We start from the raw sequence: 72,089 nt of genomic DNA, 5'->3' as shown, positions 1-72,089 counted from the left end.
AGGGGTAGAGAAAAAGAACAAGGCAAAACATCAGCATTAATAAAAATGGACTTCCTGACATACTGGACAAGCAGTAGTTCTTGAGCTCCAAGCTACATGGCCTCATAGGTGTCTGGCCCTAACTGTTGGCTCTCAGCAGTCACACGCAAAGCAGGTGGCAGTCACCTTCATTAATAGGGTTTTTGGAAGTTTAAAGGGGTTAAAGAGATCTATAGACAAATTAAGGAGATACAAGTACTTAGAATAGCAGTTGATAGAATTACTTAGAATAGTAATTGTATGGGAAAGACTGTTTTCACCAATGGAACAACAAGTGACACTGAAACCAGAAGTGTTGAGGTTTGCAGTCAGATGGAAAACCAGAAAAAAAATAAAATCCAGATATATTGACTCAGATGCCCCCTGTGTTAATTCCACCTAAATTAATGATGTGAAGTAATCAAGGGAATAAATTTTTTGGTGTCAGCTGAGACATTTTGTCCCATCTCCCTCATGCCAGAAGGAGGGTGTGCTGTGCCTCCTGATGCCTTCAGCAGAGCTCTGGATCTCTACCCCTGTCACCATGATGAGCTGCACAGCAGGATGATGCTATTTGGTACCAGTTCCTGCCGGTAAAATGCTCAGGAAGGCATTCCAGAGCTGGTCCCCACAGAGTCACCGTGAAGGCCTGGAAGTCCCTGCCAGACTTCAAGAGGTGTTCAAGATTGTGCCTCAGATTCTCTGTGGACTTGTGACCACCTGTGCAACATTCCCAAGACATCTCAGCAGAGAAGCAGTTGTAATTTTTACACTAAGAAAGCACATTTTAAACTTCAATTCATTTCACTTTTGAAGCTGGATAGGAGGAGTTAGAGCAGTAAATAATTATTAACTTTCTGTTTTGCTACAGATTTCTTTTAGCTGAGTCTGCCTCTGCCTCAACTATCCCATCCATTAAATGGTGGTACCAGTAATTCAATCCTTCACATAAGCATCTTATAAGTAAATCTGTAGAAACTGTTAAACACTCAAACCACAATAAGTACCAGAGAGACATGGCAAGCTCATATATTGCTTAAAAGAAACCAGACAAAAGCCATGGTTTTCAGGGTTTTTTTTCTAATTATGACTGTGAATACATTCATCTTCCATAAAAGTGACACTTTATATCCTTGCATTAAATTTATCAGACTTTTTTCATATAGTGTGTATTTCTGAGAAAAATGCATGCCTACAACAACAAATGAGAGTCAACTAAGAGACAATCAATCACCCATATTTTATTCTTCTGGAAGTGGAAAATCCAAGCACATAAAGTGACCCTAAAGCAGTGACCAGCATGCCCTGAGCAGATCAACAGTGGTTTCATTGACCTCCAGATTCATACAGGGTCATATTTTCACACAGATGAACTGGTCTTGAACTACTTTGCCACTGCATTGTGCACAGAGACCCCAGCTGAAATGTGTCTCTGCTTTCTGTTAGGGTAATGTGGATCACTTCCCAAAACAAAAAAATCAAACCCACATTCCATTTTAGAATTTTAGTTTTCCTGTCTTGCCATTTTTATGGATCCTTTTCTTCTAGTCTTGATTTTCATAAATACCTTTGCATGAATTTAGAGTTGATATCCATATTAAAAAAAAATAGAACAAAACCAGCCCTCAGAATTTGTTAATAAAGCTTTTTCGTCATTTCTGAAGATTTTTCCAAGGCACTTTCTTATGCTTGTGAGACTCGGCCTCTTCAGTAAGTGCATAAACTCTGGGCAGCTCATTCGAAAGCTGTAGGCTTTCCTTCTAATAGACATACACTTGTGTGTCCCTTATATTACAGTAGTATTTCACAAATGTTAATGTGATTAACCTTGCAGTTTTCCTGCTTGGCGGGAGGGAACACTGAGGCACTGGCTATAAACAAGAGGTTCAGCTCTTTGCGGAAGGACACCACAAAGCTTACATGCCATTAGAGCTTTCTAAATATACTTGTATAATGTTCAACCACTGGGTAAGCCTTGTTTGTCTCCCAGCATCAGATGGCATCCAAGCCTCTAGCTGGCTCTTGGCACAGGGATGAATTTTGTCAAAACCAGAGCGTGCCATGGCCACGCAGAACATCTATGAAACAGGCAGAAGCTGAATCCAAACCAGCTAACTCCCACTTTAACGCTTTAATCAGAAACTCAGCCTCATCATTATCCTGTAACATCTCTCTACACCCTTTTGGGAATGCTCCATGGGCAAGATGGAGAAGCAACCAGCAAAGGCAGGAACAGACAGAAATGGATGGCTGTGCAAGCTAGGTCATGTCTGGAGAGGTGTGTTCTAGTCCCAACCCTAAAAGTTTTCCATGTTTTTTATAAAATAATCATGACAGCTTTGGGGGTGACTTCTGTGGCAGAACAGCAAAAAACAAAAGCAAAATTTCCCTCTTTCACAGGCCCACATTTTGTTTCTAATTTCAATGCCACCGTTCATATTAATGACAAATGCACAATGGTTTTGCTGCCTTCTTTTTTGCAATGGAAGTGATTTCTCTGTCAAAATCAATCACCATATCAGTTTTAATCAGATAAAGTTTTTGGTTTCTACTATCTAAATTGCCCTTCCCACAGTGCCTAAGACAAGCATCAGTACTCCATCACAAAATAAATGTGTTGATATTTGATAGCTCATTTGAACACGATGGTATTTACATCTTAGTTGGTTAGATTTTCATTTAACACAAGTTATAGGTTCAAATTGAAAATAATAATAATAATACTTCTCTGTTCCTCTTGCCATTCATGCCTACTTTTGTTTCAGCCTAAAATAACACATTGCTGGAGGGTATTTTCTTAACACTGCCAAGCCTGAATGCAAGACCTGTGGAAAATGTTTGTGTTGGGCTTGCCATGGTCTAGGCTAATAACAACATGATGATGTATAGGTGAATTCCTGCTCCTCAAGTCCTCTGTGACATACGGATTAGGCCTGCCCTTATCTTCTGAGACATCTGGATGAGTGGCTGGGTTTTAATTTTACAATTAAATCACTGGGGACTAGAGTTATGTTAGCTGCTCTCGTGAGACCCCACTTGGAGTAGTACTGTGTCCAGTTCTGGTGTCCTCAACATAAGAAGGACATGGAGCTGTTGGAGCAAGTCCAGAGAAGGGCCATGAGGATGATAAAGGGGCTCGAGCACCTCCCGTATGAAGACAGGCTGAGAGAGTTGGGGCTGTTCAGCCTGGAGAAGAGAAGGCTGCGTGGAGACCTCATAGCAGCCTTCCAGTATCTGAAGGGGGCCTATAAGGATGTTGGAAAGGGACTCTTCATCAGGGACTGTAGCAATAGGACAAGGGGTAATGGGTTTAAACTAAAACAGGGGAAGTTCAGGTTAGATATAAGGAAAAAGTTCTTTACTGTGAGGGTGGTGAGGCACTGGAATGGGTTGCTCAAAGAAGTGGTAAATGCTCCATCCCTGGCGGTGTTCAAGGCCAGGTTGGACAGAGCCTTGGGCAGCATTGTCTAGGGTGAGGCGTCCCTGCCCATGGCAGGGGGGTTGGAACTAGATGATCTTAAGGTCCTTTCCAACCCTAACTATTCTATGATTCTATGAGCTTATGAACAAAGTGGAATATCCCTGGTAAGGGCAAGAGTGGATTACCTTAGATAACTCTACTTAAACCAGGAAACATTTGAGAATGTTGAAGAAAGGAAAGAGGTTCCAGCAATAAAAACAAATGCAAGCTTAAATTTGTGTTCTGTGTACTAAACATTTTAAAGCTCCTGGAGGTTGAAATATGACCACATGTAAATGGACTGATAAAGCTAAGGCAACTCTTGAAAGACCAGATCAGGCTTCCCAGGACAACTACCAGCACTAAATCCTAATGGCATGCATAAATCATTTGGAGACAGATTTATTCATAAGATGCCACTTTAAAGTCAAAATACTCTGCTTTAATCACCAGAAATAGTAGGTACATGCTAACATTTGCAGAATATGCTCTAGGGCAACATGAAATTGGTATCCTAAAATTCCTAAATACATGCTTTTCCTAAATAGAAGATTTTTATCTATTTATGCCCATAAAACTGTCAGAAAAAAAGACCTGTGAGAGCATAAAAGGGTCAGTCCTGCCTACTACAGCACAGCCATGGACAACATTAAAAACATCAAAGTTCATATGATGTTCATGGTTGGGCTCTGAGTGTTACAGAGCTGAATAATCAGCTTGCCAGCCCCAAATCCTGTGATCCAAGACTACTGTAGCTTCCCAGCTTCACTGTAGCCCTGAGACTCTATTCCCTTTTTGCAGCCTTTGTAGAAATTTCCTTCATGCTCTCAGCCCCTAGTCAAGCTATAATCCCCAGGGTCTGAGCCTGCCTTGCTTACTTGTGGTCATATTAATGTATATTTGGGTCTGACCTGCAGTACAGTAGGTTTCACTGAAAACTATGGAAAAACTATTAACTTTGGTGGGGTCAAGATTTCACTCAATTTTTAATTTTTCATCACAGTCATTAAATAAAAACTTTTTTTCCTACTTATATACTCAATTCACAGTTTCTCTGCCTAGATAGGAAAATATTTTTAAAATTAAGCATCTGTGCTGTTGCCATATAGATAAGTTGTTCTATTTAGGCTAATCCAGTCATGAAAAGAGCTAAATGAGGTGTTGAGCTTTCTTTTTGATCCTCTGTTTAACAAGAGTTTTAATCGGTAATAGATCTAACATACATGTGACGCTCTGCAAGTAACACAAGGAAAGTATATCAGTTTATTTTCTGAGCACTTCGCCTGCTTACTTGGCTTAACGAGAAATCAAAACACAAATCCTGTCTTTATTGTTCATGTGTTAGATACTAAGGGGAAAGCTCTGTGCAACTGAACTTTCTCTAAATTTGTGTCACTGCAGACTACAATATTTCAAGGGGAAAATGCCAACCTTGCCCTCAGCAGTGCACCTAGGAAACCGGCCCTGGAAAAAATGAACATGGGGCACAAGACATCATTATATGCCTTTCTTATGTGTTAGTCACAGCTGTTTCTTAACAAAGTAAAATGTCTAATATCCCACCAAATAGCTTCAGGCCAGCCTTGTGAGCACAGATGTCCTGCTTGGCTGGAAAGCTGGTGGGGTCCTTTAGTATATGAAATTATATATCACTCTGAACCATTTGAAAGACACTAGAGAGATGGCTGAGATTTATTTTTCTTTTCATTTTGCATGGAGAGTCTACAGCTCTGGGCAAGGCAGACAAGAGCCACTGAGGGTTGTAGTCAACCTTGCTGAAGTTGTTGCCACCCCCAGGTGCCTGCCGCACTCCTCCAGCAGCAGTTATGCCTCTGTACTGCAGGGTGGAAGGGGATGCTCTCAGCATCTCAGCTTTGCAGACCAACACATTAACTTAAACCACTGGTAAAATGCTGGAGTTGACTTTCTAGCTGTGCTGTAAGGGCAAAGAGCTGGGGGGCAGCTGCATCTCTGAATTGTGCATTTATCACTGGAAGCTGTGATGGCAAATGGAAACTGAGTCAGAGCCCTAATATCAGATCAGAGGTTTTAGTGTATGGATAGGAGCCAGGTCAAGTGCCTAAAGAGTCTGGGCTTAACCTCACACCTTCTAGAGGACAGTAGGTTGGTGAGAAGGAGTTTCCTCATCTTTGACAAGCTAACAGGCATGCGTGGGGATGGAGACAAAGCTCCAGGTTGCCAGAGGAAAGCAGGAAAGCTTCCAAGACCAAGCAGATTTGTGTCTCACATCTCCAACAACCATGGGTAGGCTGAGCAAATTTGCTTTCAGTGTTCAAATGAAGGCACTGCCATTGAGCACAGCAGTGGTACTCCACCCACCAAACATATTCAGCCTCAGTTTTCCTCTGCAAACATGTGTGGGCCAACCTCAAGTACACATCTCTCCTGTTCAGTGGAAGCCTGGCATGTTTGGTCTTGCCAACGCATGTACACCTAGAAGGGCCAATCTTGCAATCATTTACTCAGGCACATGGGTTGCACATAAGTAATGAGCTGCTAGCATCCTAGCACATTAGATAATATGCTGACAATGTCATAACATAATTTAATCCTTCTTAAAAGATAAGACCTAGCCTGTCCTAACCTGCTCAGGTCATTATCTTGTTACCACAGGATCTCCTGTCACTAACCAGTTCAGAGCATGTAAAGCTATAATTTGCACTAAAATGAATTACATATTGTTTATAGTTTACCACTAAATTACAATGAACAAAAACAAGCATCTAGGATGCCTCTTTCAAAGTCTTCCAGATGAGTTTAAATGTACACAGAAACAAGTGTCTTGATGAAATAGCATTAGAGGTAGGCTGGAGCTGGGTTGGCTAATTTTCATAGAATCATAGAATCATAGAATAGTAAGGGTTGGAAAGGACCTTAAGATCATCTAGTTCAAACCCCCCTGCCATGGGCAGGGACACCTTGCACTAAACCATGTGGTCCGAGGCTCTATCCAACCTGGCCTTGAACACGGCCAGGGATGGAGCATCCACAACCTCCCTGGGCAACCCATTCCAGTGCTTCACCACCCTCACTGTCAAGAACTTCTTCCTTATATCTAATCTAAACTTCCCCTGTTTAAGTTTGAAGCCATTACCCCTTGTCCTACCACTACAGTCCCTAAGGAAGAGTCCCTCCCCAGCATCCTTGTAGGCCCCCTTCAGATACTGGAAGGCTGCTATGAGGTCTCCACACAGCCTTCTCTTCTCCAGGCTGAACAGCCCCAACTCTCTCAGCCTGTCTTCATACAGGAGGTGCTCCAGCCCCCTTATCAACCTCATGGCCCTCCTCTGGACTCGCTCCCACAGCTCCATGTCCTTTTTATTTTGAGGACACCAGAACTGAATGCAGTACTCCAAGTGAGGTCTCACAAGAGCAGAGTAGAGGGGCAGGATCACCTCCTTCGACCTGCTGGTCACGCTTCTTTTGATGCAACCCAGGATACAGTTGGCTTTCTGGGCTGCAAGCACACACTGCTGGCTCATGTTAAGCTTCTTGTCAACCAACACCCCCAAGTCCTTCTCTGCAGGGCTGCTCTGAATCTCTTCTCTGCCCAACCTGTAGCAGTGCCTGGGATTGCCCCAACCCAGGTGTAGGACCTTACACTTGGCTTGGTTAAACTTAATCAAGGTTGGCATTGGCCCACCTCTCAAGCCTGTCCAGGTCCCTCTAGGATGGCATCCCTTCCCTCCAGCATATCAACCGAACCACACAGCTTGGTGTCGTCGGCAAACTTGCTGAGGGCACACTCCATCCCACTGTCCATGTCGCCGACAAAGATGTTGAACAGGACCGGTCCCAACACCGATCCCTGAGGGACACCACTCGTTACAGGTTTCCAACTGGACATCGAGCCATTTACCACAACACTTTGCGTGCGGCCATCGAGCCAGTTCTTTATCCACCGAGTGGTCCATCTATCAAATTGATGTCTCTCCAATTTAGAGACAAGGATGTCATGCGGGACAGTGTCGAACACTTTGCACAAGTCCAGGTAGATGACGTCAACTGCTCTGCCCCTGTCCATCAGTTCCGTGCCCCTGTCCATCAGTTCCATTGCCCCTGTCCATCAGTTCCGTTTCACACTAACTTACTTGAAAGCAAGAAGAAAACCAGTGAAGATCTTTATACGGGCCATCAAATAGCCTGACTGCAAGTGGTTCCAATTTGCTTTAGTAATTAAATCAAAAGGAGTTTAAGGGTTTTTCACCCAGGTCATTTACTACTTTGTAATTTTACTGGTTGCTTTGCAAAGAAAACAAGCTGGAATGAGTCACTAGTGAGTATAAAAAGTGGATGAACACTGCTAAACAAACCAAACGGTGAGCTCAAGTGGATATAGAAAACACAAGTCAGAATTCTAAATATGGATCTGAGAATAGTGTAAAAGGATTAGACGTCTTAGTGAAATGAAGAGCAAACCCACATGCCAGCATGCCTTTCCAGTTCAAGCAGCCGCTGATCAAAGTAACATCTATCAGTTTGTAAATATGCTAATCTTCATGTTTACACAAAAGTGTCAGCACTTGCTTTACATCACAAAGAGCCTCATAGACTTGAAGATTAATTACTTCCAACACTGAGATAGTGTGTAAATACTGGTTTCACCAGAACCCTACCTTTTGCTGTATTTGCACAGCTCAGCAGAGGTGTATGTTAAGACAGATAATTCAGGGACACTTACAAAGTGTCAAATATCTCCAGCTTTATACAGATAGATTTTTGACAGATATTTTTTGGTGATTATGTGGAGCCGGGATTAGGCAGGTTTAGACTCCATGTTGTAAGTGCTGGATGGAAAAATATTTTTGCCTTTTTGTACAAATTTTAGCTCTGAACAGCACTATCTCCCCTAAACCTGGTTTGTGCCTTCAGCTTTTACACTTACATGTGATTACAAAACATTAAAAGCTAATTTTTCCACTCACTGAGTTAATACCACTTTCCTGCATTATAATGGCTTAGAACCACCTCAGACTACTAGGCTCTTGCCAGCTTCCATATCTGCTTGCTGAATGCTCTGTCTCAACTCCCGTTTAGAGAAGGATGAAAACTATGCCAGGGACACACAAGCACATCATTTTCTAATAGTGAATTTCAGAAACCTTCAACTGTGCTATAAACCAGGGAGAATAGTTACAATGTGCATTGAGACAGAGATCAGTACTGTTACATTGTTGCAACAGGTAATGATAATAAGAAGATGAAGCCAAGGTAAGACTGGATTTCTAGGGTTCAGGTGCTTAAGTCATGGCTTGCAATATCTCTTTAAAAGATATTTTACATTTTAATTTCCATTACTGTATAGAATCGTAGAATGGTTTGGGTTGGAAGGGACCTTAAAGCTCATCTAGTTCCAACCCCCCTGACACAGGCAGGGACAACTTCTACTAGGCCAGGTTGCTCAAAGCCCCATCCAACTCAGCCTTAAACACTACCCCTTGCAAAAAATGTGGTGGCAGTTCTAATACTAAAGGGCCACCAGCAATAATTAAAACAAAAAAAAGGGATCACTTTCAAGTGGGAATTCTCAGTTCTCTTCGCCTCTCCCTCTCTGTTAGTGCTCAGCACTATGATTGCCACAAGAACATCACCACTTACTAATAAACACTATCACATTTGTTTCCTATTCTAAGCTAAGAAAAAAAAGAAAAAAAGTGGGATGTGGGATTGTCCTGGGTTCAGCTATAGCAGTCATTTTTCTCCTTCTTAGTAGCTGGTGCAGTGCTGTGGTTTTTAACTTTCAGCCTGGGAACAACGCTGATAACATTGATGTTTTTAGTTGTTGCTAAGTAATGTTTATTCCAACCAAGGACTTTCTCAGTCTCATGCTCTGCCAGGGAGGAGGGGAAGCCGGGAGGAAGCAGAGACAGGACACCTGACCCAAACTAGCCAAAGGGGTATTCCATACCACAGCACGTCATGCCCAGTATATAAACCGGGGGGAGTTACCCGGAAGGCCCAGATCACTGCTCGGGTTGGGCTGGGTATCGGTCGGCAGGTGGTGAGCAATTGTATCCTCTCCCCTTGTTATTTCACTAATCATTAGTTGCGGGGCTGCTCTTATCTCAACCCGTGGGAGTTACATTCTTCCAATTCTCCTCCCCATCCCTCCGGGAGCGGGGGGAGGAAGAAGGGGGGGAGTGAGCGAGTGGCTGTGTGGTTCTGAGTTACTAGCTGGGCTCAAACCACGACATGGATATTGGCAAATGCTAGCATTACAAGATTGCCAGAGTAAACATGAATGAATAGATGAGGATAATTCAGGGATTTAAAGAAAAGAGAATCAAAGGCAATATTTAGAAAATGAGAAAGAAATGGCTTCCATGTGAAACACTAAACTGGAGTAAGAAACACTTCCATATTAAATACTCAACGATGTTTCACAGGAGTACTTGCTGCCCAAGTCAGCCAGTATTGCATTCTTCTCTTTACTGGGCATGCAACAAGATACCATTGGCACCGGGAGGTGCTCTCAAAGCAGATGGGCTGACAGCAGCCAGGCAAGACTGACAAGATGACACATAGGCTGCTCTGTCCCCAGTCCCTGTCCCCATGAAAGCAGTTCTGAGCCAGCAGACCCCAGACCAGGTGGCAGTAGGGCAGCGAGTGCTGCAGGCAGCGCCATGCCAGGCTGATGCACATGGTAGCAGCAATAGGTGGAGCGGAGACCAAGGCTGGTGTGGTTAAATAAATATGCTCCATCTCACATTTGCATAGGGTAACACAATCATCAGATTAATTACTAATTACAGTGGATTGCTCATAAGTAGGTTCACAGCAGTAATAGTAATAAAAAGACTAAAAGAAGCATTATTAGCATAGTTAATTGGTTAATAGACCATTGGCGAGATTATTGATGGAGATACAAAATGCTGTTAAACAAGAAAGATATGCTTGACATTGCTTAAGAGAAGCTTCATTATTGATTCATATCTTTTTGGATTTTTCTAATCATCTCATCTGTGTTCCAAATGTGAAAAAAAAAAAACCCCAGTAATTATCTCTGTTTGATCTTTGACTAACAATTGTTTATGAGTCCAATGGAAAAATGGTGTTTCTAAAATGTAAGTAAACCCAGTAATCTTTATCAGCATGTCATGGTTTAAGCCCAGCCAGTAACTCAGAACCACGCAGCTGCTCACTCACTCCCCCCTCCCCGCTCCCAGCGAGATGGGGAGGAGAATCAAAAGAATGTAAGCCCCACGGGTTGAGATAAGAACAGTCCAATAACTAAAGTGTAATACAAAACTACTACTACTACCACTAATAATAAGGGAAATAATAAGGGAAGAGAATATAAAACTAAAAAGGGAAGGGGGAAAAAAACAACAATAAACACAAGTGATGCACAGTACAATTGCTCGCCACCCACCAACCGATACCCAGCCTGCCCCGAGCAGCGATCTGGCCCTTCTGGGTGACTCCCCCTAGTTTATACACTGGGCATGATGTGCTGTGGTATGGAATACCTCTTTGGCTAGTTTGGGTCAGGTATCCTGTCTCTACTTCCTCCTGGCTTCTTGTGCCCCTCCTCCCTGGCAGAGCATGAGACTGAAAAGTCCTTGATCAGTGTAAGCATTACTTAGCAACAACTAAAAACATCTGTGTGTTATCAGCATTGCTCTCAGACTAAAGCTGAAACACAGCACTGCACCAGCTACTAAGAAGGAGAAAAATAGCTGTTACAGATGAGCCCAGGACACAGGATAAAACCTTCAGCCACACTGGACTGGGTTATGGGAATCTGTCGTGTGATGAAAGCAGACAATAGTAATTTATTGGTTTAGTCATAATCCTTTCAGTAGTCCAGATTGGTGTTGCAAATTTGTTCAAAATCTGCTACCATTCACTGAGCAACAGTACAACACCTGAAGCAATAACATAGAATGTAAAGGAGCTCTCAGATATTCATGTGTAGCATGAGTTAGACAAGGTCACAGAAAAGGAGCTGAGAACTATGTTGCACAAAACAGAAGGAGATTCCTGTTCTCCCACAGGTATATGCAATTTAATCTCCAAATAGAGATTCAGTTTAGCTTTTCAAAGGCTTCAAAAGCATGAAAAAAAATTGTTCACTAAGCAGTTATTTCCTATCCTTTTCAGAGTGGCCACATGCTCCTGTGGAGGATCTACTGAAAGGAGACACCATCATGCTCCCATTTGAAAGTATTTTTCTTAATACATGCTGTTTTCTCTGTAGTTTTTCTTTATTTTGTGCACTTGGCAATAAACAGCTCACTGTTCAGTCAGCCAGTTGGCCCATTGTTTAACATGGCAACTTCAAGAATAAATATTAATATTTTTAATCTTCTAGTTTGGCAAAGAAACTGAGGAGCAGCTGCTGTATATACAGCTACCTTTGATTCATGTTCTGAAATAGGCTGGACTTGACTGCCCACCTTTAAAAATCTCCTAGAAGGCAAACCCCTGTTGGAGTCTAACTTTGGCTGCAGATACAATTACAGACTCTTGTTGAAAGGGAGACAGAATTGTAACCAAGTGATAAAAATCAGTTTTCAGAGCAACACTCAGCAAACAAACAATCCTTCCAAGTGCTCCAAGGAAACATGGCACAGTACAAACAGTTGTGTTAGCACGTTTCCCCCAACATGATATTCTGGTTATGTTCTGATCACTTAATGCTAGTTATCACATTTTATGAACCTCGCCCATGAAAACTAACATGCAAACTGAAATTTAGGACTCCTGACCTTTAACACAAAATGGCCATAGGTGTTCCCACAGCTGTTAAATAAACCTATGTTTATGGAGTCATAAACATAGCACAAGTGAAGTTTCCAGTGATGTAATAACAACATCCATTGCTGCACAGTTTGTTATTTATACAGCAGTGTACCATCACCAGTGAATATTGGTTTACAATAACAGCACAGGTTCCTTGGATTAAATCACTCTTTCTTCATTTATGAGTCATTCAACCTTTAACCTTGCAGAGGAAGATCAAACCACTTCTGAAGGCCCCAGTCTTTAAACCCAGGAGCACAACAGTTGGTTAGATAACTAAGGAGGTTGGTATGTGCCCCCAGGGTTTCACAAACAACTGTCCTAGATCTTTTATAAGATAATCTTAACATAATCATGTAGCCACAAACTGTCGTGTAAATTCCCAATTAAAAATACCAAATAGAAGCTGTAAATCATGACACAACTGCCACCTTTTCAGGACTGAAATACAGTTTGAAAAGCACTAGAGAAGCCCTTGTTTGTGCTTGTTCCAGCACTCAACAAGCCAACAGCAAAACAGTCCATTTGATTTACAAGTGAGTGAAAAAGTGACAGGACAACAGAAACTGTTCAAAATTTAACCTAAGTAGCAATGGAGAACACAGAACTTACTTACAAAACTGCTCCATCCTCCAGTCAGGACTATGCTTGTAAAAATGTGTTGGCACGGTTCCACACCCTCTCCTTGTCCTAATTTACTATAAATTGTGGTGCACTCCTGTTGGAAGGATTGATGGCAATTTGGAGGGTGGGAGGAGATTTTGTTTTAAAAAATGGCAGCTTAATTGCAATTGTCCTGGGTTCAGCTACAGCAGTCATTTTTTCTCCTTCTTAGTAGCTGGTGCAGTGCTGTGGTTTTGACTTTCAGCCTGGGAACAACGCTAATAACACTGAGGGTTTTAGTTGTTGCTAAGTAATGTTTACTCCGACCAAGGACTTTCTCAGTCTCATGCTCTGCCAGGGAGGAGGGGAAGCCAGGAGGAAGCAGAGACAGGACACCTGACCCAAACTGGCCACAGGGGTATTCCATACCACAGCACATCATGCCCAGTATATAAACTGGGGGGAGTTACCCGGAAGGCCCAGATCGCTGCTCGGATGGGGCTGGGTATCGGTCGGCGGGTGGTGAGCAATTGTATCCTCTCCCCTTGTTATTTCCCTTATCATTATTATTATTGGTGGTAGCAGTAGTGATTTTGTATGGTACCGTAGTTACTGGACTGTTCTTATCTCAACCCGTGGGAGTTACATTCTTTTGATTCTCCTCCCCATCCCTCCGGGAGTGGGGGGAGGAAGAAGGGGGGGAGTGAGCAAGCGGCTGTGTGGTTCCGAGTTACCGGCTAGGCTTAAACCACAACAGCAATACAAAACGTTAGACAAATAAATAGTCATTAAAGCCCTTGATTCATGGCTGATTGGCTTCTTTCCACAAACTTCAGCAAAGTTTGGATCAGACCTGAACTGAAGACATTATCCCTGTGCATAGAGGGAAACACCCCATCTGCTGCAGTGCTTCAGCAGGGATCCAGCTGAGCTGTAGGTAAGGACTCACATGTTATTCAGGACATGGATTTCCAGCCTAGCTCATGGTACCATAGGTGCCTCAATCTGCCATCATCAAAAGGCAATATATATTTCCTTTGCAAATATCATTCTGTAGCCTAAATTATTTCATGATCAGGCTTTAATACTAAGCATTTTGGCTGCTTTCTCTGCACATGCACTCATTTGCAGATGCACACAAACACACCCCTTCCCTGTAACATCCTTCCCCGCTCTGGCAGCCAGAAGCATGATCAGAATGAGGTTTATAGGTTTGTGCATAAACAATCCCAACAATTAATTAAAATAAATTTTTAAAGCATTCTGCAAATGTCCTACTCAGTTGCTGTCAACAAGCAGTCAACAAATGCAGATTGAGTTTTTCTCCTCCCACTTCACACTTTCCATATTTCCCAACATTTGCCAGAACATTGTGGTGACAGATGCAGACAATAAATGCTTTACTAAACATGTCCTCGATATCAGCATAATCTCCTTTAATATATACCATTAACTTGGGCCAGTCCCATGTTATTGCTTCCCCAACATTGCTAGCACATCAAGATCTGGAAAGAGGTATTTATTGCTCCAAGAATGTGACTCTCTTGCCCAACCAGTCAGGCCTCAAAATTTTACTTACTCATCCATTTTACCTTCTGTTCCCTCTAGTACAGAAAGGACTAAAATGAGAACTTGCAGTCACCATCTTGCAATATAACATCTCTCCCAAACACTTCTCCACACCACTAAAATCTGGGCATCTGCAAATCCAAAGTTATGCAAATATATTGCAGTCATTGATTAAATCCCTTCTCTAATAAAAATTTTCAAGTGTAAAATATAGTCATTCATGCTTGTGAGGTGCACAGGGTTTGAATCCTCTGAAGGGAACCTCAGATATCTCAGGACAGAAGAGTTTCAGAATTGTACAGGGGACACCTTCCTCTGTGTTACCTGGTAAAAATTTGCAATTGGGACGCATGATAGTAACAAATTGCATTGGCAAGAATGTGAAGAAGTCAGTAGTAACAGACATAATGCTGAAGAAACAGCATGTTGAAGTGATGGGTAAGGCCAGATTCTTGGCCTGAGTAACCCAGCCTGAAGTAGAGCTCAGGGAGTCACAGCTATTTCTCCCACACCAGATTTACTGAGTCAGCCCTGGCACCACAGGCCCTAAACAAACAGCCTCAGATGGGGCAGCCTGCAGTGAGGAAATGCTTGGATGTCTATCTAGGGTCCACATCTCACAAGGGAAAACAAACCTGGCTAAAGGCTCCCTTGCTGTGACACAGCAAGAGTTTGTGGTCCCTCAAAGCCAGCTGGAATGACCTGGCTCCCAAGTCACAAAGCTGCCCTGATAACTTACTGCTGTGCAATGCTCAACAGGGCACCATCGTGCTGGCCACAAAGGCAAGTCTGGGGCTGAACTCGGAAATGCTCTTGTGTGCAGTATGGCCTGCTCCACCGCACCGCTCTGAGCCATCTTCCTCCCAGAGCATCCCACATATCACTGTACCACAACAACCCCTCCTTCATGCTCCCAGGCATTTCACATTTCACACTAGCAAAATAGCCTCTCTCTTTCACTCAATACCTCTGTGTTTCTTCCCTCACCTTTTTTTTTTTTAATTCATTTTGTCCTTATGAAGACTGCTGTCAACTTATCAGAGGACGATGCCAACAGCTTCTCCTTTCTTCTCTGCCTTCTCACCATGGACAGCAATAGCAATCCTGTGGAAACAATGGTAACACCTCACCCTATATCTGGCATTTTTGCCCAGAATGCTACCAATGTTCCAGTCATCCTTCCTTTTGGATAAATCCACACAGATTTGGACATTTTCTATATATTTCTTAAGAGTAGCTGTTTCAGGAGTCACTATGAATCCATACTTTGTCCTCCTTAGCAGTACCTGAAGGCTATGGGGGCAGCTGCACAGGGTATAGTATCTAGCTTGTTTCATTTGTAAGGCACTTTTCAGATGGTAAAGATTTAATCCTCACACCATGCCAACAGACTATTCTGCTTTAGGCCACAGGGAACATCTAGAATCATGCCAGTGAGAGTCGACGGTAGACTTCTAAAATATGAGCATTGTTGATCTGAACTACATAGATACTTACACAGGCTCTGCAAGCCTTTCCCAAAATGCACAGAGTTCAGCTCAGTGCAACCTATAAAGACTTCTGTGGCACCAATTTAATTTTTGATTGTTCATAATTCCTGATTAGGAGCCTAGAAGTTTTGCTCCTAGGACCTTAAAATTGGTACAGACTGTAGGCATATTTGTTCTACAGAAACAGAAGCTGGGACACACAGGCTGTGTCCTCGCAGAGGGAAGCAGTCAGATACGGTCCCTTTGTTGGTTTTTTTTGGAAATGCCACAACAGCCTGCACTGCTCCCCAGACAGTTCTGAGTGAAGGCAATTCATCTTGCAAGGAAAGGCCAGCAGGTTCACTGACCTAACTAACAGGCATGCTACAAGAACCCTAGAATATGTACAGACAACAGCCTTTTCAATTCTGGGTAAATGTACGTGCCCCTGCTTGGGATTTCCTACTCATTGTATTCTCCTGCCAAATTCAGTGCATTACCCTTTGCCCACCTTTGTGGGGCTTTAAGTCCATATAGCCTATATCACTGTAGCACTCCACTGTAAGTCTGATTTTTTTTCCTACCAATCTCTGCTAAAATCATGACTGAACTTACACAAATATAAAATGAAGGCATGCAGGAGCGATTTTCTCCTTTGCTTTGAACAAAGCTACCAGGTTCAGTGGCCAACCAAAACAGGCCAGGAGGAGATAGTGTTACCCACCCCGAGTTCCACTGATATCTATATTTTTTTAAAATCTTCAGCTGTTATTAAGATTTCAGTACTAGACTAGAAATATTCAGGACCTGATTTAAATTTATTATGGAGATGAACATTACTGAAAACAAGCACAACAGGAGCGTATTGCTCTTTAGCTTTTGGGGTTTTTTGATAAGCCATTGCGAAATCTATCCAACCGCTCATGAAACTCTGGCAAACTGAAACTGGATCCTTTTGCCCGAGCCCCATAACACAGAACCTTGTGCCAGATGACTATTTCTTGCATGTGTAAAATTCACTTCAATCGGTTGACAGAAGGTTTGGGGTTTTCCAAATGTTGTGAACCTGGTTGAGATTATTGAAATCCTCAACTATAGGAGTGTTGAGTTACTGTTCTTTTAAAGCATGCTTCCTCTGACAACAAAATGTAATTAAGGAGGCCATCGCTGTCATGTTACGGTCTCTTTTTAGAAGGTCTGGAAGAATGTAAAAAGGGCATAGCAAAAGTTGCTTAACCTTCTTAGAAATAAATGTCCCTAACATTTTTACATCTTCTCTTTGGTCCATATTGGTCACAATGATGAAACAATTTAAAGGAGAAAAGGTCACAGCAAAGCAGTGAACTCTATATGCTCTTCAGTGCAATAAAAGTTTCTTAATGTATTAGCATGGGAAAGGCATGCCTAGCAATATGAGAGAAGAGAAAGGATTTCAGATTCTCCATAGGCTGTTCAGAGAAGAAAGGGTTTAGGTATCTATCTGTGTGAATCAAACACCAAAAAAAAATTAAATAAACACTTGCAAATTTTCCATCTTATCTATTTTCAGCAAAAGGAAGAAAAACTTGGTCCAACCCCTCCATCCAATATTCAACACACATGAAGTATCATGGAAAAACAGCTACCTCACTTCCAACACGTGCTGTACTGAGGGGGGGTTCAAAAATTGGCATGGTTAAATTGTCTCTAATTTGTGCCAGAATCTACAGACAAAAAACATGAAGTTTGGGTCAGGAAGATTATTTCAGGCTCTATATTGAAAATTAAAATCATACCTAATTTTTTATATGTATTTGCTGTTTTGCTTATATGCAGCCAAGGTATTCAGGAAAATTCTTAAATCATCTCAAAGTTGTTCGGAAAGCACCACTTGCTAGAAAATTCACCTTTTCCTCCTTGTTCTCATGCTGCCAACACAAACACAACTCCTAATAACACAAATGTCAAACCTTTCAAATCTTTTTTTCTATTAAAGTCAAATATTCTGCAGAAAATTTAAACCAAATAGGAACTAAATTCCACACATTTCTTGTTGGGTTTTTTTTTGAAAAAAAAAAACAAAAAAAAAAAAAAAAAAAAAAAAAAAAACAAAAAAAAAACAAAAAAAACAAAAAAACCTATTTTTCTTTTAAAAGTGGCTGGAGTTAATTATCTTCCTAAGGCACTAAATTTTGCTCCCTAATTTTAGAAGCTGCACTGAGGTTGAGAATGATTCTAGTTTTATATATGATTTCCCAGAGTATGTTTTCCTCAAAATCTCCACATAAATCCTTTTAAAAGCTTACTCTGGTTTTCACCATTTTGGAGGTTCACTTTTTTATGTATTTCTGGTCAGTGTCAAATGAAATTTTTTTCCCCAATATTCTACAAAAATTTGTAAAGGATATTTGCATTAGGTCTCACAAATATTCACAACATCAACTGACTCTAAAAATTGTGCTGATTCAGTCAAGAAAGAAATACATTGTACTGTGTGACCAAACAAAACCACTCCAAACTAAGTCCTGAATATTCAAAACTTCCATGAGTAAACTGTAACCAAGAAGAATCCATTATAATAATTTGAAAAATGAAAACTTGAGAAAGTTGCATGTTTGTGAACAATTCATGAGCATGGAATGAGGCACAATTCACGGAATGAATTATTCTTTGTGAATTGGCCCAGTATTATCCTCGTAACCAATGAGACACATGATTTACATTTCTTTTACAGGCAATAGCAGCTAATTGATGTCCTGGTGTGATATAGAATAAAGCAGCGCCATATAAATAAATCACTTCCTAAATTCTTCGCAAAAACACATTATCTTAGACACCATGCAATTGTATGTGGTGAACACTACTAAGACAGTAATCATGTCATCAAGAGTTAATTTATTCTCAGCAAGTCCATATAATGCAGATATTAATCTCCCAGAGCGCATACTGTTGTTCAAGGTTAAAACATTCACAGTTTCTGAAACATAAACAAGTCTCACATACGCAGCTGTTCTCAAATAGTCAAACCGAGCTGCTGCTCGATGAGGATTTGTCACTCAGCTGTCTTTTTAGAAGAATGAGTAAAGACATTCAGAACACAAAGGCAGGGTGAGCTTGTTCACATTTCCAGAGATTTTTTTCTGCTACCTATAGGCTACAGCTACTGAGTTACAGATGCATACGAATGCTTAAAGAGTGAGCAATGCGACTCTTGGCAAGCAGCAGGGCTACACACAAGACTCAGAACACTCTTCTGAGAAGACAGTTTGAACATAAACATGACTTTAAAAAATCCAAATCACTTCCTAAATCCATCTTGCTTTGTATTACCTTAGTTTGCCACCATTCAATTAAAAACTGAAGGAATACATACACCAGAGCAAAGCTAATGATTACTCAGGCTGCGAGAAAAGCAAGCCAGCAGCAGGACACGTGCAGGGCCACCACTCAAGTAACACCAGGATGACCTTTACCACATCCAGCACACAACAAGAACAGAAGTAGCCTCTGAACAGGTGGCTACCACCAACCCCACATGCCTTTAAGCCTTCAAAACAAGGCCAGGGTAAGCCCACTTGCACTGGGTTTCATGCAGCTGTGTGCAGGGAGCCCTGGACTTGCCCCTTCATTCTCCATGCTGCTGCCTCTGTGGAAAGCTGTGAATGAGAAGATTTGATACGCTTCCCTGAGGTGTTGGGTTTTTTTGGGTTTTGGGGTTTTTTTCCTTCTTTCTTTCCTTCTTTTTCTCCAGTTGTCTGCCTTCAATATGGGCTCAGCACAACCCCTTTGTGCTATCTTCATCAACCATTTGAAAGCTCTGGGTCAGAAGCTCTGAGATTTGAAGGTAAAACTATGCTAATTGGCTGAATGGCCCTTTTAACCATAGTCAATTTCTACTAATTAGAAAAAAGAAGAATTAGCTAATGTTGGTGAAGAGCTTTGAAGATGAATAAGCTATGGGGAAAGCACTAGGCATTATTAGTGAGAAAAAATTTTGATCCTTTTTAAAATTTGTATTTAAGTAGCTCAAAGTGATTATAAATGGACCAAATGTAATGGCTAACCACCATAAGATTAATACAATGTCCTTGGGGAAATTACAGTTTATATTATACAATTAAATATTATACAATCACTTTATTTTAAGGACTCCTTGGAATTTTCTATTTAGTTCTGGTCAGTATGCTTTTTATATGTCATTTAATCCTTCCTCTTACCCAACTAATTTGTATGGATAAATTATAATTACTATATAATAATAACGGCAATGGTTAGACAAGTAAATGGGAGTCTGCAGCTGAAAAATATCATATTATAAAACAGTCTAGTATAAATGACTCCAGGACATTGTTTTCCATTCACCAGATGCTTTGTCTACTTATAACTCTTTTCAGAACAGCATTGTAAACACCTCACAGTGGATATGATGGGCCACATCCTGATCTGGTTAGATCAACACAGCCCCATTCTTTAACATGGTCTAAAGCAATAGTTACCCCTCTCTGATTTGGCATGAAAATGGCAAAGCAAAATATGAAGCTCTCCTTTCTTCTTGCTGAATTCTGGCAGTATTTGATATGAAATCTTATATTTGTATAAGTCTCTTTTCTTTGCAAAAAAGCATGATGCACACTATCCAGGACTGAAACATTGCTAGGGCCCCAAGTGAAAATACTATGTGAGGAGAGACGACAACAGACTCTACACAATTCAATGTGAATCAAGCAGAAGCCCCTTTACTGTTTTCACTATCCCTTTATATACAGAGTTTTCTATCTCTACATGCGGTCACGCGCCTTTTGATTGGTAAAAGCCCTCTTGCACGAGGCAATCACATGGCTCCGTAAGTGTCCTTATTGGTTCATCTAATTCCTAGTGTGTAGACGCGGGAGTCACGGACAATGCTGAGACGACCAATGTGATCAAGCGATTGCCAAAGTTTATTGTTGATACATCTGATTATATAGTTACATTGCTCTGTTAGCTGTGCGTCATACACCCAGATACAATGATTTCATTGGTCCTCCCTAAAAGTCCAACACGCTTACTTGCTAAATGTTGCGGTTTACTTGCTAAATATTGCATTTCTGTCACCATCCTTAAGACCTTCTGCTTTTGTGGTTCCACATCCTATTTTTCCTCTCAGTGGAAAGTCCCAACATAACCGTTACTTCTTTACACATAGTTTTACTTCCTTATACATAGTGTTAGTTCCTTATGCATAGCCTTAGCTGCTCTTGCTAAATAACCCTATAGTTGCCAAAAGGCCTAAGCTCTGCTTCAAGCAATAGTTCTGCCCATTGATCTGTGGCCTCTGCTCACCTCCGTTACCGGCTTATCCACAAATCCCCCTTTTTGTTTTTTGAGCAGAGGCACTTACGCCCCGTCCTCATATACATGTCCATTTTCCATCATGAATGCATTGATGATGTCATTCGATGTAGGCGACTGTTGTACTAACCAGATTTTGGACATTGCCTTTTTCATCAACACCTTCCCACAAGCAAAGATTTCACAAATAATGCACAAAAGAACTACAAGGGTTAATAACAGTTGCAATAAGCTATATATCAGCGGTTTTAACCACCCACTAATTCCCAAGTTCTTCAGCCAATCGTCCAGTCCGGCCTCAATCCGAATCTTGTCAACATTCTCTCATAGCTCTTGGATCCTTGCATGTATTGATTTCGAATGATCAGACAAATTAAAACAACACATTCCATCAAAATCATCACAACCATGTCCATTTGCTAACAAAAGAAAATCTATAGCCGCGCGATTTTGTAAAATAGCTTTACGATTGCTATCAACATCTTTCATTAGGTCAGTTAAGATTTCTGAGGTGAGGTTAGCTTGTTTTGCAGCCCAGCATGCCAATTTCTGCAGATTTGCGTTAGCAATTGTAGATGCACAGCCAGGACAAAATATGCTGGCCAACAGATTTTCAGCCTTCCCTATAAGTGATACTGAATCATCACATGTTGATGACAAGGTGTGTAATTCTCGTTTAGTTCGAGTTCTATTTTGTTTTTTGAAAAGTTCTACAGAGGGTGCTAGTAGACTAAGTCTTCCTAAATAACACGGTCCCCCAAGCGGAGCTCTTGGGATGCCCTGCCAGGCACGATCACCACAAATCAAAAAGACTCCTTTAGGCAAAGCTAGCGACATGTTTGTGAATAGTTCATGTCGACCAGACTCTTCGAGCCCCACAGCTCCCCCACACCATGCTCGGGTCTCGGAGGCGTCTCGTATCCCATATATGCCCGACCCAGATACATCGGTCCATACCTCAAGTGCCTGGCATTGCACACCGCTCTCAGAGCTTACACATCTCATTCTAACCGGGGTATCAATTATATTAGCGCTAAACCCAAAGCACAAGCCATCTTTAGTTCCATTTATGGATCCTGCTAGCTGCAATTCCTGTGGATCCCATGGTAACATTTTATTTAAGTGCTGAATTAATAACACAGACATCCAGGCTTGTGTCCGGTTGGCGATATTACCTTTGACACAGCCTCCACACCACACCTGCTTGTTAGCCCCATACGCTCCACTGCCTCAAGCAGCTGAGCAGTAGATGTTCCCCTTGGCAATGTACTCAGAATTTGTTTCGTCTGATCATTGGTCCCATCAAAAGCCACAATATCTAATAATTTTCCCTTCATTTCATCACTCAAATCGGGATGTTTTCTTAATGCGTCAAACAGTCTATCAATAAATTGTTGGTAAGATTCCGTTGGACCCTGCTTAACAGACAAGAAACCTGGAGCAGTTTTATCATCAGGCAGGGCATACCAAGCTTTCAACGCTTGCTCCTGGGACAAGGCTAAAACCACCGTTGGCAAATTAGCTTGCGTCTGCGGATCGTCATATTGAGCTTTTCCTAACAAAACATCGGCTGTTACTCCAAGCAACGGATCTCCTGGCTGGCGAGGCTGACTAGCAACCCTTTGGCAGGCTAGATCCCACTTATTAAAAAACCACAGCTGCAAATGCGGAACAAGCAGTGACTGGGCAAGCAACCGAATATCATACGGCGTTAAGATATAAGCTGAAAAAATGTGAGCAATTATGGCCTGAGTATAAGATGACTTCTGGCCATAGGTGCTCACAGCTTGTCGGGCTTCCTTAACTATTTTTAAGTCTAGTGCCTCCCATTCTTTTGTCCCCTGCGGACAACACTGGATAAGCGGAGGGCCCCATATCAGTAAATTCCCCATCAATTATTGCATCCCGAATGAACCCGCGCCAACGATGTGCCGGATTATTACTCCCGGCGGATCCCACGGACCCATCCCCACCAAGCCCCCCTTTCAAAAAGGATTTAGAAGAGGGTGAAGTCGATGTCCCCGCTGCTTTGCCGCCGGCTTCCAAGGCTGCCAGCCTTTGTAGGATGGATTGATGTTTGTCCCCCGAGCCTGCGACCAGCTGTTGGTGAGCTGAGCAAACCGATTGATCAGATTCAGAGTCAGAATCATGGAGTGGAGGATACAAGTCCGGCTCAGCCTCCGGAGAGTCCGGACCCGGATCCAGTTCGGACTCCGGGTCCCCTTCCTCTGGGTCCGGGGCACGAGCAGCCACTTCTGTCGTCTGCGATGCATTCTGCTTGTCCTATATGCTCCCATTCAGAAATTGCAAATGCCGCTTGCACCGTGGGGATAAAGCCACGATCACGGCACCATTTTAACAGCCTCTGTAAGGCGGTACTGTCATATTGCAACCCTCTCTTAGAGAGAATATGTTGGAGGAGCTTCACCACTGCCTGTTCCTCTTTGGATAGCGAGTGCCCCATCTCCTCCCTGGCCGCTCACCTGATCAGGGTGAGATTCCTGAAGTTTTGCAGGTACCTGACTGTCCTCCAGCACCGGGGCAGTGCTGATTTCGACCGGCTCTCCGCCCCCTCTTTCCCATCGGCTTGTCAGACTCATCTGTATGAATCGCCGATCTGAGGGTCCCTGTTCGGGCACCACTTGTAGACGCGGGAGTCACGGACAACACTGAGACGACCAATGTGATCAAGCGATTGCCAAAGTTTATTGTTGATACATCTGATTATATAGTTACATTGCTCTGTTAGCTGTGCGTCATACACCCAGATACAATGATTTCATTGGTCCTCCCTAAAAGTCCAACATGCTTACTTGCTAAATGTTGCGGTTTACTTGCTAAATATTGCATTTCTGTCACCATCCTTAAGACCTTCTGCTTTTGTGGTTCCACATCCTATTTTTCCTCTCAGTGGAAAGTCCCAACATAACCGTTACTTCTTTACACATAGTTTTACTTCCTTATACATAGTGTTAGTTCCTCATACATAGCTTTAGCTGCTCTTGCTAAGTCTCTGTGGTTTCTGCTCGCACTTCCTTATGCATAGCCTTAGCTGCTCTTGCTAAATAACCCTATAGTTGCCAAAAGGCCTAAGCTCTGCTTCAAGCAATAGTTCTGCCCATTGATCTGTGGCCTCTGCTCACCTCCGTTACCGGCTTATCCACACTGGTGTTCTTCCCATGTATCCAACTGCATATGTTTTCTTCCTCTTATCTTCTTCTTGGTATGCGGCTACATGTTTAGAAGAAGCTCTCTGATGGCTGGTTCACATCCTCTTATCTTCTTCTTGGTATGCGGCTACGTGCTTAGAAGAGGTCCTCATATGGCTGGTTCATCATATGTCCATTGTCCTCTAAATATGACCCCACAACTATGTTTGGACAAAAATATTCCCTTCATTTCCAGCTCCTGCAAAAAAGGTCTGTCTTTTGTGTTAACACTAGAACAGAGCCTGTTCCCATCCGGGCATTCTTCCAGGTATTTTAGCTCCAACAGCATGACTAGAATTCCAGCATGAGTAACATGATGTACTTCTGCGGGAAGGACTATACTTTGGCTTACCAAACCAGAAACTCCTCAGAGACACCTCTGTAGCATGAGGTACATGTTTGCATGCATTAGTGTATTTTGTAATGCCAACCTCATGAAGTTCAACATAGCAAAGTGCAAGGTCCTGTACATGGGTCGGGGCAATGCCAGGCACAGCTACAGGTTGGGTGGAGAACTGATTCAGAGCAGAACTGCAGAGAAAGAATTGGGGGTGTTGGTCAATGAGAAACTGAACATGAGCCGGCTTCAGTGTGCACTCACAGCCCAGAAAGCCAATTTTATCCTAGGCTGCATCAAAGGAAGTGTGACCACCAGGTTGAAGGAGGTGATCCTGCCCCTCTACTCTGCTCTCATGAGACCCCACTTGGAGTAGTACTGTGTCCAGTTCTGGTGTCCTCAACATTAGAAGGACACGGAGCTGTTGGAGCAAGTCCAGAGGAGGGCCATGAGGATGATAAGGGGGCTGGAGCACCTCCTGTATGAAGACAGGCTGAGAAAGTTGGGGCTGTTCATCCTGGAGAAGAGAAGGCTGCGTGGTGACCTCATAGCAGCCTTCCAATATCTCAAGGGGGCCTACAAGGATGCCGGAGAGGGACTCTTCATCAGGGACTGTAGCGATAGGACAAGGGGTAATGGGTTTAAACTTAAACAGGAGAAGTTCAGGTTAGATATAAGGAAGAAGTTCTTTACAGTGAGGGTGGCGAGGCACTGGAATGGGTTGCTCAAAGAAGTGGTAAATGCTCCATCCCTGGCGGTGTTCAAGGCCAGGTTGGACAGAGCCTTGGGCAACATGGTCTAGGGTGAGGCGTCTCTGCCCATGGCAGGGGGGTTGGAACTGGATGATCTTAAGGTCCTTTCCAACCCTAACCATTCTATGATTCCATGATTCTATGTTGCTTTTTTCCCCTCCCTTTTAAAACTGCCAGTCAGAAATAATTTAGCCCCTGGTTAGCTGGACTGATAAATGGAAGATATATTTGGCATCCTTCATACCTGGTTTCCTTCTTAGCCCCTCCTCTTGCTTGTAAAACTCAAGATGAAATTACCATCCCACTGTCATTACTATTCCATTGCCAAAACCATCTGGATAGTTTATATATGAGGTAGAGAAAAAAAAGGAGTAAAATCAACTTTGGATTTCCATGTTGATTCCTTCCCTGCTTTGTAGACAGATGACGCATAGCCCTCAGGTCTGATAACATACCATTTTGTGCAGGAGTAAACTAAACGAGGTGTCATGACATGAAGAATCAACACTTAAGCAGCTTTTGGCATCTCAAGTTCAAATAAAAGTAAGAGTAATGTAGCTTTTTTCTGAGATGGATATGCTGGATTGATCTACGGCACTGTGTGGGCTTGAGAAACAAAAACAGAGTCTCTGTCTACTGTATGTGGTAATAAAAACTAATTATATTCTTTGCAAGAAAAAGGAATTATCCACTGTACTTGGCTGCTGTGTGACCTACTGTCCGTTGGACTATTGAACTGGTCTTTAAGACGCATTATTGAAATGGGAAAAAGAATATGAATATATTCTTATATAACAAGAGGAATATGTAACAAAAGGAATTAGAGATGTGTGCAAGGCTACAGTGATATGATATCACTGGTATCACAGAAACATGGTGGGATGGCTCCTATGACTGGAGTATTGGAATGTAAGGTTACAGGCTCTTTAGAAAAGACAGGCTAGGCAGATGGGGAGGGGGAGTTCCTATTTATGTCAGTGATATAGGCTGGAGAGTATGGAACTCTGTCTGGGGACAGGTGATGAGTCAACAGAGAGTTTGTGGGTCAGGGTCAAAGGGAGAACGGCGATGGGGGACATTACGGTGGGGATCTGTTACAGACCACCTGATCAAGAGGACTCTGTGGATGAAGAGCTCTACAGACAGATAGGAGCAGCCTCATGCTCGCAGGCCCTTGTCCTCATGGGGGACTTCAACCATCCTGATATCTGTTGGAGGGACAGTATGGCCCGGCACAAGCAATCCAGGAGGTTCCTCGATTGTGTGGAAGACAACTTCCTCTTGCAAGTCATAGAGGAGCCGACAAGGTGAGGTGCCATGCTTGACCTCGTGCTCACCAACAGGGAGAGACTGGTTGGGAATGTGACACTCCAGGGCAGCCTTGGCTGTAGCAATCATGAGATGGTCGAGTTCGAGATCCTCAGGACAGTGAGAAGAGCATGCAGCAAGCTCACTGCCCTGGACCTCAAGAGAGCAGACTTTGGCCTCTTCAGGAACCTGCTCAGTAAGGTTCCATGGGATAAAGCCCTAGAGGGCAGGGGGGCCCAAGACTGCTGGTTGATATTCAAGGATCACCTGCTACATGCTCACTTGGAGTACTGTGTACAGGTCTGGTGTCCTCAACATAAGAAGGACATGGAGCTGTTGGAGCAAGTCCAGAGGAGGGCCACGAGGATGATAAGGGGGCTAGAGCACCTCCCGTATGAAGACAGGCTGAGAAAGTTGGGGCTGTTCAGCCTGGAGAAGAGAAGGCTGCATGGAGACCTCATAGCAGCCTTCCAGTATCTGAAGGGGGCCTATAAGGATGCTGGGGAGGGACAATTCGTTAGGGACTGTAGTGGTAGGACAAGAGGTAATGGGTTTAAACTTAAACAGGGGAAGTTTAGATTAGATATAAGGAAGAAGTTAATTACAGTGAGGATGGTGAGGCACTGGAATGGGTTGCCCAGGAAAACACTGATATTTGTATATATGGGGCTTTCCATCAGATCTTGCAATGCGACAACAACACATGTCAGTATCAGCACATGTCCTGCTGTTAACACCTTGAAAACTGTGTGGAGGTATAGAAAATAAACAGCACTAGCTGTGATTTCCATGATAAAATACAAATGTAAGGAAAGTCTCTTGGGATCCATAATCTCGAATTGTCACAGGAAACAGATTGTCTGTCTTTCTGATAAAATATCAGTTCCTTTTCTGGGTTTTAAACAGAAAGAAGCACTTGTGATTATTAGGCTGGCTGTATACCATGAGATCTGTTGACAGAATCACTACACACAGTGAATGCATCAACTCAACCCATCAATGTTCCTAAAATTTCTGTATCAAAAGAACAGTGCAGCCCTGTCTCAGCCATAGAAAACCTGATTCCCTGACTCCAGAACTCCTAGTTTTCCCTAGTACATGGTGGAACAAGAATAAAATTTCCTGGTATCTACACAGATCAAAAGCTTCTGCTAGGTTATCCCACATTAGGCAAGGCACTCATAATTTTAAAAAGCAGCAGATTAAGTTTGAGAAATATCAGGTTGCTGTTGCCACACTGGCCATATGGGGCTATTAAAGGGTGAGCGGGTCCTGCTGATCACTCCTTGGCTCTCCAGTCTGCGGATCAGCTTATGGATGGGAATCAGGGAGTCTCGGTTGGTGCAGTAGCGGCACCAGTGGACTGTTGTGGTTGCGATTGGCACTTGTTCTTCAGCCTTCAGCAACCCCACAACAGAAGGATCCTCTGAGAGACCAGGCAAGGTGGACAGCTGCTTCATTTCCTCCATCTCCAAGGCAGCTATACCAAAGGCTAATCGGTACCCTTCTGAGTCTTTGAAATACCCTCTCCTGAGATAGTCTATGCCAAGGATGCATGGAGCCTCTGGACCAGTCACAATAGGGTGCTTTTGACACTCGTGCCCAGTCAGGCTGATTTTAGCCTCCAGTACAGTCAGCTCTTGGGATCCTCCTGTCACTCCAGAAATACAAATGGGTTCCGCCCCTTGATGGCATCAGGGTACACTGTGCACTGGTATTTACTAGAGCCTTATACTCCTGTGGGACTGGTGTGCCAGGCCATCTGATCCACACAGCCCAGTAAACCCAATTGTCCCTCTCCTCCACCTGGCTGGAGGCAGGGCCCCTCTAATAGTGATCATAAGATTCTCCACTTATGTCTTGAAGAAAGGGATTAAAACTCCTTATCACAAGAGTTGGAGTAAAATTAGCTCTTCCACTCCATCCAGGAAGCCGCTCACTCGAAGAATGGAGCAGCAACTTTCTTGGGAGGATCATCCTTGACCCTTGTTTTCCTCTTCAATTCACGCACCCATTCCTCCAGAACTGAGGTAGGTTTTCCATCCCATTTTCTCATGTCTTCTCCGTGATCCCGCAGATAAACCATAAGGTGGCCCATGGCGTGTACCTCCTATATCTTCTCTCTTGGGCAACAGGGCACCATCCGACCCACGATAGATCATCTCTAGAATGGCTGACTCCCTCAGGGACTGGATGCCTCTCTATCGTGGTCCACGTGGCTGAGCGACACATAATATCATTCTTGTAGAGAAAACTTTCCTTCACAGCTGCCAAGATCCGCCTCCAAAGGCTGAGGGCTCCTTTCTCTTTTGCAATCGCTTTGTCAATTCCCCCTTCCCTAGCAAGTGATCCCAGCTGCTTGGCTTCCCTATCTTCTAGTTCGTGACCGTCGGCCCCATTGTCCCAGCATCAGAGCAACCAGATGACGATGTGCTCCCCTGGAAGACGGGTGAAATCTTTTCACATATTCCGCAGCTCGGTCAAGGTCTGGGGTTGAGAAGTCACCTCTTCTTCCTCTTCCTCTGATTCCGGTATTAATAACTGTTGTTCAGATGCTGTCCCCTGTAGAAAGTGCATTGGATCCTTCTTCACTGCATGGGTTGCTCTTTGCACCTCTTGTTTGCTTTTCCCTTTGCTTACAGGGGCAAACAATATTGGCACGGATTGGACATTTGATTTAGCTGCAGTGTCTATCACTGTGGTTGGAGTGGGTGCAGTGTCTATCACTGTGGTTGGAGTGGCTGCAGTGTCTTTCACTGGGGTTGGAGTGGCTGCACTATCTGTTGCTGGGGTTGGTACAGCTGCTGTGCTTGGGGGTTGAGTAGCACCAGCAGCTGTGTCATCAGTTGCTGTCAGAGTTTGAGTAGCTGCTGTACTTGTAGCTGGGGTTGGTGTAGCTGCGGTGCTTGTAGTTGGCATAGCTGCGTTGTCTGTTCCTTTGCCATCAGATCCAGAGGCATCTTTTTCCCTTTGAAGGTGCTGGATAGTGGTGAGCAGGGCTCTGTAGGCGTAGGCCAAGCCCCAGCACGTTGCAGCAAGTTGTCCCTCTCTGGTATACCCAGGATGACAGCACACCTCGTTTAAGTGTTTTACTAGTTTTTCCGGATGTTGCACTTGTTCAGGGGTGAAGTTCCAAAGCACTGGAGGGGCCCACTGGCCTAGATACTTGCCCATACTATCCCACACACCCTGCCACTCATGACTGTCCAGCCTCAGGGAAAATCTCTTGGTGATCCTCCTATATCGTCATGTAACCCTAGACCAGACTGAAACCCGATACTGCTTAACTTTCAAGATCAGACGAAATAGGGTATTCTCAAGGAAGGATGGCCATGGGTAAAACACATGCTGTATTTGTGCCGACATGCTGATCCCCAGCACAATCAGCAGGCAGGTCTCAAGGGTATGCAAAGGCCATCCAAAACCTTCAGAACTCTCAAATGCTGCTGTAAATAGCCTGGTGGGGGAGCGGAAGGTGTAAGGGAATGTCTCCTTTGTAGGCTGACCCCCTGTCCTGGGTTCAGCTATAGCAGTCATTTTTCTCCTTCTTAGTAGCTGGTGCAGTGCTGTGGTTTTTAACTTTCAGCCTGGGAACAACGCTGATAACACCGATGTTTTTAGTTGTTGCTAAGTAATGTTTATTCCGACAAAGGACTTTCTCTGTCTCATTCTCTGCCAGGGAGGAGGGGAAGCCGGGAGGAAGCAGAGACAGGACACCTGACCCAAACTGGCCAAAGGGGTATTCCATACCACAGCACGTCATGCCCAGTATATAAACCGGGGGGAGTTACCCGGAAGGCCCAGATCACTGCTCGGGTGGGGCTGGGTATCGGTCGGCGGGTGGTGAGCAATTGTATCCTCTCCCCTTGTTATTTCACTAATCATTATTATCATTGGTGGTAGCAGGAGTGTTTTTGTATTATACCTTAGTTGCGGGACTGCTCTTATATCAACCCGTGGGAGTTACATTCTTCCCATTCTCCTCCCCATCCCTCCGGGAGCGGGGGGAGGAAGAAGGGGGGGAGTGAGCGAGCGGCTGTGTGGTTCTGAGTTACCGGCTGGGCTCAAACCACGACAGTTCTTTTTGGCGCCCAACGTGGGGCTCGAAGGGTCGAGATAACAACAGATCTGACCAGAGTGTGTCTAATCATATTTGTGATAAGCATTCATTGTTACTACTCATCACAATGGTGATTATTTGGCTCTCAGACCTGTTGCGCTTGATCTCAGAGTTTCAGCATGTTGTACCTTACTTACAGCCACTATTTGCTGTTTTAGTGTTTATCGACTGGGGGGCCTGGGCTAAGGTTCTTGTTTCACTGTACTTCATGGTAATGACTTGTAATACAATAGACTCATTGATCATGAAACTGGTCTGGTTTGTGCTTCCAGCGTGGCCATCACCTCTATACTTTGGGAGGTATATAATGAAATATTTCAGCAATTGCATATCTTTTTTTTTCTCCTTGGGGGGTCAGCTTACGAAGGAGGCATTGTCTTTCACCCCCCGTTCCCCCACCAGCCTATTTGCAACAGCAGTTGAGAGTTCTGAAGGTTTTAGATGGCCTTTGAATACCCTTGAGACCTGTCTGCTGATTGTGCTGGGGATCAGCATGTTGGCACACATAATCAGTGTGTTTTACCCATGGCCATCCCGCCCTGGGAACACCCTATTTCGTGTGATCTCAAAAGTTAAGCAGTATCGGGTTCAAATCTGCTCTAGGGTTAGACGACGATATAGGAGGACCACCAAGAGATTTTCCCTGAGGCTGGACAGTCATGAGTGGCAGGGTGTGTGGGATAGTATGGGCAAGTATCTAGGCCAGTGGGCCCCTCCAGTGCTTTGGAACTTCACCCCTGAACAAGTGCAACATCCGGAAAAACTAGTAAAACACTTAAACGAGGTGTGCTGTCGTTCTGTTTATACCAGAAAGGGACAACTTGCTGCAACGTGCTGGGGCTTGGCCTACGCCTGCAGAGCCCTGCTCAACACTATCCAGCACCTTCAAAGGGAAAAAAATGTCTCTGGATCTGATGGCAAAGCAACAGACAACGCAGCTATGCCAACTACAAGCACCGCAGCTACTCAAACCCTGACCACAACAGACAACGCAGCTACTCCAAGTACAGCAGCTACATCAACCCCAGGGACAAGCACAGTAGCTACTCAAACCCTGACCATAACAGACAACGCAACTACTCCAACTTCAAATACAGCAGTCACACCAACCCCAGTGACAAGCACAACAGCTACTCAAACCCCGACAGCAACAGACAATGAGGCTACTCCAAGCACCGCAGCTACACCAACCTCAGTGACAAGCACAGTAGCTACTCAAACCCTGACAGCAACAGACAATGCAGCTGTTGGTGTTACTCAACTCCCAAGCACAACAGCTGCACCAACCCCAGCAATAGACATTGCAACCACTCCAATCCTAGTGGCAGACACTGCAGCCACTCCAAGCACAGTGACAAACACTGCAGCTAAACCAAATGGCCAGTTTGTGACAATGTCTGTTGCCCCTGTAAGCAAAAGCAAAGGAGAGGCACAAAGAGCAACCCGCTAAGCGAAGAAAGATGAAGACCCAATGCCATTACTAAACAGAAGAGCATCTGAACAAGAGTTACTACTACGTGGGTCAGAGGAAGAGGAAGAAGAAGAAGAGGTGACTTCTCGACCCCGGACCTCAACTGAGCTGCGGAATATGCGAAAAGATTTCACCCGTCTTCCAGGGGAGCACGTTGTCACCTGGTTGCTCCGATGCTGGGACAATGGGGCCGATGGTCACGAACTAGAAGGTAGGGAAGCCAAGCAGCTCGGATCACTTGCTAGGGAAGGAGGAATTGACAAAGCGATTGCAAGAGAGAAGCATGCTCTCAGTCTTTGGAGGCGGCTCCTGGCAGCTGTGAAGGAAAGGTTTCCCTACAAAGACGATATTATGAGTCGCTCAGCCAACTGGACCACGATAGAGAAAGGCATCCACTCCCTGAGGGAATCAGCCATTATAGAGATGATCTATCGTAGGCCGGATGCCAGGAACACATCCGTAGATCCAGATGAAGTCGAATGTACATGACCCATGTGGTGGAAACTTACACGGAGTGCGCCATCATCATATGCGCACGCATTGGCATCAATGACCTGGAATGATGGAATATCACCAACAGTGGATTGCCTGATTCATCAACTCCGAGAGTTCGAAGACAATCTCACCCCTTCCATCATTTCAGCTGTGGAAAAACTGTCCCAGGAGTTCAAACAATTGAGAGACGATTTATCCGATCTATCCAGCTCCCCACGCGTACCAACCCATGTCTCAGCTATTAACAGAAGGCGCCCTACTGCTCAAGAAAGAAAATATAGGAGGTACACGCCACGGGCCACCCTATGGTTTTACCTGCGGGATCACGGAGAAGACATGAGAAAGTGGGATGGAAAACCTACTTCAGCTCTGGAGCAACGGGTGCGTGAACTGAAGAGGAGAACAATGGTCAAGGATGATCCTCCCAGGAAAGCTGCTGCTCCAGTCTCTGGTGAGCAGTTTCCCAGATGGAGTGAAAGAGCTGATTTTACTCCAGCTCCTGTGATAAGGAATACTAATCCCTTTCTACAAGACCTAAGTGGAGAATTTTATGATCACTATTAGAGGGGCCCTGCCTCCAGCCAGGTGGAGGAGAGGGATAATCGGGTTTACTGGACTGTGTGGATCAGATGGCCTGGCACATCAGTCCCACAGAAGTATAAGGCTCTAGTAGACACCGGTGCACAGTGTACTCTGATGCCATCAAGGTATCAAGGGGTGAAACCCATTTATATTTCTGGAGTGACAGGAGGATCCCAAGCGTTAACTATGCTGGAAGCTGAAATCAGCCTGACTGGGAGGAAGTGGCAAAAGCACCCCATTGTGACTGGTCCAGGGGCTCCATGCATCCTTGGCATAGACTATCTCAGGAGAGGGTACTTCAAAGACCCAAAAGGGTATAGATGGACTTTTGGTATCACTGCCTCGGAGACAGAGGAAATTAAGCAGCTGTCCACCTTGACCGGCCTCTCAGAGGATCCTTCTGTTGTGGGGTTGATGAAGATCGAAGAACAACAAGTGCCAATTGCGACCACAACTGTGCACCGGCGGCAATATCACACCAACTGAGACTCCTTGATTCCCATCCGTAAGCTGATCCGCAGACTGGAGAGCCAAGGAGTGATCAGCAGGACCCGCTCACCCTTTAATAGCCCCATATGGCCAGTGCAAAAGTCTAATGGAGAGTGGAGACTAACAGTAGGCTATCGTGGCCTGAATGAAGTCACACCACCATTGAGTGCTGCTGTACCGGACATGCTAGAACTTCAATATGAACTGGAGTCAAAGGCAACCAAGTGGTATGCCACAATTGATATTGCCAATGCATTTTTCTCAATCCCTTTGGCAGCAGAATGCAGGCCACAGTTTGCTTTCACTTGGAGGGGCATCCAGTACACTTGGAACCGACTGCCCCAGGGGTGGAAACACAGCCCTACCATCTGCCATGGATTGATCCAGACTGCACTGGAACAGGGGCAAGCTCCAGAACACCTGCAATACATTGATGACATCATCTTGTGGGGTGATACAGCAGAAGAAGTTTTTGAGAAAGGGAGGAAGATAATCCAAATCCTTCTGAAGGCCGGTTTTGCCGTAAAGCAGAGTAAGGTCAAGGGACCTGCACAGGAGATTCAGTTTTGGGCAATAAAATGGCAAGATGGACGTTGCCAGATCCCCACAGACGTGATCAACAAGATAACAGCAATGTCTCCACCAACTAACAAGAAAGAAACACAAGCTTTCTTAGGTGTTGTGGGGTTCTGGAGAATGCACATCCCAAATTACAGTCTGATTGTAAGCCCTCTCTACCACGTGACCCAGAAGAAGAATGATTTCAAATGGGGCCCTGAGCAACAACAAGCCTTTGAACAAATTAAACAAGAAATAGTTCATGCAGTAGCCCTTGGACCAGTCCGGGCCGGGCCAGATGTGAAAAATGTGCTCTATACCATAGCTGGGGAGAATGGTCCTGCCTGGAGCCTCTGGCAGAAAGCTCCAGGGGAGACTCGAGGTTGACCCCTTGGCTTTTTGAGTCAGGGATATAAAGGATCCGAGGCCAGCTATACTCCCACTGAAAAAGAGATACTGGCAGCCTCTGAAGGGGTTCGAGCTGCCTCAGAAGTGATTGGCACTGAAGCGCAGCTCCTCCTGGCACCCCGGTTGCCTGTGCTGGGCTGGATGTTCAAAGGCAGGGTCTCCTCTACACATCATGCAACTGATGCTACATGGAGTAAGTGGGCCGCACTAATTACACAACGAGCTCGAATAGGAAATCCCAGTCGTCCAGGAATTCTAGAAGTCATCATGGACTGGCCAGAGGGCAAAGATTTTGGGATGTCACCAGAAGAGGAGGTGATGCGTGCTGAAGAGGCCCCACCATATAATGAACTGTCAGAGAGTGAAAAGCAATATGCCTTGTTTACTGATGGGTCCTGCCATATTGTGGGAAAGCATCCGAGATGGAAGGCAGCTGTGTGGAGTCCCCTGGGACAAGTTGCAGAAACTGCTGAAGGAGAGGGTGAATTGAGTCAGTTTGCAGAGGTGAAAGCCATCCAGCTGGCCTTGGACATTGCTGAATGAGAAAAATGGCCAGTACTTTCTCTCTATACTGACTCATGGATGGTGGCAAATGCCCTGTGGGGGTGGTTGCAGCAATGGAAGCAGAGCAACTGGCAACGCAGAAGTAAACCCATCTGGGCTGCTGCATTGTGGCAAGATATCGCTGCTTGGGCGCAGAACCTGGTGGTGATGGTACGCCACGTAGATGCTCATGTACCCAAGAGTCGGGCCACTGAGGAACACCAGAACAACCAGCAAGTGGATAAAGCTGCTGAGATTGAAGTGGCTCAGATGGACTTAGATTGGCAACATAAGGGTGAATTATTTTTAGCCCGGTGGGCCCATGACACCTCAGGCCATCAAGGCAGAGATGCAACATATAGATGGGCTCGTGATCGAGGGGTGGACTTAACAATGGACACTACTGCCCAGGTTATTCACGAATGTGAAACATGTGCTGCAATTAAGCAAGCCAAGCAGTTAAAGCCTCTCTGGTATGGAGGACGATGGCTGAAGTACAAGTATGGGGAGGCCTGGCAGATTGACTATATCACACTCCCACCGACCCACAAAGGCAAGCGCTATGTGCTTACCATGGTGGAAGCAACCACCGGATGTCTGGAAACATACGCTGTGCCCCACGCCAGTGCCCGGAACACTATCCTGGGCCTTGAGAAACAAGTCTTGTGGCGACACGGCACCCCAGAGAGAATTGAGTCAGACAATGGGACTCATTTCTGGAGCAACCTCATAGACACTTGGGCCAAAGAGCATGGCATTGAGTGGGTATATCACATCCCCTACCATGCACCAGCCTCTGGGAAAACCGGACAGTACAATGGGCTGTTAAAAACTACACTGAGAGCAATGGGTGGTGGGACTTTCAAACACTGGGATACACATTTACCAAAGCCACCTGGTTGGTCAACACTAGGGGATCTGCCAACAGGGCTGGCCCAGCCCAATCAGAACTTTTACGTACTGTAGAGGGGGATAAAGTTCCTGTGGTGCACATAAAGAATTTGTTGGGGAAGACAGTCTGGGTTATTCCTGCTTCAGGTAAAGGCAAACCCCCTCGTGGGGTTGCTTTTGCTCAGGGACCTGGATATACTTGGTGGGTAATGCGGGAAGATGGGGAAGTCCAATGTGTACCTCAAGGGGATTTAATTTTGGGGGAAAACAGCCAATGAACTCAATTGTATGCTGTTGCCTGCTCTATAACACTTTTATAGCCCACCTGAAGATATCTTCAGGTTGCCAGCAACTGACCCTGACTTCCCTGCAGTCATCACCTCAACAAAGAATGAATTTTGAGGAAACTAGACGAGCTCAGCAGTGACCAGACGAGTTTGGCAGTGTCATCAGCAGGCAACAACCCAACACTACACACCGTCCCTCCTGCCCTGAAAGACTATTACAAGAGATGGAGCCTGACATCATGGACTGGATGAATTCAGCAATTTTACAGGGATTGGTCCATGGACTAGGGAATGATATCTTTCTGTGTGTGTGGGTGTGGGTATATATATATGTGTATATATGGGACAGGGGCGATGGTGTGTTGAGAGATTTGGGATCTGAGCATGACGTGAATGGTATGGAATAAGGGGTGGATACTGTCCTGGGTTCAGCTATAGCAGTCATTTTTCTCCTTCTTAGTAGCTGGTGCAGTGCTGTGTTTTTTAACTTTCAGCCTGGGAACAACGCTGATAACCGATGCTTTTAGTTGTTGCTAAGTAATGTTTACTCCGACCAAGGACTTTCTCAGTCTCATGCTTTGCCAGGGAGGAGGGGAAGCCGGGATGAACAGAGACAGGACACCTGACCCAAACTAGTCAAAGGGGTATTCCATCCCATGACACGTCATGCCCAGTATATAAACTGGGGGGAGTTACCCTGAAGGCCAAGATCACTGCTCGGGTCGGGCTGGGTATCGGTCGGCGGGTGGTGAGCAATTGTATCCTCTCCCCTTGTTATTTCACTAATCATTATTATCATTGGTGGTAGCAGTAGTGGTTTTGTGTTATACCTTAGTTACTGGACTGTTCTTATCTCAACCCATGGGAGTTACATTCTTTCGATTCTCCTCCCGATCCCTCTGGGAGCGGGTGGAGGAAGAAGGGGGGAGTGAGCGAGCGGCTGCATGGTTCCGAGTTAGCGGCTGGCCTCAAACCACGACAGCATATATTGTCTGTGCTAAACTTAAGTGTAAGTGTGTACATAACATTCACTTATTTTCCTAATACATTTAATGTGTCTATTAAGCAACTCCATTTTAGTATTCTATTTGATTTGGGTATGTGCAGACAGAACTACTCTCTTAAGTCATTCCTTAGGGATTGACTGCACTGTATAACTTGAACTTCTTCCCAAAGCAAGGAAGACACTTTCGACTTCTTACTGTGGCATTAAATAAAACCAAATCAAATCTAGTTCTCAGAAATGAAAAATCCTTTATGCTTTAGTAGCTAGTGTCAGTTACAAAAATACCTGAGAAATTAAAATGGAAACCCCCAAACCTTTCAAAATGACAAATAAATAGTTTAATCCATGCTTAAAATCAAGACAGTGTATTTGGTAAAGTCTCTTTCTCAAGCCTACCCTCTTTTAAAGTGCCATCTTGTTTTATTTTTATGTGTATCTTTATAGCAGAATAATTAATGTTTTACAAATCAGTGATGCTGAATTTGTTTACATTATTCTGAGGGCAATAAATCCACATGCATGTAGTTTTCTATTATAGAGATCATTTAAGTGAGTGTAATTTTAACGTTTTGATGACAGTTTTAGGATCCTACCAAGCAGTGATAAAGCTAGCAGTTATGCTATGTGATAATTTTGCCTTTCATTATAATGCAGAGTTTCTCCATACTAAATCAGGCCAAGATGCAAGCTATTACCCCTGAGCAAAATTCATTCATTATGCATGTATGTTATTCCTAAAATTATTGATAATACTTTTCATAATAGTTATTTTTTGTGCATTAACTTTTGCAGCTATATTAGTATTAAGGATACATTTATTAATCTTGAATATTTCTTGAATAATAAATACAATCTCAGAGCCTCTTTAAGTTGAAAGCTATCGTCATTTATAATGCTTTAAGTCTGCAGTGAAGTGGCATATTAAGCTGTGTTTAAGGAAAACATTAGAACGAGGGTAATGAATATTCTGTGCATCACTGCAGTTCAGGACATATAGCCCAGAAGCCTTTATTTGCTTTAAGGAAAGTCAGCAGTGATGCTGCTGAAGCTGATTACATTTCACGACCAGGCTTGTCATCTTCCTTTATACAATATGCGAATGTATCAGCTGCTCAGGAGTCAGCAGCTGAAGCCCTTGTCAGTGGGGAATTTCAGCAAGTCACAAGCCTGGGTATTGCTGGCAGAGATGCTCATTTGCAACACAGGAATTTGAGGCCCAGGCTATACTTTCAGTGGTGTCTTAGGCAGTTCTGAGGACATGTGGAGAGGAGTGACAATTCCTGAGTAATATATTTCCTTACCTGCTCTTTTATCACCTTACTCTTGAAATCATTGTGGTCTATAAGATTAACTATGTTGCAAACTAGCAATTTTCAGGGTGAATTTCACCATTTCTTTCTTTTTTGTCAGATGTTGCATATGAGGTGATGTCATCTCCTCTGTCACTAATTGCCTTGTGAAGCCTGGCTGCAAAAAATGCAGCTCAATAGCATAAGAGGCAGCATGGCATAGGAAGAGGGGTTTGGATCAGTGGAGCTGGATCTAGTTCAGGACATGTTCTGTATGCTTACAAGGCATTGTCTCTGTGGTGTGATGAGGGCAGTCAGATGATTCATCTGTTGGGCTTTGAGGTGCTATAGTGACATTTACTGTCACTTCCACTCTCACAGACAGTGTACCCATGGCAGAAAATGTGGTGGGCCGGAGGGAATTGTCTCCAAGGTCAGCTCTGCCCTGCAGACACAGGCTGGACCTGGTAGAGGGAGTGGTGGCAACTGAACCAAAGCTCTCTGTACTCTGGGTGAGCACATGGGAGGAGAGGAAAGGCTCGCTCTGTTGCATCTCTTCCTCAAGTACATTTGCATAGAGGGTGGGTACAGTTCAGTCCTAAACCTCTGTATCAACGTAGCTTATTGTTTAATTAAAAATAAATTGTTGTGTTTGGATTAGAAAATGTGATGATTTCTTTCTTCTTCCTTTCTCCTGGAATATTTACTAGTACAGCATTGTATTTTATTTTTTCATGTTCTGTCTTCTCCACAAGAGCCTAGCACTTGACTTTCACCTGGTCTGATAGCAGAGAGGTTTTGGTCATCTCAGTAGCCATATGTGAATCAGTCTCAGGAAAGAGTCCTCAACTGATGTTATAGATGTAGGAGAGGATGGAAACTATTTGATTATTGCCAAAGAGAAGTAACTGCTTGGCTAGAGAAGAAAGAGTTAAAGAAGAAGCAAAGTACACTGTGCGATTAAGCAGAGCAACCCAGGTGGACAGGAGTAGGAGAACAGAAAGATAAGGAACTAGTTATTTTGGGACTGTTTGTGAAACGACGAAGAATGTTGGAAAAAACAAACCTGTAAACCAGGAACTAAACATGATGTGCTAAAACTAGCTTGGTATAAAAGGTAGAGCAATAGGCTAAAAATATCTTTTGCTAGAATGGTATAAAAGTTAGAGCAATAGGCAATAAAGTGATTCGCTGCATGAAGATGCTCTGAGTCCGTGCCTTACATACGCCACAATAGAGGTCTTATTTAAAACCCTGGGGACATGAGTCACCAAAAGGACATAGCATCAGCATAAATGGCATTTAGTCTTTTGTGTTTACAGAGTGAAAAGCCAGTACTGAGCTTGGAGGGAGGTGCAGTGCAGCAGCAGGTGGGAGCTGCACATCACCTTCATTCTCCTGGGAACCAGTAGTCATTCCAGCTCCAACACGTGTATGTCCTACAAGATATCTTTATCATTCCCAGCATGCTATACTTTGGCCTGAATTCATCTCACTTAATATCAAGGACTTTCTGTGACTATAGAGACAAAGGCAACCAAGTTCCCCATGTGGAGAGCTAGCTGACAGTGTTCATCTAAACCTTTCCTTTGCCTACTTTCTTGCCTCCTAGTCAGGGATGTGGTTGAAAGGAGATGGAGATGGGAAAAGAGCTGGCATTGTGGCAAGAGGAGACATTTCCTCTTGTTGGCTGAATGGCTCTTATACCTTCTACACATTTGAGGAGAAGAGTAAAGGAGTATGAGTGCAAGTGAAAGCCATCTCTCAGCAGGTCCCTATGCTTCCTCTCTCTCCTATCTATTTTTAATGAGACACCAAACACCTGTTGTAAGAACAAGCAGAAATAGTCAGTGTTACTCCAGATGATCAAGCAAAACTAGGAAAAGGTCTAGTGTTCATTAGACATTCTGTTATCTTCTAACTGTCAGAAATGCTTTCTTTGGGGAATAACTTCAGAGACTTGGATTTTCATGGTACACTGACTGTAATAAATAAATCTGAATAAATCCAAACTTCAATGCCAAGGACTGAATCAAACCCATTTATTTTTATACTAAAATATCCTGGCATTAAAAGGCTTAGCATGTTGGGCCGTTCTGCTTAACAATGAGGTGAAAATGGTGCAGATGACTGTAGTAGTAACAAAAAAATGCTAGAACTCTTCTGTAGCTTCCCTTGAGATAGTTTGAAGTTGCATGCTCAGACTTTTTCTTCACATGACTAATCCACTCTCCTGTGACCTATCTTTAGCTTGATATTGAATCAGGAACAAAACCTAGCTTCAGCTGACCCCAAACATTTAGTTACATTAATCCCAGGGTGCTTTTGGACTCTGAGTGCACTGAATGAAAGACACTTTCTTTGCAAGACATTGATCAAACAGTCTACAGGTATCAGTATATTGAGGCACATTAATCATCTGGTGCATTATCAGTTCCACCAGGAGAATATGTAAATGTGATTCCTGTCAATGATAAGGGAAAGCAGAATTTATTTTTAAAAGTGGTCCATCTGGAGCTGTTGATATAATCTTACCTAAGACAATAGGTTGTAAAGATACATTTTAGCAGGGCTGCCAATGACCATAAAGAACAAGCAAATTAAAGCTATCAAAAAAAGAAAGGGAAAAAAAGAAAAAGATAGAGGCTATACTTCAGTCATTTGTGGGAACTGCTGTTCCACAACATCGTGGAGGAGACTTTCTGCTTAATAAACCATTACAGTTTTATGAAAGCTCTTATAATTATTCTGTAACCACAAAAGCTTTGTTTAAGAGTGATATTATTCTATTCTTTGCATCAGTGCTCTTGCCCTAGAATACACCTATGATATACTTGCCTTATGGCTAAGGATGTGATGCTCATACTTACTGTGAAACTCTGAGCCAATGGCTCACTTTCACAGATGGCTCACCTTCGGTCACATTAATGGGGCTGCCTGACTGAGGGATGCAACATGCATCTTGCCAAAAGCCCTTTTTGCATAGACTCGATTAAGTTACTTTATTTCTTCACAAGAAAAAAAATCTTTTGCTTTTTTTTTTTTTTTTAACCTGTGCCAAATTGGTACTCTGCCAGAGGGGCAACCACACAAATATGTATTCTGTCAGTGCGGGTGTGTGAAAAGCTCATTCCCCTCTCATAAAGACATGCTTCCTGGTGGAAATATTTCTTGAAGTATTTCCTGAGGGGATTAGATATCTGGGGCAGGGAATTGGGTAGAGATTGAATATATAAAACATTCATCTAATTTCTACTTCTTGTCTCTTTAGTGTTCTTTCCTACTTTCCCAGCATCTTTGGGCTGTATTCTATTTCATTCTCATGGTCCATGGGCATAGAAACAATAAATAATGAGAAAAAATACGTGCCCGTACTAGCGGCAAACTGCAAAGGTGAATAAATAGTTTATAACAGAGCAGAATAAAAATTGCTGCCCAGGTCTTGAAAGAGCTGCCCTTTGGGCAATTTTGAGCCCATTACACAACAGACAAGCAGAAAGCCAGTACTGCATAATATGCCCTTGTTGGTTTAGCTGCTGTGGCCCTGAGATGGCCTGGGTGTTGTAGAATCTGAGGTCTTGGATCAGCACTAGGGCTTGGACATCCTTGGAGGCTCCGGAAGTTCTTGTGAATGATGATGAGTCCACTTCTGAGACCATTTCTTCTGTTTGTTTTTTTGCTTGAGAAGGTCTAACTCATGATTGATGCCTTATTAATAATACCCCTTGTATCACAGTAAGTTCATGCTGTGGCCTAACCTAGAGGAAACTTCCAGAAGAGGAAGAAGTTGTCTGGTTGTCTCACTCAGACTGCAGATGTCTCTGTGGCTACTATGTTCTGGTCTCTGTGCTCTTCTTTTAGAATACATTTTTTCTTTGGTAGGAGTAAATACAGTTTCTTCCACATTAGGATCATCTCTTTTAAAGCAAATTTATAGGTTGTTGGAAATTCCATATGGGGACAATAGAGCGGTGTGTAGTATTGGGGATGTAGTCAAAGATCCAGAGAATATTATATAGGTATAATTACAAAAAGAATTATATTAATGTAACATTGAAGGACAATGAAAATAATGAGAGATGGAATGCAGAGGGCGTACATTTTGTGTTATACATGGATAAGAACATAAAAACATACAAATCTAGAATTTTAACAATTTTATTAACTTTTTGAAATTGTTTTTAGTGCAGAGGCTGGGCTTGTGTTGATAGTTCCTTCCTTTGGGATCACTGCAATTGAGCTATCTTTCATGTTTCAATAAGCTGTTATTTTTTCTCCCCTTTTTCCTTTCCTTCTGAATGAAATATGTGCTGATCTTTAAGAATATGAGCAGCCTCATTTATTGCAATGGAACTGCTTATGTGCTTACAGATAAGCAAGTAGGGAAAGGTATGCAAGGATTGCCTTCTTTTTAATATATATAAAGGCTTTCAAATAAGAGGTAAGCTGTTTACATTTTTAGTAATGTCAATATCCTATTAGGTCTGGGTATGTTGCCTTTTTTTTTTTTTTTAGCAATCGTGCAATTGTGGACTAGTTTATATCACAGTCATTTCCAGGGGATTTTAATTTTTTTACTCATTTATGCTTCATTGAGTCCTGGGAATGTTTTAAGGGTTCTTTTGACATTTCTAAATGGAGGTTCTCTTATCTTTATGTATGTATTTATTTGCATATATGTTTTGCTAGAATGTTGCTTTATTTTTCTTTTCTGCTGCAGCTAATTTTTAAATTTTCTTTACCATTCTGCTGCTTTTTTTCTTTTTCTTTTTTTTTTCTGGGAAAGATGGCTTTTAAAATACAGATGGGAATTAAAAAATCTCTGTTTACTATTCCTGAATTGTTCTGGTTTGAGGTGAGCAAATACTAGAGAAATGTTGTTTACTTGAAATTTTCAAAGATGTCCCAAAGGCAGCCACCTGGAAATATTAAAGAGAGAAGGCTAAGGTATTTATGAGGAGCATCATGGTGGCTCTCTCCATCAGGATCATCCTAAAAGACATTGTTTATAAATGGATTATGAGCTTCAATAGTTTTATTAGGATTTTTATTTGTGCACATTAGAGCTAGGTGTGTTATAATTGACCCACGCTCACTGCAATTGCCAAGCCAGTCTGTTCCCTAGCTACCTGAGGATATTTTCACAGCATGCTTGGTAACTGTGTAATTGGAAATATGAGTTCACCTTCAATTATAAGTTTTTCTTTTCTTCTAAATAATAAAATACTTCCAGGAATATGGCTGCACATAGAAAATTCCAACCCTGATTATCCAATGCCCCTTTTGTTGGCTGTTGTAGACCTGGGGTCTTGACTGCTTCTCTGTCTGGCCTACCCTGTTGGAAGGGGAAATGCCTGCAGACATGATGTGAGAGCACATTGCTGATGAGCTGCCTTATGCCCTTTAGGTTTTAGTTTTCTGTGGATTTAACTTGACTGGACTGTTGATTTCACGTGTGCAGAAAAGATGGTTATGTGCAATTTCCCCATTAGACTCCAATCACAAAGCCCTTTGAGGAGGAAAAAGTAGATATTTCGCCAGGCTTATTGGTCTGAAAATAAACGGTTTGCCTATGAGTCTTTGGCCTGTGTGCGCAGTGACTGTCTGTGGATTACCCACTCGCTGTTGCCTTACAAGAGTCTGACAAATTGTGGTTTTAGTGTGCTACCATGTTAAACAATTGCTTTGCTAACACATCCCTTGGGCTGCAGTCTGGAGACACAAGTCAGAAGATATTTCCTTGGTTGAATATATGCATAATGAAAACTATTGCCATTTGAAAGCATCATTGCATGGGGGGAAGGGGAGGAGAGAGGGCACAGGAAGAGGATGTTGATTGCAACTGACATGCGCCTTAATATCTGATGTGGCTTTCATACTTGGAAATATTCAGGACTCCATATGTTCAAAAAAACCCACTGAACAGTGCATATAACATTGCCTTTATCATTCTTTAATCTCAGTTTAATTGCTGTGGTCAAATTACCCCACACTTAATAACCCACAGCTTGGTATATTATTTAATATGGTTGACACATACTTTGTTTTAAATGTCAGTGCTGGTAAAGCACTGGAGTTGGCAATGCTGTGCATGATAAATGGCAGAGGAGATGGATCATCTGTTCTTTGTCTGTGCTGTTGGTATGCTGGCTGCAACTTTTTCAACTGTGACACTAGACTCATGCCAAACCCAAAGCTACCGAATGGGTAACATTATCCCTTGTATCTGATGTTTTGTAGCTGATCATTCTCAATTTCTCTGGCTGTTTTTACAGGAATGTGTAATATATCACCCAAGTCAAAGTGGTGAACTAGTGGTGTTTGTTGTTTCGAATGGGCTGATTTAATTGTTTCAGCACCCAGTGGCACCTTTGTTATTAAAGGATTTTCACAAAGCGGTACATAGTCTAATTATGAATTTACACAAGAGACCATAACAGCATCTGCTGGGTAAATAATATACATGTGTAAAATTGTCTAGCTACTAATTTACACAGCCGATCACTGAGACACTGAAAGGCTGTTGCATTCTGTCATGTCAGCTCTCAAACACTTCCAAGCATTCCTGCTTCTCTTTATGCCCGTTAACAAAGCAGTGAAAATCACATAACTAAAACTCACTTCTAGAAGAAACAGTAGTGTTTGGAGCTGGTGCTTTCAGCTGCAATTTCATTCAAAGCTGCCTTCTTGCCCACAGTTGGATAGCAGTGCATGAGAAATGTTAGATCACCTATATTCCAGGGCCTGCATTTACATTAGCACAAGCACACAGGTTAAGGAGGTGTAAATTTTCATTCTGGATTTGCTCTGTTGGTGCAAATCTGTCCTAAAGCCAGATTAGCTGGTCCCCAGAGACTTTCTTCCTGCATAGGAGAGCTTAGGGTAGGAGATATGTGCCACTGTAACTCCCATGTCACATCCCTACATGTCCTGGGTTCAGCTATAGCAGTCATTTTTCTCCTTCTTAGTAGATGGTGCAGTGCTGCGTTTTTGACTTTCAGCCTGGGAACAACGCTGATAACACCGACGTTTTTAGTTGTTGCTAAGTAGTGTTTACTCTGACCAAGGACTTTCTCAGTCTCATGCTCTACCAATGAGGAGTGGCACGGGAAGCTGGGAGGAAGCAGAGACAGGACACCTGACCCAAACTAGCCACAGGGGTATTCCATACCACAGCACGTCATGCCCAGTATGTAAACTGGGGGGAGTTACCCGGAAGGCCCAGATTGCTGCTCGAGTTGGGCTGGGTATCAGTCGGTGGGTGGTGAGCAATTGTATTCTCTCCCCTTGTTATTTCCCTTATCATTATTATCATTGGTGGTAGCAATAATAGTTTTGTATTATACCTTAGTTACTGGCCTGTTCTTACCTCAACCCGTGGGATTTATATTCTTTCCATTCTCCTCCCCATCCCTCTGGGAGTGGGGGGAGGAAGAAGGGGGGGAGTGTGAGTAATCGTATTTGTGATAAGCATTCATTGTTTCGGATTAATAGTAACTCCTCACAATGCTGATTTGTTTGCTCTCAGAGTTGTTGCGCTTGATCTCAGAGTTTCAGCATGTCGTACATTACTTACAGCCAGTATTTGCTGTTTTAGTGTTTATCGGCTGGAGACCCTGGGTTAAGGTTACTGTTTCACTGTACTTCATGGTAATGACTTGTAATACAATAGACTCATTAATCATGAAACTGGTCTGGCTTGCGTTTCCAGCGTGGTCATCACCTCTATACTTTGGGAGGTATATAATGGGAATTTTTTAGCAATTACATATCTTTTTTTTTCTCCTCAGGGGGTGTCGAGGTTTCAGCCCAGCCGGTAACTCAGAACCACACAGCCGCTCGCTCACTCCCCCCCTTCTTCCTCCCTCCACTCCCGGAGGGATGGGGAGGAGAATCGGAAGAATGTAACTCCCACGGGTTGAGATAAGAGCAGTCCCACAACTAAGGTATAATACAAAACCACTACTGCTACCACCAATGATAATAATGATTAGTGAAATAACAAGGGGAGAGGATACAATTGCTCACCACCCGCCGAGTGATACCCAGCCCCACCCGAGCAGTGATCTGGGCCTTCCGGGTAACTCCACCTGGTTTATATACTGGGCATGACGTGCTGTGGTATGGAATACCCCTTTGGCTAGTTTGGGTCAGGTGTCCTGTCTCTGTTCATCCCGGCTTCCCCTCCTCCCTGGCAAAGCATGAGACTGACAAAAACCTTGGTCGGAGTAAACATTACTTAGCAACAACTAAAAACATCAGTGTCATAAGCGTTGTTCCCAGGCTGAAAGTTAAAAAACACAGCACTGCACCAGCTACTAAGAAGGAGAAAAATGACTGCTATAGCTGAACCCAGGACAGTGTCCACCCCTTATTCCATACCATTCACGTCATGCTCAGATCCCACATCTCTCAACACACCATCGCCCCTGTCCCATATATACACATATATATATACCCACACCCACACATAGAGAAAGATATCATTCCCTAGTCCATGGACCAATCCCTGTAAAATTGCTGAATTCATCCAGTCCATGATTTCAGGCTCCATCTCTTGTAATAGTCTTTCAGGGCAGGAGGGACGGTGTGTAGTGTTGGGTTGTTGCCTGCTGATGACACTGCCAAACTCGTCTGGTCACTGCTGAGCTCGTCTAGTTTCCTCAAAATTCATTCTTTGTTGAGGTGATGACTGCAGGGAAGTCAGGGTCAGTTGCTGGCAACCTGAAGATATCTTCAGGTGGGCTATAAAAGTGTTATAGAGCAGGCAACAGCATACAATTGAGTTCATTGGCTGTTTTCCCCCAAAATTAAATCCCCTTGAGGTACACATCGGACTTCCCCAACTTCCCGCATTACCCACCAAGTATACCCAGGTCCCTGAGCAAAAGCAACCCCACGAGGGAGTTTGCCTTTACCTGAAGCAGGAATAACCCAGACTGTCTTCCCCAACAAATTCTTTATGTGCACCACAGGAACTTTATCCCCCTCTACAGTACGTAAAAGTTCTGATTGGGCTGGGCCAGCCCTGTTGGCAGATCCCCTACTGTTGACCAACCAGGTGGCTTTTGGTAAATGTGTATCCCAGTGTTTGAAAGTCCCACCACCCATTGCTCTCAGTGTAGTTTTTAACAGCCCATTGTACTGTCCGGTTTTCCCAGAGGCTGGTGCATGACAGGGGATGTGATATACCCACTCAATGCCATGCTCTTTGGCCCAAGTGTCTATGAGGTTGTTCCAGAAATGAGTCCCATTGTCTGACTCAATTCTCTCTGGGGTGCCGTATCGCCACAAAACTTGTTTCTCAAGGCCCAGGATAGTGTTCCGGGCAGTGGCGTGGGGCACAGCGTATGTTTCCAGACATCCGGTGGTTGCTTCCACCATGGTAAGCACATAGCGCTTGCCTTGGCAGGTCGGTGGGAGTGTGATATAGTCAATCTGCCAGGCCTCCCCATACTTGTACTTCAGCCATCGTCCTCCATACCAGAGAGGCTTTAACCGCTTGGCTTGCTTAATGGCAGCACATGTTTCACATTCGTGAATAACCTGGGCAATAGTGTCCATTGTTAAGTCCACCCCTCGATCACGAGCCCATCTATATGTTGCATCTCTGCCTTGATGGCCTGAGGTGTCATGGGCCCACCGGGCTAAAAATAATTCACCCTTATGTTGCCAATCTAAGTCCATCTGAGCCACTTCAATCTCAGCAGCTTTATCCACTTGCTGGTTGTTCTGGTGTTCCTCAGTGGCCCGACTCTTGGGTACATGAGCAACTACGTGGCGTACCATCACCACTAGGTTCTGCACCCAAGCAGCGATATCTTGCCACAATGCAGCAGCCCAGATGGGTTTACTTCTGCGTTGCCAGTTGCTCTGCTTCCATTGCTGCAACCACCCCCACAGGGCATTTGCCACCATCCATGAGTCAGTATAGAGAGAAAGTACTGGCCATTTTTCTCATTCAGCAATGTCCAAGGCCAGCTGGATGGCTTTCACCTCTGCAAACTGACTCAATTCACCCTCTCCCTCAGCAGTTTCTGCAACTTGTCACAGGGGACTCCACACAACTGCCTTCCATCTGCAATGCTTTCCCACAATATGGCAGGACCCATTAGTAAACAAGGCATATTGCTTTTCACTCTCTGACAGTTCATTATATGGTGGGGCCTCTTCAGCACGCGTCACCTCCTCTTCTGGTGACATCCCAAAATCTTTGCCCTCTGGCCAGTCCATCATGACTTCTAGAATTCCTGGACGACTGGGATTTCCTATTCGCGCTCATTGTGGAATTGGTGCGGCCCACTTACTCCATGTAGCATCAGTTGCATGATGTGTAGAGGAGACCCTGCCTTTGAACATCCAGCCCAGCACAGGCAACCGGGGTGCCAGGAGGAGCTGCGCTTCAGTGCCAATCACTTCTGAGGCAGCTCGAACCCCTTCATAGGCTGCCAGTATCTCTTTTTCAGTGGGAGTATAGCTGGCCTGGGATCCTCTGTATCCCTGACTCCAAAAGCCGAGGGGTCGACCTCGAGTCTCCCCTGGAGCTTTCTGCCAGAGGCTCCAGGTAGGACCATTCTCCCCAGCTGCGGTATAGAGCACGTTTTTCACATCTGGCCCGGCCCGGACTGGTCCAAGGGCTACTGCATGAACTATTTCTCTTTTAATTTGTTCAAAGGCTTGTTGTTGCTCAGGGCCCCATTTGAAATCATTCTTCTTCTGGGTCACGTGGTAGAGAGGTCTTACAATCAGACTGTAATTTGGGATGTGCATTCTCCAGAACCCCACAACACCTAAGAAAGCTTGAGTTTCTTTCTTGTTAGTTGGTGGAGACATTGCTGTTGTCTTGTTGATCACGTCTGTGGGGATCTGGCGGCGTCCATCTTGCCATTTTATTCCCAAAAATTGAATCTCCTGTGCAGGTCCCTTGACCTTACTCTGCTTTATGGCAAAACCATCCTTCAGCAGGATTTGGATTATCTTCCTCCCTTTCTCAAAAACTTCTTCCGCTTTATCACCCCACACGATGATGTCATCAATGTATTGCAGGTGTTCTGGAGCTTGCCCCTGTTCCAGTGCAGTCTGGATCAATCCATGGCAGATGGTAGGGCTGTGTTTCCACCCCTGGGGCAGTCGGTTCGAAGTGTACTGGACGCCCCTCCAAGTGAAAGCAAACTGTGGCCTGCATTCTGCTGCCAAAGGGATTGAGAAAAATGCATTGGCAATATCAGTTGTGGCATCCCCCTTGGCTGCCTTTGACTCCAGTTCATATTGAAGTTCTAGCATGTCCGGTACAGCAGCACTCAATGGTGGTGTGACTTCGTTCAGGCCACGATAGTCTACTGTTAGTCTCCACTCTCCATTAGACTTTTGCACTGACCGTATGGGGCTATTAAAGGGTGAGCGGGTCCTGCTGATCACTCCTTGGCTCTCCAGTCTGCGGATCAGCTTATTGATGGGAACCAAGGAGTCTCAGTTGGTGCGACATTGCCACCAGTGCACTGCTTTGGTCGCAATTGGCACATGCTGTTCTTCAACCTTCAGCAACCCCACAACAGAAGGATCCTCTGAGAGACTGGGCAAGGTGGACAGCTGCTTAATTTCCTCTGTCTCCAAGGCAGCTACACCAAAAGCCCATCGGTACCCTTTGGGGCCTTTGAAGTACCCTCTCCTGAGACAGTCTATGTCATGGATGCATGGAGCCCCTGGACCAGTCACAATGGGGTGCTTTTGCCACTTCCTCCCAGTCAGGCTGATTTCAGCTTCCAATATAGTTAACTCTTGGGATCCTCCTGTCACTCCAGAAATATAAATGGGTTTCACCCCTTGATACCTTGATGGCATCAGAGTACACTGTGCACCGGTGTCTACTAGAGCCTTATACTTCTGTGGGACTGATGTGCCAGGCCATCTGATCCACATAGCCCAGTAAACCCGATTATCCCTCTCCTCCACCTGGCTGGAGGCAGGGCCCCTCTAATAGTGATCATAAAATTCTCCACTTCTGTCTTGTAGAAAGGGATTAGTATTCCTTATCACAGGAGCTGGAGTAAAATCAGCTCTTTCACTCCATCTGGGAAACTGCTCACCAGAGACTGGAGCAGCAGCTTTCCTGGGAGGATCATCCTTGACCATTGTTCTCCTCTTCAGTTCACGCACCCGTTGCTCCAGAACTGAGGTAGGTTTTCCATCCCACTTTCTCATGTCTTCTCCGTGATCCCGCAGGTAAAACCATAGGGTGGCCCGTGGCGTGTACCTCCTATATTTTCTTTCTCGAGCAGTAGGGCGCCTTCTGTTAATAGCTGAGACATGGGTTGGTACGCGTGGGGAGCTGGATAGATCGGATAAATCGTCTCTCAATTGTTTGAACTCCTGGGACAGTTTTTCCACAGCTGAAATGATGGAAGGGGTGAGATTGTCTTCGAACTCTTGGAGTTGACGAATCAGGCAATCCACTGTTGGTGATACTCCATCATTCCAGGTCATTGAAGCCAATGTGTGGGCATATGATGATGGCGCACTCGGTGTAAGTTTCCACCACATGGGTTGTGTACATTTGACTTCATCTGGATCTACGGATGTGTTCCTGGCATCCGGCCTACAATAGATCATCTCTAGAATGGCTGATTCCCTCAGGGACTGGATGCCTTTCTCTATCGTGGTCCAGTTGGCTGAGCGACTCGTAATATCGTCTTTGTAGGGAAACATTTCCTTCACAGCTGCCAGGAGCCGCCTCCAAAGACTGAGGGCTCGCTTCTCTCTTGCAATCGCTTTGTCAATTCCTCCTTCCTTAGCAAGTGATCCCAGCTGCTTGGCTTCCCTACCTTCTAGTTCGTGACGGTCGGCCCCATTGTCCCAGCATCGGAGCAACCAGGTGACAATGTGCTCCCCTGGAAGACGGGTGAAATCTTTTCACATATTCCGCACCTCGGTTGAGGTCCAGGGTCGAGAAGTGACCTCTTCTTCTTCTTCCTCTTCCTCTGACCCACGTAGTAGTAACTCTTGTTCAGATGCTGTTCCGTGTAGTAATGGCACTGGGTCTTCATCTTTCTTCGCTTCGCGGGTTGGTCTTTGTGCCTCTCCTTTGCTTTTGCTTACAGGGGCAACAGACATTGTCACAAACTGGCCATTTGGTTTAGCTGCAGTGTCTGCCACTAGGATTGGAGTGGTTGCAATGTCTATTGCTGGGGTTGGTGCAGCTGTTGTGCTTGGGAGTTGAGTAACACCAACAGCTGCATTATCTGTTCCTGTCGGGGTTTGAGTAGCTACTGTGCTTGTCACTGAGGTTGGTGTAGCTGCGGTGCTTGGAGTAGCCTCATTGTCTGTTGCTGTCGGGGTTTGAGTAGCTGTTGTGCTTGTCACTGGGGTTGGTGTGGCTGCAGTGCTTGGAGTAGCCACATTGTCTGTTGCTGTCGGGGTTTGAGTAGCTGTTGTGCTTGTCACTGGGGTTGGTGTAGCTGCTGTATTTGAAGTTGGAGTAGTTGCGTTGTCTGTTGTGGTCGCGGTTTGAGCAGCTGCTGTGCTTGTCCCTGGGGTTGATGTAGCTGCTGTACTTGAAGTAGCTGTGATGTCTGTTGTGGTCAGGGTTTGAGTAGCTGCTGTACTTGTAGTTGGCATAGCTGCGTTGTCTGTTGCTTTGCCATCAGATCCAGAGACATTTTTTTCCCTTTGAAGGTGCTGGATAGTGTTGAGCAGGGCTCTGTAGGCGTAGGCCAAGCCCCAGCATGTTGCAGCAAGTTGTCCCTCTCTGGTATAACCAGGACGACAGCACACCTCGTTTAAGTGTTTTACTAGTTTTTCCAGATGTTGCACTTGTTCAGTGGTGAAGTTCCAAAGCACTGGAGGGGCCCACTGGCCTAGATACTTGCCCATACTATCCCACACACCCTGCCACTCATAACTGTCCAGCCTCAGGGAAAATCTCTTGGTGGTCCTCCTATATCGTCGTCTAACCCTAGACCAGATTTGAACCCGATACTGCTTAACTTTTGAGATCACATGAAATAGGATGTTCCTAGGACGGGATGGCCATGGGTAAAACACACTCCGTATGTTTGCCAACATGCTGATCCCCAGCACAATCAGCAGGCAGGCCTCAAGGGTATTCAAAGGCCATCTAAAACCTTCAGAACTCTCAAATGCTGTTGCAAATAGGCTGGTGGGGGAACGGGGGGTGAAAGAGAATGCCTCCTTTGTAAGTTTACCCCCCGAGGAGAAAAAAAAAGATATGCAATTGCTAAAATATTTCATTATATACCTCCCAAAGTATAGAGGTGATGGCCACGCTGGAAGCACAAACCAGACCAGTTTCATGATCAATGAGTCTATTGTATTACAAGTCATTACCATGAAGTACAGTGAAACAAGAACCTTAGCCCAGGCCCCCCAGTCGATAAACACTAAAACAGCAAATAGTGGCTGTAAGTAACATTCTTTCAGGACAGCAAATGCACTGTGTAGTGTTGGATTGCTGCCTGCTGACGACACCGCTGAACTCGTCTGGTTCATTCGCTGTCGTGGATGATGATTGGAGGGAAGTCAGGGTCAGTTGATGGTGACCTGAGGACAGTTCTGGGAGTGTTGCACTGCTGCTGCCGGCTTTATTCTCTGCTGATGAACATGACAGCACATATCTTCTTTTCAAAGCCCAGAGTGGTGGAGATGAGTATCTAGCTGATGGGCTATATAAGCGTTATATAGGAAGCAACAGCATACAATTGAGTTCATTGGCTGTTTTCCCCCAAAATCAAATCCCCTTGAGGTACACACCGGACTTCCCCATCTTCCCACATTACCCACCAAACACATCCAGGTCCCTGAGCAAAAGCAATTCCACAAGTGGGTTTGCCTTCACCTGAAGCAGGAATAACCCAGACTGTCTTTCCAAACAACCTCTTTACGTGCACCACAGGAACTTTATCCCCCTCTACAGTATGTAAAAGTTCCGATTATGCTGGGCAAGCCCTGGTGGCAGATCCAGTCATTTTGACCAACCAGATGGCCTGTGCTAAATGTGTATCTCATTGTTTGAAAGTCTCACCACCCATGGCTCTCAGTGTAGTTTTTAACAGCCCATTGTACCGTTTGATTTTCCCAGAGGCTGGTGCATGGTAGGGGATGTGATATACCCACTCAATGCCATGCTCTTTGGCCCAAGTGTCTGTAAGGTTATTCCAGAAACGATTCCCAGTGCCTAACTCAGTTCTTTCTGGGGTGCCTGGTTGCCACAAGACTTGCTTCTCAAGGCCCAGGTTAGTGTTCCGGGCAGTGGTGTGGGACACAGCATATGTTTCCATCCATCCGGTGGTTGCTTCCACCATGGTAAGCACATGGTGCATGCCTTGGGGGGTCGGTGGGAGTGTGATATAGTCAATCTGCCAGGCCTCCCCATTCATGAACAACCTGGGCAAAATAGTGTTGGCTGTTAAGTCCACCCTTTGATCACGAGCCCATCTATATGTTGCATCTCTGCCTTGATGGCCTGAGGTGTCATGGGCCCACTGGGCTAAAAATAATTCATCCTTATGTTGCCAATCTAAGTCCATCTGAGCCATTTCAATCTTAGCAGCTTTATCCACCTGTTGGTTTCTCTGATGTTCCTCAGTGGCCTGACTCCTGGGTACATGAGCATCTACATGGCGTACCTTCACCACCAGGTTCTGCACCCAAGCAGCGATATCTTGCCACAATGCAGCAGCCCAGATGGGTTTACCCCTGCATTACGAGTTACTCTGCTTCCATTGCTGCAACCACCCCCACAGGGCATTTGCCACCATCCATGAGTCAGTATAGAGAGAAAGTACTGGCCATTTTTCTCATTCAGCAATGTCCAAGGCCAGCTGGATGGCTTTCACCTCTGCAAACTAACTCAATTCACCCTCTCCTTCAGCAGTTTCTGCAACTTGTCCCAGGGGAATCCACACAGCTGCCTTCCATCTCTGATGCTTTCTCACTATATGGCTGGACTCATCAGTAAACGAGGCATATTGCTGCTCACTTTCTGACAGCTTATTATACACTATCTGACCAATTTTGTGGTCTTCCATGATTGATAGGGCTACAGAACTGATGGATAGGGGCAGAGCAGTTGACGTCATCTACCTGGACTCGTGCAAAGAGTTTGACACTGTCCTGCACAGCATCCTTGTCTCTAAATTGGAGAAACATAAATTTGATGGATGGACCACTTGGTGGATAAAGAATTGGCTGGATGAGTTGCAGTGTCAACACCTCAATGTCCAACTAGAGACCGGTAACGAGCGGTGTCCCTCAAGGGTCAGTGTTGGGACCAATCTTGTTCAACATCTTTATCAGCGACATGGACAGTGGGATTGAGTGCGCCCTCAGCAACTGTGCCGATGACACCAAGCTGTGTGGTTCAGTTGATACCTTGGAGGAAAGGGATGCCATCCAGAGGGACCTTGACACAATTGAGAAGTGGGCCAATACCAACCTCACGAAGTTCAACCAAGCTAAGTGCAAGGTCCTACACCCGGCTCAGGGCAATCCCAGGCACTGCTACAGGTTGGGCAGAGAAGAGATTCAGAGCAGCCCTGAGGAGAAGGACTTGGGGGTGTTGGTCGATGAGAAACTGAACATGAACTGGCTTCAGTGTGCACTTGCAGCTCGGAAAGCCAATTGTATCCTGGGCTGCATCAAAAGGAGCACGACCAGCAGGTCAAAGGAGGTGATCCTGCCCCTCTACTCTGCTCTTGTGAGACCTCACTTGGAGTACTGTGTACAGTTCTGGAGTCCTCAACATAAAAAGGACATGGAGCTGTTGGAGCAAGTCCAGAGGAGGGCCACGAGGATGGTAAGGGGGCTGAAGCACCTCCCGTATGAAGACAGGCTGAGAAAGTTGGGGCTGTTCAGCCTGGAGAAGAGAAGGCTGCATGGAGACCTCCTAGCAGCCTTCCAATACCTGAAGGGATGTCCTGGGTTCAGCTACAGCAGTCATTTTTTCTCCTTCTTAGTAGCTGGTGCAGTGCTGTGTTTTTGACTTTCAGCCTGGGAACAATGCTGATAACACCGATGGTTTTAATTGTTGTTAAGTAATGTTTACTCCGACCAAGGACTTTCTCAGTCTCACACTCTGCCAGGGAGGAGGGGAAGCCGGGAGGAAACAGAGACAGGACACCTGACCCAAACTAGCCACAGGGGTATTCCATACCACAGCACGTCATGCCCAGTATATAAACTGGGGGGAGTTACCCAGAAGGCACAGATCACTGCTCGGGTCAGGCTGGGTATCAGTCGGCGGGTGGTGAGCAATTGTATCCTCTCCCCTTGTTATTTCCCTTATCATTATTATCACTGGTGGTAGTAGTAGTGGTTTTGTATTATACCTCAGTTACTGGACTGTTCTTATCTCAGCCCGTAGGAGTTACATTCTTCAGATTCTCCTCCCCATCCCTCCGGGAGCAGGGGGAGGAATAAGGGGGGGGAGTGAGCGAGCAGCTGCGTGGTTCCGAGTTAACGGCTGGGCTTAAACCACGACAAGGGGGCCTACAAGGATGCTGGAGGGGGACTCTTCATCAGGGAGTGTAGCAATAGGACGAGGTAAGGGGTTCAAACTTCAACAGGGGACGTTCAGGTTAGATATAAGGAAGAAGTTCTTTACTGGGAGGGTGGTGAGACACTGGAATAGGTTGCTCAAAGAAGTGGTAAATGCTCCTTCCCTGGCAATGTTCAAGGCCAGGTTGGATAGAGCCTTGGGCGACATGGTCTAGTGTGAGGTGTCCCTGCCCATGGCAGGGGGGTTGGAACTAGATGATCTTAAGGTCCTTTCCACCCCTAACTGTTCTATGATTCTGTGACCTCCTCCTCTGGTGACATTCTAATGTCTTTGCCCTCTGGCCAGTCCATGTTGACTTCTAGGATTCCTGGATGACTGGGATTTCCTATTCAAGCTCATCATGTGATTAGTGTAGCCCACTTACTCCATGTAGCATCAGTTGCATAACGTGTAGAGGAGACCCTGCCTCTGAACATCCAGCCCAGCACACGCAACTAGGGTGCTAGGAGGAGCTGTGCTTCAGTGCCGATCACTTCCGAAGCAGCTGATTTCAGCTTCGAGTACAGTCAACTCTTGGGATCCTCCTGCCACTCCAGAAATACAAATGGGTTCCGCCCCTTGATAGCTTGATGGCATCAGGGTACACTGTGCACTGGTGTCTACTAGAGCCTTATACTCCTATGCCAGGCCATCTGATCCACACAGTCCTGTAAAACCAACTGTTCCTCTCCTCCTCCTGGCTGGAGGCAGGGCCCCTCTTATATCAATCGTAAGATTCTTCCCTTCTTGTACAAAGGGGCTAGCATTCCTATTCATAGGAGTCAGAGTAAAATCAGCTCTTCTACTCCATCTGGGAAGCTGCCCACCAGCAATTGGAGCAGCAACTTTCTTGGGAGTATCCCCTTTGACCGTTGTTTTTCTTTTCAATTCACGTACCCATCCCTCCAGAAGTGAGGTAGGTTTTCCATCCTACTTTCTCATGTCTTCTCCATGATCTCACAAGTAAAACCATAGGGTGCCTCATGGTGTTACAGCTGAATGCGGGACATTTAAAAAAAAAAAACCAACCCTCCAACATATAGAAAACAAATACAGCCCTGGCAAACAGCAATGAATGCCAGCTACCCATGTTATGCTGAAGACATCCACTTTTATTACGATACATATGATACAAGTCCTAGCTGTCAAAATCCTCAAGAGCACCTAAACAGATAATAAACAGTCAGTGAAAGACTTATGGCTACATGTTTTTTATAGTATTGGAAATCACCTGGGAACCATATTTTAATGGAAAATACAGCTTCATGGAGACAAGCTTCATAGATTTATGAAGAAACTGCAGCACAAGTGGAGGGTGTAGCTTTCCAAAATGATCTAGAAGTGCTAGAAAATAGCACCAAAAAAAAGAGGGGGAAAAAAAGAAAGGATGAAGAAGGACAAGTAAAGAGTAAAGAAAGAAGTGCCCTTCTAATTATTTATGCTATAGAGAAGGACTATGCCTACTTGTGATCCTGTTACCCTTACTGCTCTTTGTGATTGATATTCTTCCCTCAAGAGAGGCGGTCACGTTACATACTGACAGAAAGTTACACCTCTTCAATGTGATTTGTCCACTTAAAGCAACATTTATCATGTTGCCAGTTTATAAATCATTTAGGCCAACTAGATTAAGGCTATAGGAAGCCAGCACCACTAACTGATCCTCATGCCGGATAATTCACAGACCTGCATTTGTTTACCATTAAACCTTATCAGCCAAAATAGTGGAGTCCAGTGCCAGCTGAACTCCGGTTCCTTCGTTTGAGTGAGAACACAGGACAAGGTGCAGTTTTAACACATTGAGAGATAGGCTTCTGCTTTAAATGAAAGTGTACCTACATCGGTCCACACCATGCCAATATCCTGGAAGGCTTCATTAACATGGACAGCTCTTCCTCTACACTTTAGAGGAGCAGAGCCTCTACACAGAAATAGGAAACAAGATGAAGAGGGTTCAAGGTTAGCTCACATATTTTATCTATTCTGTATCTGAGGATGTGGAAAATGTCCATTTTTAACCTAAAAAAATGTTGCCTCCTTGTTGAATATACACAAACACAAAGCCCACTGTGCTCTTTGCTCTGTGTTCAGCACCAATTCCAGTAAACTGAAATGGTCAAACTTTAAACTCGTCAGACATTAAGAAGAGGCTGAAATACCAGCTTGGATACACGATACAGCCCACACCCCTGTATACAGTTACCAATACACAGCGGGTGCCAGGCACCCACTCACGGAATGCTTCACAGACATACACTGAATGAGACAGCTTGTGCACAGAACACAGCCCACAACTAAAAGACAGGATTTTAATTTAACTTTGAATAAAGCCCCCAAGCCCACACTTCTTATAGTGCTAGAAGATTTTAAAAAAAAAAAAAAAAAAGCTAAGCATTAAGAAAGAATGTGCTTTGGATCCAGAGGATTTCAAACTAATTGAGAAGCAGTTAATAACCTTAGGTCTCATGATCTTTATGTATGAGACCTAGCACAAGGGAAGAGGAACTACAGGGAAAACCTTGGTCATTTCATACTTTGTCTCAGAGGCAATTGTTTTAAATCCACAAGGAAAGCTATATAAGTCTGTGTAAAACACTAAGTAGCCAAAGCTATTCCACAGAATCTTGTAATCTGAAGCTCTTCAATCTTTTGTGATGTTTTCAATGTTTTCCTTGTCTCTAAATTGGAGAGACATCAATTTGATAGATGGACCACTCGGTGGATAAAAAACTGGCTCGATGGCCGCACGCAAAGTGTTGTGGTAAATGGCTCGATGTCCAGTTGGAAACCTGTAACGAGTGGTGTCCCTCAGGGATCGGTGTTGGGACCGGTCCTGTTCAACATCTTTGTCGGCGACATGGACAGTGGGATTGAGTGCGCCCTCAGCAAGTTTGCCGACGACACCAAGCTGTGTGGTTCGGTTGATACGCTGGAGGGGAAGGGATGCCATCCAGAGAGACCTTGACATGCTTGAGAGGTGGGCTGATGCCAACCTTATGAAGTTCAACCAAGCCAAATGTAAGGTCCTACACCTGGGTCGGGGCAATCCCAGGCACTGCTACAGGTTGGGCAGAGAAGAGATTCAGAGCAGCCCTGCAGAGAAGGACTTGGGGATGCTGGTTGATGAGAAGCTTAACATGAGCTGGCAGTGTGCACTTGCAGCCCAGAAAGCCAACCACATCCTGGGCTGTATCAAAAGAAGCATGACCAGCAGGTCAAAGGAGGTAATCCTGCCCCTCTACTCTGCTCTTGTGAGACCTCACTTGGAGTATTGTGTACAGTTCTGGAGTCCTCAACATAAAAAGGACATGGAGCTGTGGGAGCGAGTCCAGAGGAGGGCCACGAGGATGATAAGGGGGCTGGAGCACCTCCTGTATGAAGACAGGCTGAGAGAGTTGGGGCTGTTCAGCCTGGAGAAGAGAAGGCTGCGTGGAGACCTCAGAGCAGCCTTCCAGTATCTGAAGGGGGCCTACAAGGATGCTGGGGAGGGACTCTTCCTTAGGGACTGTAGTGGTAGGACAAGGGGTAATGGGTTCAAACTTAAACTGGGGAAGTTTAGATTAGATATAAGGAGGAAGTTCTTTACTGTGAGGGTGGTGAGGCACTGGAATGGGTTGCCCAAGGAAGTTGTGAATGCTCCATCCCTGGCAGTGTTCAAGGCCAGGTTGGATAGAGCCTTGGGCGACATGGTTTAGTGCAAGGTGTCCCTGCCCATGGCAGGGGGGTTGGAACTAGATGATCTTAGGGTCCTTTCCAACCCTAACTATTCTATGATTCTATTATTGTTCTTTTTAAAACAGCAAATCCTTAGAAAGTGAATTATTCTTAATCCAAACATGACAAATCCAAAATGACAAATTACAGGAAGAATATCACCCTATTCACCTTAGAAGATACAGGATGCAGACCTAGCACACCAGGCTTGGATATTTTTCTCCACACAGCATCACAGGCATTACTTCTGCTTTTAATTATAGACACATGAACCAAGGGATCAGATTAAGATTTAGAGTGGGTCTTTTAGTGATGCTTATACATAGCTGCCTTTGACAGGTCATCCTGGAATAAAAAGTAAGCTATGTCTTGTCACAATTACCTTCACGACCAGGGCCTGTGCTATTTTCAGTCATCACCATTACTCTTCCTTCTGTGCCTAATTGCTTTTATTCCTCCATTGATTTGCTATCTTTCCTCCCTTTGGCCTCCTGTAAAATCTTCTACATCCCAGCTGTGGAATTCAGTCCTATGCTCTTCTTGACAACACCTTCTAAAATGCCCAGCACTTAATGTTAACATGCACTTTGCCAAGGAGTTTTTCAAAGGTATGGCAATTGCTTCCTGAGGAGATGGCTATACAAAAATACTTTACCTCTGATAGACTGTCTTGGAGAGAGACTAATATTTAAACACTCAGCAAGGTTAAAAAGAAGCTGAAAATACACAGCTGGTTTTTCAGAAACAGGTACTGATTTGGGAGCAGCCAGCTCAAGATGTCCCAGCCTGTTTTTTCAGAAGCAGTCAGTATAATGCCTTGGCTTTATCCCTTAAACTATTAAAGAATACTGAATATTGACATGGGTATCGGGATATTTACTGTTTGGGTTTACCTTAAATGAAGGCTATCTGTAAAAATGAACAGAACGGTAATAAATGAGGCAAGAAAACTCACTTCTCTGTAGAATGAGAGAAAGAAACCCAAACAGCTAAATAAGAATACTTCCCTTTAGCAAGAGTAACTTTTCCCTGAAGAGTGGTGGTCTGAAACCTGTAACACCCTAAGAGTTCAGTAAAGGCCTGCCTGGATCACCACAGAGAGAGAACTGGCCAGTCATTAAAAAAAAAAAAAAAAAAAAAAAAAAAAAAAAAAAAAGATATGCATGAAGTATTTGATGCTTTAACATTTTCTTTAGCTTCTGTTAAATCAAAGGCAAAATGGATTTTGGGATGGCTGGATGCCTGTTCGCCAAGTACTGCTGGTGATGGACTCTTGAAGAAAATATCTGTCAGAATGAACTCAAGCAGTCAGGCCAGGACTTGATCTGACATGAATGGAAACCCATTTCCAGGGGTGAATGTACACCTGATACCTGAAAGGGGATACTGAGACGAGGGTAGGGACAGAAGTACAGCTCCTCTCTAATCATGACCCTGAGCACTCACAAGCCAGGCAACATCAGCTACCGGGGGGCTGCCCTTTGATGGTAGGTAATAAAGTGGAATAATCTGCACACATTTGAAACTCTGGCTACACCTTTGAAGCACACAATAGGGGTTACAGAAGTTTTAAAAATATAAATAAGAGAGAGAAAAGTGAGGGATAAAATTATCAGAACAAAAGCACAATGGAATAACATTTTTAGGAGAAATAACTGGATTTCTTTTCACAAAGGAATTGTATAATAAATTCATTAAATAGATGCACTACCCAGGATGTTTAACAGTAGTCTAAACTCAGTGTAACTCCACTGGCTTCATTTACACTCCTCTGTACTTATACCAGCTACAAACAGAACTGAACCCAGGAGTTTAGTAGCTCAAATTCATTTCAAAGAAATGCTGATATGAACCAACTGCCAAATGCTTAATCTGCAGATCTGTTTCTAAGTTTCTCTAGCCTCTTGCCTCTCCCTTATATTCTTACTGAGCTTTTTCTTTCATATAGGAGATATTTCTGAACACCGAATCCCAATGAATTACAAAACCTACGTCTTCTAATACTCAATCGTGGACTTGGCCCTGGATTGAAGGAAGCCCTCTCATTAGGACAACTGATGTTAGAACAAAAATAAATGATAAGCAGAAAAGACAAATGCAAGTGAAAGGGGGAGGCACCACTAAGGGCCTGACACTGCTCCCCTGAAGCCAAGCGTGTGCCTGTCCATCCTGCACCCATGTCTTCAGGCAGCCTGGGCTCTTGGTTTGTGGCTGGAAGCAGAGATAGATCACTTGTCACAGCAAATCTAAAAAGCAGAGGTTTGTTCTGCACTGCTCCAAGCAGCTCAGTGATCCAGGAAAAGGGATGCTAAAAATCAGGTGACTTCTAATCAGGCCCACTGAGAAAAGAACTGGTGCATCAGACATATCAAGAGCAGCAACAGTGCTCAGAAAGATGAAACATGATCAGCAGTATACAAGAGTTTGTGTAAGGGAGCACAACTTTTCATCAAGGATCTCTGCATTGGTAACTGAATCTGGTAATTTGAATTTTGATTTATCATGTAATAAGAAATTTCTTGTGAAACCTTTTCCACGGGCAAAAATTTCCCAAGAGAAACAAATAGAACCCTATTAATGGAGAGGTTTTAAAAAAGATGACTTTAAAGCTCTTGAGAATATATACACACACATTATAGGGAAAAATCCCGCTTGGAAATAGCCTTTATTAGGTGACCTCCCAGGTCTTTACCATTTGCAATTGCACTGCTTTTAAGAGCTTGGCACTGATATGCTGTACAAAGTGACACCAGTTTTTCCAACCATAACTGAGCTAGAAAAACTATTTTGCAACAGAATTAAAATTAAACAGACCTCACAGAACACGAAAAAGACTTTGTTTTGTTTCATCTGATTTTTACCAGGAAGTCACTGCTGCTTGGTTTAACAATAGATAAGCCTTCTCAGGTGATGGGAGGAATGAAAAATGTGAGCAGTTAAGAACTCCTGATCATTGAGGAGATATTTGAGCCACAGAGCTTGATTAACTGCTAGCTAAGAGAGGAGAATACCTTTGCTTTTTGCCACTGTGTTTCAGCATAACAAAGATACGCACAAGACTCCAATTTTGCATCTGGATCTGAGTTTCAACAGCCACAGCTGGGAAGGGATTGACATTTAATTTGTCAGGATTTTTGTTTTTTAATTGGTTAGTACCCACTGTAATCCTCAGACTGCTCTAACAACTTAAATTTCCCAGACTATCACATCACACAGCTTAGAACTACTGCAACTACTGTTTCTCTGCCCAAACAAATGCACAGCAAAAATATCATCATCTAATACCAATTCATAGCTACATCCCACCTATACATGTCCACAGCAAACACATGAATTTTGGCTTAACACTTTCCAGATCAAAGTATACCAGATCAGATAGTATCCATTATGGCAAAAAGACATGAAAGAAAACCCTCCTGACCTTGCTTTCCTGTGAGTAGGAGACCATTCATCTCCACAACACCTGTAGGGATGGAATAGAGTGAATCACTTTGATTACTCAGACCAAAATTCACCTGAGTCTTTAAGTTAGTGCCTGGACCCAACACAGGTCTGAAGATCTGCCAGATTGGAAACACCAGTGGCAGATTCTATATTGCAATCAAATCTAAAAGCAGGAAGACAGCAAAATTCAGATATCAATTCAAAGCTTTCCCCTAAATCCTGAATTCTAGGTCTGAGCTTCTGGGTTGGATGCATATCTACTCCAAAAATATCAGTGTGAGATGAAAGCTAGTGCTTCCCCCTCTTTACCATAGATGACGATAAAGTATCTGTCACCTGGAAATCATGCCTCTTTGGGACAATCTCTATCAGTGGAAGCTGTTACAAGTGTCACCTTAGAAGGACTTTCTGCTTACCATAAGATTTCTATTACCACTCATCAGCCTTTGGAGCAGCATCTCAGACTTCTGAAACACGCAGACACAGGACAGAGAAGAACTGGAAGTTAAGCTTATATTCGAGGGAGGAGGTTTAAGAGGTGGCTCCTGTTTGGTTGCTACACAGTAGAGACCAGTCACACAAAACAGACTTGAAACATGTCTGTCTTTTTTTTTTTTTTTTAAGTGGATAACAAACATTTAAACAACCTGAATGTAAATGGGCATTAAATACCCTTCCGCGAGTTAAAACACTCCTTCCAACCTCTCCAATTTGACCTCCCCAAATGTCAGTGTTCTACATATTCTGCATGTTTTAGGCCTCTTGGAGATCCAAGTGCTGACCATGGACCACTGATCAGCCAGAGGGCAGAAATAAGCCATGGAGAAGAGCAAAACCTCTTGCAATAATTAATTTGAATTCAGCCTAAATGTAAACCATAATGAAAATTTCCAGTAGGGAAAAAAAGCACCCAAAGAACTGATGAAATGCAAAAATCTTTCATAAATTAGCACTCCACAAGTACTCTTCAACCCACCAAATCAGAAAAGGATGCACATTTTGATCACCCCAAAGTTTGGCATTGCTCATTTTGAGGGGAACAGTGTTAGTTCATTATAAAGCTAATTATCACCAAAAAATGTCTGGAAACCAGGTTTCTAGCCCAAATTCAACTTTTACCTTAACTCAGCAAAGCAAGTAACATTTTTACATCCTTCACTGAAAAACAATCTTTGAAAAGTACAGCATAATTGATTTATATCTGATAAACCACCAGTGATAAGAGATTCACCAAACATCTCGAATTCACCTTGGAGGCAACACAAACAACATTTTCTGAATTAGACATCTCTTCTGGTCCAGCCTTTGTAAAACAGACTCCCTTGCAGAGCTTTAAAATGTTTCCTACATACAACTGCGTTATAAGTGTCTCTAAAATATCCCCTTCACAGTTGTCTGTGTCTGATCCCCACAAAATCTATTAAGATAAAAAACAGTTAAAATGTGAGACAGTTATATAGTTAAGTGAAATTAAATATTCTTATTAGTTTCAGTTCTCAATGAGAATTCAGTTAGAATTAGTCTACCCAAGTTCACCATTTGTCATTTATCAACCCCAAATGACATGATCTTGAGCCAACTAGGCATCAATGTACATGTTTATTTTCCCTTAGGATTTGTACCCCTGTTATGCAGTGATGGAGAGAGAAAGATCATTAGGAGAGCTAAATTGAGAATATTCCAAGAGAACAAGAAAGCCCTCTACTATTAATTTTACTCATAGTCTCTTAATACAGTCATATCTTCTGAAGTTAGAGGCACACATATATATCTGGGAAGCCTTCCAGATTTCTTTTTAAGGAAATGAAGTTCTCAACGCTGGCTACATTAAGAAGGGTATTTTTGGTTTTCCACAATACCATCAGCAATGCTGAGTAGGGCTCTGAATACATACTTGGAGGTTGTGCAGTATGTAGCTCTGTCCTTGTAGAGCTAAAAAAGCTGACATCACCATACCAAGTACACTATGTATCCAGGTTTCCCAACAACCGTGCTACATCACACGTTTGTTCGCTGCTCTAAAGCAAAACCTATCACAGAGCTGGCCACTTACGGCACAGCTCTAATCCAGGATGTGAGTTGTTTTTTTGTTTTGTTTTTTTAAGAAAATACAGCTATTTTTATAGCTATTTCACCTATTTTAACTGTGAAAATCATCTTCAAAATGCACATGACATGAGGACATGTTCACTGATAACTACAAAACCTAAAGAATCCCCAGTATTTCCCAATACCCACTTCTCCATGCAGCAGAAGTATTTAGTCAATGTGCTAACACCACAGTAAAAAATTTTCACCTCCCTCAAGTTTCAAAATTTTCCTTTGTTCTTGAGTACCCAATCCTTCAGCATACCCTACCGTAACTGCTATGAGGTATTCGCAAAAACTGAGAATGAATACATTAACTAAATAATAAATAATCCATGGGATTATATAAAACAAATTAACGTAACTAGAAATCTCTGTACATTAGGATTGCACCCTTTCTATGTGACAAAAAGAATAAAGATCATTATGAGGGCTAAAACTGAGAATATTGCAAAAGAACAAGAAAACCTCATCTGCTGAATCGTTTAATTGACTTATATGGAGTTACACTGATTTGCACAGGTGAAGACTGCTTCACTCAGCTGAACTAGCAAAGACCATCACACCAAATGCAATGTCAAAATACAATATTCAGTACATACTACATTTGCTTATGTCAAATTTGAGAACATCTCCATTTCAGAATGTGAAGACAATCTCTCTGAATTGCCAGGGTGTCACAGAACCCAAGAATCTTGCCACATGTTCACAGGGGAGTGTTTGGGATTAAAAAATTTTGTGTGAATAAATTAATGAAGTAATATAAAAACTGACAGCTCGGCTATAACACCTGCTCATCCATTAAAAAAGTCACTCCACCCAGCTGAGTGAGTGAAGTAAATATTGCAAGGTTGAATTAACGTAGGTACTGATGGAAATACGACCTTTTTTATTCAGCATAATTTCCAAATAAATTCTTAAGTAATAAAATTAAAACACACATGCTATAGCATGTAGAGTGATATGATCTGGATTAATCAACCGTGGCTGTACTTCATGTAAAAGCAGAGGGAAAACCAGTAAGAACTCAGAATTTCAAACATACAGGTGCCATGGGAAATGCAAGTGCTAAGTAACTGCAAGAATAACCCTACTTTAAATAAGAGTTTTATATATATATATATAAAAACACAGTAGTTTGTCTATCTCCTTCCTTCAAAGGGGTGTTTTGCGAATCTGTCCACCTAATGGTTACAGGTATGAGATATAAATGCTGTTCTGACCCTCGTGCACATAAGCACCTTGATAACAACATTTCTGCCATAACCACATTAGAGCTGCAAATGTCCATGAATACACGTTACATTGGGGCTATTCAGCTGCAGCAGGATTACAGTGCGAATTGGTTGACCTATGTATGCAATTTTACTATCTTCACAGGGCTGCATTCTCTTCTTGCTGACATGCTCAATGATTATTTCTTGTCTTTATCTTTTGTGCTTGTTTGCTTATTTAAGTGGCAGCAGTGCAGTGACCACGACAAATAGCTTGGATGGTTCCAAACAGCTGTGTATTTTCTCCTTTAGCAGCTTTATAGCAACTCTATCAGCAGCTTCTCCATTCCTGTGCCTTAAGAACACTCCCATCGCTTTGAGGTTTTTTCTTCCACTGACATATGTGCATCACTCACCCCAATACTCTGACTCTTCCAGACCCTTGATGGATCTGCTCAGGGACTGTCTGAGAACACATCTGCCAACAGGAGTGGCTGCAGTGGCCTGTTAAGGGCTACTCTCCTTTTCGTTCATTTACAATTAGCTCTTGGTGATGTGTTTTAAGAATGAAGTTCTGAGCAGACAACTCAGAGGGGATCAGATGGGAAAAGACCCTTTGCAAAGATGCTCCAACTGTCCTTAGAGGCTGTTGACAAACCTACACACTGCTGTCAGGGAACTCCTGTGTTTTGGCTCTCTTAGGCATAAGTTTTTCCCCACAAGGAAAGTCTCTTGCCTCTCTGACAAGAGGATGGAAAAAAAAAACCAAACCAAAACTCAAACAACAACAAAATCCATGTTCGCAGGGCTGCTGCATTCAGTGAATAGTGCGCAAGGAGGGGGAGCAAGCATTTTGGTTTAGCTTAAGATAACTGACCTTAGTGATGACACTGAAGCAGCTACACAAATTATGTTTAACATTGCAGCTTCATGTGTATTCAGAAACCAGCCTGAAGTTAATATAGTGTATTTTCAAAGTTACTATACAGTGCATGTTTAGAACTCCAAATTGAAGCCATTTCCTTTGCTTGGCATGTGGCTCTGTCCAACCTGGCCTTAAATCACAATAAAAGTTCACAATTAATATAACTGTAAATGACTAACTTGGTCAGAATCCAAGGTTAGAGAGCAATGCTGAGCCACATCACCAAGTGCATACAGATTATGGAAGAGATGTAACCTTGCACTACAGAGAGCATCTCAGTTGCTTCATGTGTATTCCTCACAATCATTACAAGGGATAGTTCCAGCTCAGGAACAAAATCAGCCTTGCTCCAAGGGTATTGTACGTAAAGATTAACAGTGTCAAATGGTGACAGCACTATCGTAAATTCCAAGCACACAAAAACTAAGATGTTAAATCCTATCTCTATAACTTCTGTTCCTCTCAATGCAAAACTCAGGAGGTGTTGAATGGAAGTGATCACAAAGTAGTAGCTTGATTAATAAAGTCCCTATCTGGTCACTTATGATCTGGCTGAAGAAGCAGCAGCTTTTGCCAGACAGAAAAGCAATTAATCCGCAAACAAGCCAAGGAACAGCAGGGCGGTGCATTGGAGTCTCAGGCTGCTGGAAGTTCATGAGAGGAGATAAGACTGCAGCCTGCTATTTATTGTACATTTTAATTAAGTGCTTGTTAATGGCAGTTATCTTAACAGTCATAAAATTACTGTTGTAATGCATTTTGTTTGAGATAAAAAATGGGGGAGCTGAAGGACTTTATGGAAGCAGTCACAGATCGCTTTCACTTAAAATCAAAGAATAAATTCTTAAGAGGAGGGATGTTGCAATGATCTAAGCCGAGCCACTAATGGTTATTTAATGTGGCCATCAGCGTTTGTTAGCCCCTAGCATACGGAACACGGAACACGTACACAATAGCCTCCAAACCCTCTTTAACACTTATTTGAGATGAGAGGAAAAATGAAACCATTTGTGCTTTCAATGGAAAAGCAACCATTGGTACATTATATTCTGCTTGCCCTATTATGCTAATGCATGGTAAAAATGTCACCAAAAGTATTTAAGGACCTGACGGAGTGTTGCTGTTTGATTCCTGTTACCAGGCTGATTAATAAAAATCTTCAATTTGTATGTAAATGCAGTGGGGTTTCATATCATCTGCATACCTGCACCTGGGGAAAATAATAAACTGAAGTTTAATGCAGCAATTATAAGCATTTATGGAACTCTTTAAAGAGGCTGCCTGCCTCCCCTGACCATCAAGATGAGATATTCACAGAGGAATATTACTGATGCTCAGACAAGCAGGGCTGCAGATGATCCCCAGTGCAAATGCTGCCAATGCAGATTAACTCACTGACTCATACTCACTTTGGTACAATGTAAGCTACTTACTGTTAGACAAAAATGTCATTTTTCCCCTACATCTGAAATAAAATCAAATTGAACTGTTCTTTGGAGTAACGGGAAAGGTGATAATTAACATTTCAAATGAGGTGGGTTTGCATCATTTACACTTTTTCTGACATCGCTTGCATCCCTTGTGCATATGTTCCCATGACATCATCACAGATAAAAATTGCATCAGTACAACAGAAACTCTTCAAGATATATGACAACAGCTGTTTATTTTTTTTTAAATCCCTCTAATGATCTTCAGACTTTTAACCAGAGACCCCCTAATGGCTGATCCTTAATAAAACAAAGTATGCAGCTGTTTGCATCTTCACAGATGGATGTTAGAAAAGGTTTGTGGTTTGGGTACTAATGGAATAATAAGTACCATGTGTTGGATATGGTCATGTGGAAAAATACATTACAACATAGATATCAGCTTAGACGTATGCCCATGCACAAGCTCTGCTCACATAGCAATCCATGACTAAGTGCATATGACATAGATGTTGTTAGTTTGTTGTAACCATTTGCTAATCTGCATTTGCAAATTTCAGCAAATGTGCTCCAAATGAGAAACAAACACATTCAACTATAATCCCCATGAGCACTAGATAAATTATTGTTCTATTGTTTCAACACTATTTTTATTGGAGTGCAATTCTTCACTATTAGCAGGGTACCAATGGGTTTTAATGACTAATGTTCCTCACAGATTACAGCCAAAGAATAAAATCAGTGAGCTACCAAAAGCACAACTATAATTAGTCTCTTATTTAATAGTCTCAGACAAGGCTTTAACTTATCCCATCCACAACCAAGCACTCTGTTGACACTGAAGAGCTGTTTTTATTCTGCTTCCCATGGTGCACAATCAAACCACTCTCCTTAAAGAAGTTGAGTGGAAGATCACTTTTTTTTTTTTTTAAGCCAGCCTCCAGCTTGTCATCAAACAATAGTCCTCAGGCTCAGATGTGGCACATTTGGCTAGCACACAGTATGTACTGCCTGAAAAGCTGTTCTCTGGCTCTTCTGAGGTAAAAGCAAATGTATATCCTGCCCAGACAGTCATTCAGCATTTTAACCAAAAAGCACACAGTCACTTTTGGGCATGCCTTTTGACAAGTGACTGCTCTAGAGGCAGCTTTCCAGCATGTGCATTGACAGACTGAATAAATCCTTACCAAGAAAGCCTCTCCCTACAGATGCAGCTCTAAACCCAAATTTCCAAGCAAGATTTTAACTGTCAAGAGAAAAGAATCTGTATTAGAGGATTAGAGGTCTCTGGATCCAAAGAGAAGACAGAATCCATTCTAGGGGAGGGGAACTTGGCAATTACCAACCAAACAATTGTTTGTTTACCATCCTAAATAGCAAGTGTAAATTCAGACAACCAGCAGCACAACAACATCACACTGCAGAGGAAGAACTGTACTGCCAAGATCCTTCACAGAACCATCAGTCACTATATTCACTGTTGCATGACATGTCAGACAATAGAAGCTAACCAGAAAGTTATTGAAAGCAGCCCCTATTTCTTGACATGCTCACAGAGATTATCTGCTTTTCAGCCTGGGTTCCATCCAACCTGGTAAAATGCTGATCTGCTATTACACCTGCAGTTGGTGAACTTGCAAGGATTCAACCCTGCTGTGGTTTCATGTGTCTCAATAAATACAAGTGCTGCTGTTCCTACACACCACTTTGCTCACCCAGCCCCACTGAGGAAGGATGGGGGAAGAAGATGAAGCACCACCATCACCAGACTGACACAGTGACTAGGATGATGAGTTGAATGATCAACATTTGATCTAAACTACATCAAACTAAATGGGAACTCTATTGTTGTTGCCAGCAGACTTTGGATTAGAAACCTCAGGTCTCAACCAACTCTGACTGTACAGATCTGCCTATCTCTTAAGGAAAAATCCCCACAGTACCAATGCCAGCTAGTACACACCTCAAAGCCACCCCCGCATAGAGGCAAGGAGAGCTGGTACTGCCAGAACCACTGCACTGTGCAGCAGTAAAACCTATGATAGCTCACGTTATCTAAATTTAGCTGCCAGTTCTGTTGAAAACATCTTTATTGCCAGTCAAAACACAAGAAACTGAAAGCTTGCCAGCCAGTTGTCAGATCCCAAGCAGGCACTGCTGCAATTACTGGAAAAAAGTATATGCCATCAATACTGAAGGATAAATATGAATTCCCACAATGATGGTTAAATAGAAACACTTCTGACTACATTTAAGGTAAGACATAAGATGGCTGAAGTCAAGAAAATAAGTTTCATCTGCAAACAGGATTACAGAATTTCAAAAATATCTCAGAGGAATTAAAAAGTCAAAGATACTGTAGATCTTCACTTTCATCCTCTCCATCTATTGGCCCAGAATCATGTTGGCTCTTATGTGGTAATATTCTCAAAGAAAAAAAATTTTAAGTTTGTGTTGGTGCCATGGTTTAAGCCCAGCCGGTAACCCAGAACCACGCAACCACTCGCTCACTCACCCCCTTCTTCCCTCCCTCCCTCTTCCCAGAAGGATGGGGAGGAGAACTGAAAGAATGTAAATCCCACAGGTTGAGATAAGAACAGTCCAGTAACTGTTACAGCCAAACCCAGGACACTCCAGCTCCTGATTCACATCCTTTGAAGTATTCCACTTTTTCTCCCCAGAAAAAGCACTGGGGATGGAGGAAGAGCAATAAAATATTTCTAATAACCCCTCACAGCTACAAATAATAAATATTTCATATTTTGGGTTATGTTTTATGTGTT

The 72,089-nt window shown here is 43.7% G+C and overlaps 1 long non-coding RNA gene across 1 annotated transcript; it reads left to right on the top strand.

The window, feature by feature from the left end:
- Window positions 1-28,120: 28,120 nt before the first annotated feature.
- LOC115619120 lies at window positions 28,121-50,537 on the top strand. Its single transcript, XR_003994924.1, has 4 exons — window positions 28,121-28,142; window positions 34,469-34,472; window positions 38,885-38,888; window positions 50,435-50,537. It is a non-coding gene; the product is annotated as an uncharacterized LOC115619120 (long non-coding RNA).
- Window positions 50,538-72,089: the final 21,552 nt, after the last annotated feature.

The sequence above is a fragment of the Strigops habroptila genome, chromosome W (assembly GCF_004027225.2).
Source record: "Strigops habroptila isolate Jane chromosome W, bStrHab1.2.pri, whole genome shotgun sequence".
Classification (NCBI taxonomy): Eukaryota; Metazoa; Chordata; class Aves; order Psittaciformes; family Psittacidae; genus Strigops; species Strigops habroptila.
The sequence above is the reverse complement of the archived record's forward strand: the minus strand, read 5'-3'. Positions and strand labels throughout refer to the sequence as shown.